Here is a 72,089-nt window from a genome sequence, read left to right as displayed (position 1 = left end):
TTTTTATTATTTGCTGAAAAACCTTTTTTTTGGGGATTAGCTAAAGTTAAAAGCCACAAGGCTCTTTTTTAGTCGTTCTTTTTGACATGTCAGGCGTGTGAAATTCACGTATTATAGTTTTTGTAGTGGTTAGTCGTGATGGGTCTGATTGGTACAAATTAAATAATATTAGAGTGTTTAATAGGCACAAACCTTAGTTAAAGTGTGTATGTGAAAATTGATGTCAAGTTTAAGGGGTTGTATATGTATTTGGCCTATAAAGAAAATAAATTAAAATAAAAAGAAAAAGAAAAAGAAAAGAAATTAATAAGTAACCTTGTAATTACATAGTGTAATTACCGTCAATTCTCACGCTCCCTTGAGAATTGGATAGTGTAATTACACCTCTCCAATTACACCCAATTCCATGCTGACCAAGTAATTACTCGGCCAGTCAAACATGCGAACCTGTGTAATTACACTCAATTACACCCAAATCTAATTCCTAGGTGGCTTTCCAAACAGGCTCTTAGTGCACTAAGCCCCTGTTGTTTGCAAAGTTCGAGGAAGGTTCGCACTACATCGGGTCTATTATCTTACTTACCTCGCATTTTTGCAAAAATGATGTTTCCCCGGCTTGCCATGACTTAGTCACACATCAATAACTCTTACCGTTGTACTTAGGCTCCCCTTCAACCTAAAATATATATGTAGATATTTTTACATGCTGCATAGGCACATTTTTATTTATGTATTGCAAAAGAAATATATGTTAAGCTGCATAGGCACATTTTTATTTATGTGTTGCAAAAGAAATATATGTTTAATAATACTAACATATAGTGACTAATAGAAAAATGTTGGTGTTATATGTTTGTTACTAGCTTACCTAATATATACATGAATGTTGAATACAATGAATTCTGCACAAAAATAATTGAATATGCATCTAATAAAAGCAGCGAGAGAAACCCTTTTTCCTGATGTTGGATGTATGAGGAGGTTGCTATAAATAACAACAATAACAAGAAAACAATATGAATAATTATTTTTATCATCAGTAGTATTAGTCTTTGTAAAGGTGTGAAGAACCCTTACTTTTTTGATGTATGTGTGAAGAATTGTTTAGATGAAGAAATGGTGATCTCTGTTGAATTGATAGGTAACTAGCACATAAAGTTTGCAAATTCTATCATTTACTAGGATAATAGGATTTTGCCAAGCTGAATTTGTTGAATGGTGTCAGCTTGAGGTTTTCGTCTCCTAATCTTCATTTTTTCATTTGTCTTTGTTATGCTTTTGATGTACTTCCCGTGCAAATTTTATTTTCTCTTGATCTTCAGGTCCTAACCAGTTTGCTCATGTCAACTGTGGAAATTGTCGTACTATGCTGATGTATCCATGCGGAGCTCCATCAGTTAAATGTGCCATATGCCACTATATCACACACGTTAATGTGAGAATGCTAGTCCCTTCTTTTAATTCTTTGGTGGATGACTTAATGTTTCTGTATTTATGTTTTATTGTCTGTGGGAAAAAAGAGATAAGAATAAGAAACAGAACAGATATAAATCGAGAGTGTAGAGAGAAATTAAGAGAGGAGAGGAATAGAGAAGTGAGATGGAAAGAGGGAGCAACAAGGAAGTAGAAGGAGAGTAGGATACAATTTATATCCAAATCAATTTATCACGTGTTTTTTGGAGTGTCTCCAAAAAAGTAATATAGGTCATATTTAGAGGGTGTTTGGATTGACTTATAAAAAGTAGCTTTTAAGCTAAAAACCAAAAGCCATAAGTTGGTAATACCCAACTTTTGGCTTTTGGCTTATTTTTGTACTTTTTATGCCTAAAAGTAAGTGCTTTTAAGCACCTTTTATCATTGCCAAACACCACACAAACTAAAAAAGTGCTTAAAAGCCAATAAGAATTTAAAATAAGCCAATCCAAACACCCACCTAGTATGAAAAAACTGTGAACAATTTAGAGCTTTTAAACAATTTAAACTCTTAACTCTAGCCGCAAGACAAGAATAAAATCAAATTAGAATAAGTGATAATAACAAGTGATAAAATCTAATCTAGAAAAGCTAAACATAATCTATCTAAAAGATAAATATGAAAATAAATGTAAAACTACTCAGAAATCTATAAGAAAATCTCAAACGTACAATAGTTAATCTTGTTCCAATATAAAATCATTTTTGACAAGGATTTTGAAAAAGGCCATATTTGTCCCTCTACTATCGAAAATAAGCTACATCTACCCTCCGTTTTAGTTTCTTAGTATAACTACCCCTACCGTCATACTTTTGGATCATATTTGCCCCACCCATTAAATGGCTTGGTCCCATCTTTAAAAAAAACAGGTGGCTGGCTCTGATTGGATAAAAAACCCGCCCCATTTCTAATTAAAACCCACTCGACTTGTACTAATAACCCACCCATTCCAAAAGAAGAAAAAAGAAAATTGAACCTATAATCTCTCTCCTGCTTTTGAATATTCCTTTTGAGCCCAATCATAAGCAATAACAACTATATAGTGACAGTCAGTAGGTGACCCAGGATTTTCATCAAGCGGGTTCAAATGCAAACAAATAAATATACAAAGACACAACAAATTATTTTTTTTTATTAAAAAGGTGTAATTTTCTTTCCCTAAATTGTGTATATAAAGCTTTCCTAGTCTAAAAAAGAGAAATAGAAACTTTCCTATGTCGTATGTATATAGGAAAAAGAGAGAGAGCTGCATATAGGGACAAAAGAGTGCCCATAAATGCAGCTGACTGGTTTTGAACTTAAGTATTTTTAGAAAATTTGAACCCACTTTGCCAGTGGGCTGGACAGTGTCTTTGTGCTAAGCGGGTTCAACAAAATTATATAAGAGCATTTACTAGAAGAAAGATAAAATTTACCTTATATACACTGTTATTTTACGACGAAGCGGGTTCAGATGAACCCTCTTGACCTCACGTGGGTCCGCCCCTGGTGACAGTAATGTAGATTGTAACTCAAATGTGTTATCCTATAAGATGAGCAAAGTTGATGGTGGCTGCAACGTTTGTGGCACCTGGTTCAACTTTCCATTTTCTATTTCTTTCTTTGAAGTTTCATTTTCTTGAGATGACTGTAGTCTGCAACCATGTTTTGGATATTTTCCACCATTGTAATTGAAATAATAATTATATTGGGAGCTAAGTGGTTTGTACATTTGATGCTTGAAACTTCAACTATTCAAATTTATACAAATTAAGCCTAGATATTGGTGAATTTGGCCTCTGTAAAGAAACTTTCTTCCTGTAACCCATCATTAGCAGTTTAATGCATATGGGTTCAGCATGGTGCATTGATAGCTGTGGACCCTATGCATCAGTCAAAAGTAAAGTTTGGAACAGAAGGTTGTTTCAGTGGTGTCTCTTGCTTGCCATGGCTATAGTTTATTTGATGTTACATTTAAAATATACCCTTTTCCGCAGTGTCTCTTGAACCATCTTATTTCAAACAGATCCTTTTCCGTGCCCTGGACATATGCACATTGCCCCTGTTGAACAATGCCAAAGCAGCCATTTCCTGAAATGTTTCTCCTGCAGTGCTGTAAAGGCATTGAGCTTCTTCACTTGTGCTGAAAAGGCATTGAGGAAGGAGATGGGTTGGAATGAGTTCAATTTTCTTTTTTTGGAATTGGTGGGCTATTAGTATTGGTCAGGTGAGTTTTAATTAGAAAACAAGCTGGTCTTTTTTATCCAATCAGGGCCAGTCACGTATCTTTTTTAAGATGAGGACCAAACCATTTAACAGGTGGAGGGCAAAGATGATCTATAAGTATGGCGGTAGGGGTAGTTATACTAGGAAATTGAAACGGTGGTTAGATGTAGCTTATTTTTTATAGTAAAGGGGCAAGTACGACCCTTTTCCGTAGGGATATTCCAATATAAAATATTCCACCAGAGGGAGAACATTCGACTTTGGCAAGTAGGATTTTTGGTGCAACTCAAAAATATCAGGATGTATCGCCACCCATCATTATTCACGTAGTGCGTGTACGAAATATCAGTGTATAATGGATCAAATTCTCATTTGTACTAGGGTCTTACAAATCTTTAACATTGTAATAAAATTGAGAGATTTCCTTATCATGAACCCTACTTGAAGAGAAGGGGAGCTTTGGCGTAACCGGTAAAGTTGCTGCCATGTGACCAGGAAGTCATGGGTTCAAGCTGTGGAAACAGCCTCTTGCAGAAATGCAAGGTAAGGTTACGTACAATAGACCCTTGTAGTCCGGCCCTTCCCCGACCCGCGCATAGCGGAGCTTAGTGCACCGGGTTGCCCCGAACCCTACTTGAAGAGAAAAAAGAGCAGATTGATAAGGTATACATTATAATCTAAAAGATCCAAGTATAATTTAAAATATAAACAAGAAATTTGTAATAAATGTAAAATAGTTTGAAATCTATAACAAAATCTTAAAAGCTAATGCATTTAAAAAGAAATCCTTAAAATCATACAACAATTTATCTTATTCTACTATAACATCTCCTAGTCCACTGCATCCGCCACTTGATCCCAAAGTCTATTCGTAAACAAAGGTGCTTATCTAGCCATTTTGTTTCGTCACTTGAGAGAAGGGCTATTACAAAGAGGATGACTTGGAAGTCTCGTTCTTGTCTTTAAAGAAATTATGCATAGCTGTCCTCGGCTAGCTTGATATTATGGTTATTATCTATTTTTTTCTTTAGACTGCTTCTGCTTTTATTGAAGTGTTGGCTATGGAGAATCGTCAGATGCTGTAGTCTAAGATTTACAACATTTTTGGTTGAAATGAGCTTTGCTTGAGCTCAGATTCTGTGGTAGTTGCACCTATCTGTCGCTACTCATTAAAATTGAAACATTAGGACTGATAGGGAAATAATAAGATTTACAGTTGAGGTTAGAATTATCCGAGATGATAGCACCAGATAATTGAAACGGACTGTTACCTAAAAGACAGGTTATCAAGCTTCACAATAGGTTATGGGTTACCTGGGAGTGAGCAGCAGTTGTCTCTATTTAAGTCGCTTCTACTGTGGTTCGTCCAGTCTGCTCATGGTTTAAACCTCTAGTGATCGTGATTTAATTTATGCTTCTTTTCAAGGGTTGTCAAGCGACGATGATGGAAGGACATATTATGACAGATATTGAGGTCTTACATAAAGAAAGGTGGGAAGTGGTTTCATGTCAAAATATGGTCCTTGTTGAAGTCATGTTGGAAAGGAGAGGTTGAATCATGTTTTGCCTTCTGAGATCCATAATTTGGAGGCAGTTTCACCAGTTGCCGTGAGACTAGAGAAATTATGTTGTCTGCTGATTGATTTTGTATCTCATTTTGCATAAGTTCAGAGGTTATATGTCACAGGAGACTATTTTTCTGCAAATGCATTACTCGTCTAATTCACCTTGCTAGCTTGGCTGTTAGAAACGGTCAGGTTTCAGTTCCTAATCATTGCTTAGGCAATTAGTGTTCACATCTGGTTGTGATGATTCATCTTCAGTTTTAATTTGTCTACGAATCTCCTTGCAGGCCGGAGATGGAAGAGTCCATGTTCCTGTGCACACCCCAAATGGTGGTGCTACATCCTCTGCAGGACCCACTTCTTCAACTGTGAGTTCTTAATATGGTGCATCTTACTATTTATTTGCTACTTGCGATTGGCCAACCAGAATTCACTTCTGAAACATTGTTTATCTGGTATAGGCTACAGCCCGTTCACAGAATCAAACCGTGGTCGTTCAGAACCCTATGTCTTTAGATGAAAGTGGCAAGTTGGTGTGTTTCTTTGATTTCGACCTCTGTTTATTCATCTTTTACTGCTCACATCTGATTCATTTTTTCTTGTGCTTCATTCGAGGTAAGTATTTCTGATAATCATTTTTACATTTGCTAGGTGAGCAATGTTGTTGTTGGTGTGACGACTACGACTTAGGATTATCTATGGAATGCAATAGCAGAAGGATTAAGATTCCTATGTATGTGAAGTCCGCTAGTTGAAGGGAGTAAGGTTTTTGTTTGCTTCCATTGGAACGATGAGTACAAAGGTGGTGCTATATAGATATGGTAATATTTAGAGCTAGTATCAAAGCATTTCTAGATTGAAGAACTGTACCAGATGAACCATTTGTGATAACAATCACAAAGTGATTGGAAGATTTAGGCTCAGTGATGTGTGATTCTTGGAGTCGGTAATTGTTGTTGTCAAATTAGATTCTGTGGTGTGAATACGCCCGATGATCCAAGTACAGAATGTTGATATGTACCATGTGTCCTCTTGTTAATAAAATTTAATCAGTTTGGTGTATATGATCATGACCTTACTGCTCTTAGGCGAGCTTTCGAAAATTAATTTTTTCTCGGATGTACTGGGTAACTCTACCCACCAACACTTATGCAGTTGGGAATAAATTATCTAGTTTTGTTTGCCTCTACTTTGATTCAGACCGTCTGATAAGGTTTTATTTTGCTTCATTAGGCTACATCCTTGAGTGCGTGGAATGATGTTATTTTTACTTCGTTTTCTTTCACTTCTGTTTCTCTTTTTTCATGTCCTTTATCCACATAATTGACGTCTGTGCTTAGTTATTGTTGATGTATTAAACATATACCCATCCTTTTTCTTTGTCTGAGCATTTCTTTAGCAACTTCACACTTTAATAGTACTTTACACATAATTGCATCTCCAAGGGTGCACTATTTTTTGTGTTTTTTTGCTCCAATGGAACACCAAATCTTGCACCATTATAGTGCATGAATAATATTGCAACAAATTTGGTGCAACACTATTCATCAACACCAAATTTTGATTTATTATTATTTTATTCATTTTTTATTTTATTTTTTGGGACTTTTAGTTTATCATATATTGTGTATATAATTAATTTTTATATTAAGATCTTTATAATTTTAATTTTATATCCTATTTTTTTGATGTATTAATTTTTGTATATATTATATTTATATAAAATTATAAGTTAATTTTAGTATTATTATAATTGTATAAAAAGAAATATAACCATTATTTAAAAATGAAAAATGTAAATGTAAGATATCTAATGTTGCTAAAATTGAAAAGTGAAAACTAAAATTTAAAAAAGAAAATTAAAAAGAAAAGAGGTGCAAGATTAACAAAAGAAAGTTGAATTAAGGATAAAGATGCGCATTACACACTTCATAATGCATTAATCGAGCATTTATGGGAGAATAGAGGCGAAAGTTGAATATTTGTGTGATACTTAAATTAAATTTGACTATGATGTAATATTTATTTAATTATCTTTTATTAATGATTTCATTTTTAGTTGATTTATCCTTTAAAATAATTTTGTAATAAATGATTATATAAGTGGTGAATGTAAATTATATATGATGAATATGGAAAAAAGAAAAAAGATAGAATTTGTTTGAAGGAAATAAAAAAATAAAATTTAAATAGAAGATAATAATATAATATAGAAGAAAGAGAATAAATATTTTTTTTTGGTGTAAAAAATGGTGTAATGGTTGGAGTAAATTTGATGTTACACTATTTTGGTGTGAAATTTGGTGTTAGGGTTGAAGATGGTCTAAGGCGTCACTAAACTTAGTGATTTTCTGTAACTTACTCCTTATAAAAAGGAGTATGTATTAGTGGAAGGACAGACTAGCTAGATTACCCATGACATATATAGTAAAAGAAACAGCTAGTATACTTGATTCTATCTTTTATCAACGAAAGAAACATTACACAACACTTACAGTGTGTCACCTTAAGTCCAGGATTTTGGCTGCTAAGAGCTGCAACTGCTACATTTTTCTGGAAATGGATGAGACCCACTGGAAACAGGAAAGCATCGCCTACTTCAAGTGATTTAGTTATAAGGCGATTCTCGGGACAGCAGCCAGCAGGTCACAAATCCTACTTCTCCAGGACTACCAATATGAGCTCCATTTGGTGCAAAATCTAAACGCACCATAGAAATGCCAAGAGTCCTGGAAAACTGCAGTCGAACGGAATCCAAGTGCATTGCATGTGTTCCCTGCTACTGAGATACAGGTCATCTGCTTGTACCAGCTCTGGATCCTTGCAAACCATGCCATTGAGGACCACTGCCATGATTATATAAGTAGCAGTGCAATGTTATTCATTGGGCACTAGATTTCTCACCCTTTTAAGCTGAGTTTACATTCTATACACGACAGTATAGAAGAATTTATACTATCATGTCACAAAAAAAATGTAGGGAAACCTCCATGAAAATCAATAGTAAGGTTAGTAACTTGGAAAATAAGGTAGGTTACCTGATACAATATGTTAAAATTAATACATTGATAGTGCAAAAAATTATATATACTGTCAGTATAATATTAAATCCTTTTAAGTTTTGAATATTCTCTTTAACAGAAAAGCAAATATAGGAAACCGTACCTGAGCCTGAGGAGTCGGCTACACAAAAATCTTGGAGTGAACTATGATCAGATGCTAAAGCAACTGAAAAAGTAATAAAGACCAGATCGAAGCCCTAATACAAAAAACCTTGAAGCCATTTCAACCTAAATTTGTTTTACTTGGAGAGAATTAATGAAATGCTTATAGGAACAAGTTGCAGATGAAAGCTTTCACCGACTGCATTTATATGTAGCGATGGAGAAAGAGAAAGTTTACATTGCTTTGTGCCGTCCCCAACCTTAACACATGAGTCGAAGAAAGAGTCTATTGATGCTCATTGTTAACAATAAAACGTGTAGTAAAATGACTGTCTCGTTATAAATAGAATTTTATTTATGGTGAATGTCTATATTTAGAGAGATTCTAGGGATATTACTTGATGGTTAAGTCATTCTTTCCCTATAAATAGAGGGTTCTATTCTATTGTAAATGATCCCAAATCAATAAGAATTATCTCTCTCTACTTTTCTCGGCAATGCTCTTCTTCTTTTATTGTTTTATAACACGTTATCAGCACGAGACTCTAACAAATTGAGTAGAAGTTTTTGGGATTGAGCATAATGATTGTCAATTGTTCCATGAACTTCCTTCATGATTAAATTCTGGATTTAAGGTATGTATTTTACCATATTTTTCTCTTTTATTCTATAATTTGATTTTAAATACAAGCAAAGAAAATAAATTTTGATTATAACTCTAATGGAATTAGTAAGAAATTATAACCACCCGAAGTGGTAAAATTTCTATGTCTTGCCATGATCAAAGCCATGTATGATCGTGAGCACAAGAAGTGGAAACCCGTCCCATTGAATTTGCTTCATGCTCATTCCCTTAAGAGAATGTGATAGCAGTATGTAATAAGTCTGAAAGAAGACAAAATTATTACTGTGAAGGTATCAATGGATGTGGACGTGGCAATAGAAGAAATTATAATCGTCATCATTGTGATAATGAGAATAATAAGGATTCTCAAAATAATCCTTCACTCTGTGAAAGTAATATTTGTCATTGATTTGACATGAGATTTTATAAAACACATATAGATGATCATGGTCCATTAATGATGTGAATATGAAAACATCTGATTTATGAATACATATTCATTCTTGGAAGAATATGAACGTGCTAGTGGTAGTGAATATACCACACTCACCTTTAGAAGGAGGTTTGAGATGATATAAGAAAATAATATCATTATTATGGCATAAATGGTCATTCGTCACGTACCTGTTGCACGCAAAAATATTTTGATAATGTGATTATTAAAGAATAGCATTAATGCAAGTAACATATCTTGCATATAATTTTGACCATAACCATAATGGTATAACTTTCTCTTTAAAAGAGATAGTCACCATACGGATGTTGATGAATATGTGGTAGTACCAAATTAACTGAGAGCTCAGGAAGAGCCAATTATACTATTTTGGAGAAACACAAATTGATTACCAATAAGGTATTGTGTTATAGTAAGTCTCAAAGAAACTTATTCAGTTTCCAAAGTATACGCGAAAGCGGTTGATTATATTGAGACTATAAATAAAGGAAAGATTTAATATCTTCTATTACTATAACTTGTAGCGGGGTAATATGTATGTGAAAAGCTACCCGCTTTATTCTCCAGTTTGTACTACACAAACAAAAGAATGCCACAATAAAGTAGAAGTTTAGTGATATAAAAACCCATATCATAATAAACTTGAAGTTTATAGATAATTGCACACGTCATGGTGTAAATCTGAAGTTTATCAATATTGGTAATTTATTCAGTTGGCATAATTGGTTTAGCGATATCAATTTAAGTATGATGTGCAAAAATAATAGATAATTCACATGGATAAATATTAAAGAACTAGAAAATTCTTTATGAATTCTCTTATATTGCTTGTTCTCATTAATTAATTGACCAACTAAAATTGGGATTGAATTTCATGAATGCTGGAAATATCAAAGGTGAATATGGGCTCATTCACCTGCCATGTATACCATATAAGATGCATCTATGAGATGGTTACATGTGCAATTATTATTAACTCGCAACATAGTGTTTTGCGAGGTAACTTGCTCAATAATTTAATTTCGAGCATAATTTCCAGATTTTCTATTCAAGAAGATCATCTTGATAAGTTGGTTTATATCACAGTTGGTTTAGCAAAATAATTTATTGAGTGCCTCCACTTAATAGCTAAACTATTGCTTATGAGAACAAAGTTATCTATATCAGTTTGATATACGTTATATACGAAAGTATATTACATTCTTCCCTCACAAGTGGTTCAGGGTCAAGAACCAAATAATTTCATCTTGTTATTATTGATGTGCGATGTATATTTTGATTAACACCATAATGCACAAAGATGGGTTCCCAAAATTGAGGAAGAAAGTTAGTTTTTCTAACATGAGAGGGAGACATGATAAACAATTGAGAAAAAGTTACGTGGAATGAATTATCATTTGTACATTTGGATCTTCGAATACGATAATATGAACTTGAAGTTCATAAAAAAATAATTCATTTGCAATATATTGTAAAGCATGCCAGACGCATTTGCTGATCCAAAGAAAATAACTATATTCTCATTGCAAATGCTCCTATTAAGTCCTAGAAGGACAAATTCTATGGTATGTTTAAAGCGTATAGACAAATCAGTTTCAAATAAACTTCTTGATAAAGAAGATGAGCAAATGATCATAGTAAAGGAGGCACGTGATCTAGAAGATCACATGACATAACACTTCATAAAATCTCAAGAGAGATTCAGGTACCTGAATATATGAATGAGGAGATCTCTATATTATGTCTATATGAAAATAAGGATGTTGGAACCGATATAAAATGTTTGTCGACGACATCTATCATAGCGCTAAGTATAGATGAGGATTTTAAGTCTGTCGAATACAGACACAAAAATATTGGCCAAATGGAAGAGAAACAATTCAAATAGAATTGGTTTCATATGAAAGACATGTAGTATTGAACATGTAGTTCAAACACTTGAAAGTATAAAGTCAATAGTATGTACAATCAGTTTTCGATATCTTATATGTCTAGCATGACATGAAAACTTGATATGTATCTAAAGTCTATTATATGGCTTATATGACTTAACTTATATGACAATCCATGAAGGATTTAAGTTGCTTGAAGCATATGCAATTCTTGATCTTGAAGTACCACTTCCTCAGTGCAATTTGTGCACAAATGTATCTTGCTATAACTATAAGCATGATAATATGATAGCAAGAGTTTTCACCTCTATGTGAAGATATTGAACTGACGATTCCAACAAGACCATATGAAGATAATACATCTATTAAAGATGATGATTTCAAGGTGAAACAAATTCGTTCAAGTTAATAATGCTGATTTGTTTATCAAATCTCTACCAAAGATCTTTGAAGATGGTGCACAATATTGGAATGCAAATGCTTAAAGATGTGAATTGATGCTCTCACCGGGAGGAGTTAATACGCGTTGTACTCTTTTTTCCTTACAAGGTTTTGTCCCACTGTGTTTTCCTTGCAAGGTTTTTAATGAGGCAACCAAAAGGCGTATTGTTAGATATGTGTACTCTTTTTCCTTTACTAGAATCTTTTTCCCACTGGGTTTTATTTTAGTTAAGGTTTTAGCGAGACACATTATCTATTGAATAGACATTCAAGGGGGAGTATTATAAATAGAATTTTATTTATGGTGAATGTCTATATTTAGAGAGATTCTAGGGATTATTACTCGGTGGCTAAGTCACTATTTTCCTATAAATAGAGGGTTCTATTCCATTGTAAATGATCCCAAATCAATAAGAATTATCTCTCTACTTTTCTCGGCAATGCTCTTCCTCTTCTTTTATTATTTTATAACATTTCTTTTTTTGTCAGAGTCTAGATTGAATCTAACTAGTGCGCAAAATGAAACGATCACTTAAATATTGAATATCTATTTCTAATTTTTACAGGGATGGAACTTTATCTATGTTTCAATTTCATTAGCATGATTGATAAATTATGAATATTTTCAAACAATTCAAACGATGAAGAGTTTGAAAAAAAGTGACAAAATTTTATCTTGTTTCCAATTTTAAAAATGTGATAATTTTAATAGGAACATATCAAAAAAGAAAGTGTGGCGCATAAAATAAAATAAGAATATTATTCGGTATAATTAATCTATATAGATAAGAAAATAATTTTTTTAGGATAAATTACTCTCTTTATCAGTTGGGATTATATTCCAACAAAATTGGGCCCGTATTTTTAAAACTTACCCGGTATAGCGCCGTTTTTACATAATTTGAAAGAAATTTTTCACTATTAAACTAATCTAATAATATTTCTGTTCTCTCTCTTTTCCTACACGCCTGAAAAGCTTTCTTTCCACATACCTCTTCATCCTTTACACGTCATCATCTTTCATCTTCATCTTCTATCCTCTCTAATTTTTAGATGTATCTCCCATCTTCTATCCTTTATATTTTTTAAATCTATCTTCCATCCCTATTTTTTCTCCTCTCTAATTTTCAAATCTAACTTCCCCTAATTTTTTAAAAAATTCTCTCAAACTTTCTGTCACGACCCAAAACCAATCTGTCGTGATGACGCCTATGAAAGATACTAAACAATTTAAATAAAGGAAAACCTCTTAAAAACATAATAGGAAATCATAACTCAACACATAAATTCTTCCCAAAATTAGGGTGTCACCGAGTACATGAACATCTACATAAAAACATAGGCTGGTACAGTGTCTGGAAAGTAAAACTGAAAAATAAACTGAAAGATAAGGGAGGAGAGTTAAGGTCTGTGGATGCCAAACAACTACCTCGATGATCTCCGAAGGTCCGGACTCTGCAAATCAACAACCACCGTGACCGGAAGCACCTGGATCTGCACACGAGGGGCATGGTTAGTGTGAGTACAACCAACTCAATAAGTAACAAATCTAACCTCTAGACTGAAAGTAGTGACAAATCCAATTATTACGGTCCACTTTCAACATTTAACAGTACAGAAAGTTACAGAAATTATGACAGGGTTATCTCAGAAATACATAGTCTACAAGGGAAGGTACAAGAATTTAGACATACGTTCAACAAGAATTTAGATGCTTTTATATTTTGCAACAAAACTTAACACATAACAGGGCAGATCCAGCCCGAATACAAATAAATTAGGGCAGATTCAGCCCATATGCAAATAAACCAGGGCAGATCCAACCCAAATATAAATAACTGCTAGTATTGCACCCACTGTTGATGTGCAGACTCCGGAGGGGCCGATCCAGCCCAAGCGTTATAATAAGCCAAATCTTGACATGAATCAATAAAGTTTGATGCAGCGTGCAACCCGATCCCATAAATATCTCTCACAACAAGCCCTCAGCCTCAGTCAATATTCTCTCCAGTCTCTCAGGCTCACCAAAATCATGATGTTCAGCCCCAAACAATGATGATATAATGTAACAAGTAAAGACAACAGAGACTGAGATATATTATGCAAGTAATAATTGTGACTGAGTTCAAATTTACAGATCAAGCAAATAACTCTATAGCAAAGAACGATCATTGTGGGTCCCAATAGTACCAACACATAGCCTAGGCAGGGTTTCTAACATGAATGACAGCTCAATAGCTCTAACACATGGTGAAAATACGGGTAATAGTAAGATTTATCAACTATTCGATTTCATGGAATCGACCAAGTCACAATTCTTATGGTACACGCCTACATGCCCGTCACCTAGTACATACGTCACCTCAACACCAATCATATAACACGAAACTCGTGATTTCATACCCTCAGAACCAAGTTTAGAAGTGTTACTTACCTCAAGTTGTGCAAATACCTACTCTGACAAGCCCTTGCCTCACGAAACGGCCTCCGAATGTGTAAAACTACTCAGAAATCTATAAGAAAATCTCAAACGTACAATAGTTAATCTTGTTCCAATATAAAATCATTTTTGACAAGGATTTTGAAAAAGGCCATATTTGTCCCTCTACTATCGAAAATAAGCTACATCTACCCTCCGTTTTAGTTTCTTAGTATAACTACCCCTACCGTCATACTTTTGGATCATATTTGCCCCACCCATTAAATGGCTTGGTCCCATCTTTAAAAAAAACAGGTGGCTGGCTCTGATTGGATAAAAAAACCCGCCCCATTTCTAATTAAAACCCACTCGACTTGTACTAATAACCCACCCATTCCAAGAGAAGAAAAAAGAAAATCGAACCTATAATCTCTCTCTCATGCTTTTGAATATTTCTTTTGAGCCCAATCATAAGCAATAACAACTATATAGTGACAGTAAGTAGGTGACCCAGAATTTTCATCAAGCGGGTTCAAATGCAAACAAATAAATATACAAAGACACAACAAATTATTTTTTTATATTAAAAAGGTGTAATTTTCTTTCCCTAAATTGTGTATATAAAGATTTCCTAGTCTAAAAAAGAGAAATAGAAACTTTCCTATGTCGTATGTATATAGGAAAAAGAGAGAGAGCTGCATATAGGGACAAAAGAGCGCCCATAAATGCAACTAACTGGTTTTGAACTTAAGTATTTTTAGAAAATTTGAACCCACTTTGCCAATGGGCTGGACAATGTCTTTGTGCTAAGCGGGTTCAACAAAATTATATAAGAGCATTTACTAGAAGAAAGATAAAATTTACCTTATATACACTGTTATTTTACGACGAAGCGGGTTCAGATGAACCCTCTTGACCTCACGTGGGTCCGCCCCCGGTGACAGTAATGTAGATTGTAACTCAAATGTGTTATCCTATAAGATGAGCAAAGTTGATGGTGGCTGCAACGTTTGTGGCACCTGGTTCAACTTTCCATTTTCTATTTCTTTCTTTGAAGTTTCATTTTCTTGAGATGACTGTAGTCTACAACCATGTTTTGGATATTTTCCACCATTGTAATTGAAATAATAATTATATTGGGAGATGACTGTAGTCTGCCCGGGCTTTCCGCACCTACGACAACTTAACCGCATCTTCAGTGTCGCAGAAGCGACGATCCTTTCGCTTTTACGACGAACCACTAGAACAAAGACCTCGCACCTGCGAAAAATGCTCCGCTTCTGTGCAACCGCAGGTGCGACCACCTTCCCGCACTTGTGTTGACCCTACGCTTCTACACTCAACCTCTCTGCATTTGCGACCACGCAGGTGCGGATAATCCTTCGCACTTGCGACCACAACCTTCCTCACTCCTGGCTGCATTTTCGCATCACAGCTCGCACCTGCGATCAAAGTTCCGCATGTGCGATTGCACAAGAAACTCCCAGCTTCAGCAATCTTTCAAACTCCAAATTCGATCCGTTAACCATCTGAACTCTAGCCGAGGCCCCCGGAACCTCAACCAATTATACCAACAAGTCCTAAAATACAATACGAACTTAGTCGAGCCTTCACATCACATCAAACAACGCTAAAATCACGAATCGCGCGTCGATTCAAACCTAATGAACTTTTAAACTTCTAACTTCTACATCTGATGCCGAAACCTATCAAATCACGTCCGATTGACCCCAAATTTTGCATACAAGTCACAAATGACGCAACGGACCTACTCAAACTCCCAGAACCCCAATCCAAGATCAGTAACCACAAAGTCCACTCTCAGTCAAACTTTCAAATTTCCAACTTTCGCCATTTCAAGCCTAATTTAATTACGGATCTCCAAATCACTATTCGGACACGCTCCTAAGTTCAAAATACCCAACGGAGCTAACTGAACCATCAAAACTCCTCCGGAGTCGTTTACATACAAGTCAATATCCGATCAACCTTTTCAACTTAAGCTTCCAACCTTGAGACTAAGTGTCTCAACTCACTTCGAAACCTCTCTGGACCCAAACCAACTACCCAAACAAATCACATATATAATAACTGTAAAGCATAAAATAAGCAGTAAATGGGGTAACGAAGCTACAAATCTCAAAAATGACCGGTCGGGTCGTTACACTTCCATAATACAAAAAGATGAAATTTTAGAGTAATATAAAATTAGTTGTTCATTTGAAAGGATTTGAGCCACAAAACAGTTAACCCATTAATGATTTAAGTAATATTCCCTACAACAAATTTGGTCTAAGGCCACAATAATTTTAGACAACGCTTAAAAAGTATTGCCAAAAATATCTAAGGGGACGCTTTTCAAGGGTGGCCTTTGAGGAGAACCTTTGGCAACGAAGTTTAGGCAACGCTTTAAAAGTGTGCTTTTACAATAAAAAGGCTACGTATAGTGTTACCAAATCATAAAATAATTAGCAACACTTATCCACGTGTAATACAACACTTACAAACCGTTGCCATTTTTTAATCCTAAAGCAACACTTATGAAGCGCGCTCTAAAGTTTTCCAATAAAATTTTGCTAGAAATTTCCACCATTAAATTTTCCCCCCCATTACTACTCACCCAACTTTGAAAGGGCAAGGAGTGTACCCCCTAAATTAATTTTGAATAGCCATCCCCTATTCCTCTTCCTCCGTTGAATCTCGATCCATCGACTCCTGCTGATGTTACTGCTCCTCCCACCACCATCTTTTTGCTGAAAATGATCAACTCACTAGCTCAATTATTTGCTCTATTGGTTGCTACGAACAGGTCAAAGGTATATTTCAAACCCTAACCATAAGTCTCCCATTGATTTTTTGGTAAGAATGAGCATTAATGCAGTATTTTTTATGGCTTGAGAGTCTTATATGTTAGTCCAATAGGTATATGGCTTTTTTTAAGCGTTAAACACAAATCTAATCTGTTTTATTTCTAAACTAAACCAACACGGGCAGTGACACCAGAATTTCTACATTTATGGAATTGATATGCTTGCTATTTAAGAATCTTGATATTGCTCGAACACACCAGAACAATTCTTTTGGCTAAATTTTAAAATATCTTTGTTTTCAAAAGCCCTAAATATTGAGTCTTTAGGATTCGAACAATCTCAAAGATGTATTGAAATACTTCTACGATGCTTTTGGAGATCTGAACTTCTAAGCTTTCCCTAATAAATAGTACGAGCTATGTTAGTGATTTAATTGGTCTAATATTGATTCTTGCTCTTAGTGTATAAGTTGGATGTTAGATTTTGGCTACTGATTTGAAGGTTCTTTAATCTTAATATTGGAAAGGTGCACTTTGATTTGTTAGATTTGGAAGTATTTGACGAATTGAAGAAGCTAGAGATTTGGGAGATGAAGCATGATTGGTGCTAATTTCAGTTGTATAAGCTCGATATTTTGCCCAGACTATAAATCTCTATTGTCTGTCCATATTCTGAAACGTTACCGAACTTCCAAATTTATTTTCATAACATAGGAATAAGATTATAGGATGATGGAGCACAGGAGAGCTACAGAATTCAGTTTTGTGTAATGTTTCTTTTGCCTTTTTATTGTGAAGAATGATCCTATTACATATCCTGTTTGGTGAGGAGAAAGAAAAGAAAAGAAAAAAGAGAAGGAAAAGTTGAAATTAGTTGGAAGATATAATACTCAGGTCCATTTTGGTTGATAAATCCTTCAGTTTAAAAGTCACAAGCTTGTCTTTGAATAATAATTTTATTTACAGAGAGAGTTGATTTTAGGATGATTTAGCTTTTTTAACTTCTCTGTTAGTTGTGAGTTTGACTGTTTATCCACGTTTTGATGATCAAGTATATTGTTCATTGATGTTCTGTCCAAGCTATTTTCTCTTTGTGTCTAGTTGTGTAATGTACCGGCAACCATTGTTGATATTGCTATATAAGGATATTCCACGCAACAGCCTGAAATTGTGCAATATAAGAATGCTGTCATTATTATTTGAAAGTAATGATTTCATCCATGACTCTAACTCTTATGTTGAACTTGAAATTATTGTAGGCAGGAGTTGATGATTGAGTGTAATCCACCAGCAGATTCAAACTTTCATCGTCGTTTGTGGTAAAGTAATATTTATCAATTGTTTGGGCATGAATCTCAATTAATGTCAATTCATATGTGAAATGTGCAGATTGTTGCTGTTGATTTTGTTTTTACTATGTACTAACTATTTAAGATCTTTCCTCCCTGAGTTCAACTAAACAGATAAATTTGTCTTGGTTTCGTTGACTTACTATTTTAATTTCTAATTGCTATTATTGAAAGTACACAAATATCAGTATCTACTTGCTGCATAATTAAGTTTGGATATCTTGAAAGGATTGTTTCCCGCTATTTTCAGCCAGGACCATCATCGCCTAGCTACTACCCGCAACTATCAACTTGAACTAAAATCACCATCATCAATCAAAACCACCGCCAACTAAATATTTTATTAATATAATATTATATAAAATAACGATAATTTTATATGTTCAAATATTAAAAAAAATCAATGGTCTTAATTTTTACCATTCAGATCATAATATACATTTTAATATTTAGATGTGTATTTATATTCAAACGTCTTAATCTTAATAAAAATAAATAAAACTTTAATCTCTCTACTTAATTTCCACTCAGATAAAGAAGTTGTCCTTATTTCACTGTGTAAAAGAAAATATGAACAAAATTTCAATTCATATATGAGTATTCAACTTATCACAATTTAAACTGAAGAAATATATTTGTATTCGGGTTTTGCTAAACTTATCATATAGTTGTATGATAAAATGAGATGAAAAAGTATACATTAGTAAATAATGGTTAAGTCTAAGGTTAATGTGCAAACGAATTTAATTGATTTATTAATTAGACTGATACAAATGCTAAGTACAAAAAAGTTATTGTCATCCAAATTGTAATGTGTCAAATCTCAATGACTCTGGCTATCTTTGCTAACTCTCGTTTAATAATGTGGTAAAAATAGTTTCTAAATAGATTTAAGTGATATACATTGTTAGTTTAAAGAATACTTTTTTCGCTATTCGAATAGTTTAGCCTACTATAAAAGATTAATTATTATTTTTATCCTATTATTAATTAATATTTAAGTAGAGATTTATTTTTAATTATTTTATAAGTGATTTAATTATATAAATAATTTTTTTTATGCTGTATATAAGCTTAAGTCCTTTCTAAAAGCATCACTATGTATATGGGGCCATAATTTAAAGTAAAGAAGCCATAATTTACAAACTATTCAGAAAATGAAAATTATTTTCTGCCAGTGGCGCCAGACTAGTCTTTCCCAGTAAACATGCAATGTTGAACTCCTCTGTCATGCGAAAAGCTTCTCTTCAATTGCCCCTTTACAAAACAACAAATAAACCGCAATTTCACAATTACTTACAAGATATTTCCAGATCCACAAATGAAGGAATCAGCTGCAGGTCAACAGAGAAGTAACAACAGCAATGGAAGAAGAAGCGCTGTCGAAAAGGAGAAGACGAAGATGAGAGAGCGTCAGAGAAGAGCTATTACGACTAAGATCTTCAACGGCCTCCGTAAACACGGCGGTTACCGCCTCTCCCCTCGTTCCGACATCAACCAAGTCCTCCGCCACCTGGCCTCTGAAGCTGGTTGGATTGTTGACCCTGATGGCACCACCTACCGCTCTTCCTCCTCCTCCACTGTCTGTGCAGTTTGCTTGCTTTTCCATTTTATTCCCATTTCACTTTTATCTAATTTTGGATTTAACTTATCCATAATTAAAGTTGATCTCATTTTTTACATCAGAATAACAATTCGTGTCCACATTGTGGTGTTGGAGGGAAATCCAATGCAGCTACGCCAACTAGCAGCACCGTAGGACACACAAGCGGCGGCGGAGGAGAATGTTCAACTACCGCGTCTCCGCTTCGCGCCACCGCAAACTGCGGAGATACGAAGACAACTTATAGTAGGACGCCGGCAACTAATCTCTTCGACTCTGGCTTTTCACTTTCCGGTGCCGTCTCTACTAGTGCTCTGCTGTCTTCTACCTCTTCTGATACTCTTTTCTCCATCTACATGTCCGGCGCATGTGGCGGTGCAGGTGTTGGAGGAATAAGCGGGGTCTACCACCCTTCCTCCGCCGCCTCAGCCACCGTGCGCCACCAAGAACAGCCGTCGTACTTGTTGCAGGAAGTCAGAGCTTCGAATCAGAATACTCCGGTGGGGTCACCTCTGTAAAGCACTTGACTGAGGCTTTGGCAATACGGCGTCGTACGCTTCACTGCTATTCATAAAGACTTGTCATAACTACTATCCATTTTACCTATTTTATCTTTAATTAGAAGTTTTATAATCAATTTAATATTGTAGCCACACAAAACTTTACCTTTTAAAACTATAAATTTCAATTTTTTTTTAAATTTCGTACCGATTCAAATTACCGCATCTAAATTAAGACGAGGAACTACTATATAACTTTGAAGTGGTTACCATTTTGTTGCTTAGCTTGTTAATTTTCTCATTTGTTTTACATAGGGGCGATGCAGTGTTAAGGTTATGGATTAAAAAATTTACTAAATATATGCACATGATAGATATTTAACACAATAAATCATATGGGTAACTACAGAATTTAGAATTCTGAATAGTAAAGTTGAAATCTTAGATCTGTCACTGGTTTTACAAATGGAAAAAGAGGAATTTACAATGCTATAGTCAGAAAATATCAATAAATAGCTAAAAATGTCTACCAACAACTTATATGTTATTCCACGTTTCAAATTGAAATTCTATTTCATTTTATCACAATCAGTTTTATTAGATTTTATTACTGCTTATTAGATTGATCCTAGATAGTATTCTTTTTGAAATATAAATAATTATCTCATTTAAAAATGCAATTATATTTGTTAATTTTGTTGTTTAGATCACTCTGCTTGATTATGGAGAAATAGAATAGGATGCAAGAGTTTTCAGGAAGTAATAGTCTCTTCTGAAACAAGAAGATCCAAGCGACTTGAATGGCCCACTTAATTAGACGTACGGGTAAATAGTGAGACTTAAAAAATGTCAATTTTGCAAAGTCAGCTTTATTTGTTGAGGTTTTCCACAAGGCTATTATCATGTTCATGTTCATGCTCTTTTTCATTTAACGGAGACTTGTGCTCATGTATCACTTGTCTTGAATTAAGAGAGTGATATGCAAAGGTCAAAGTTATCAGTTAGGTCCCAAATGTCCCATGCTCTTGGGAACTCGATTGAACCTTTTTTAGAGAAGGATGTAAATACATTACTCCCTCCCTCCCTTTTTTATTGTCAAAGTTACTAATAATACTTGACACAAAAGGCTTATCAGTTTAAAAAAATAAGATAAAATTAAATTATTTTTAAACGCGAATTTTCTAGATTTAGGTTGAACGAACCTAAGCTACATTCGCATTCCTCTTCCTGTTCTCTCTTTCTGTTTTTCGTGGGCACTAAGCAATCATCAACAACTCTGGGCAGGCTGCAGCACCATTTCCTCTCCGCACGGCCACTTTCTTCCCTCTTCATTGTGACCGTGGGAGATTTTTGATCTTAGAAATGGTAACCAGTGAGGCAAATCATAATTAAACAAGACAAAGAAGGGTATACGTGGGGCGGAACGAGGCAGGTTAAAGAGAAATTATTTGGGAATCTAAAGTGGTGATCCATTTTAAATGAACAATTACAGAATAATGATATTTTAAACTCGTCAAAATTAGCTAAAAGAAACTTAAACATCACAAGAAAGGTCTACGTACGATGAGCTCAAAATAGAAAAATATTACTACATGTTAAGTGAGAATGCATTAAAAACTTTTGTGGGGTAAAAGTTTCACCCGCTCTACCCCACTCCGTTTGCCAAAAATTGCGAACGTGGAAATTATAACTAAGAATTCTTCTTGCAGGAAAACTTAAAAAATCTCGAATTTAAAAATATATACACACAGAACTTAATACATCCTACAGAAAATTCGCATGAATTTGGCGAAATTCAATGCTAAAACCATTACCTACAAATTTACTTGGCAAAAATTATCCGCAGGTAATAGTTCAAAATATAAATATAAAAAAAAAAAACTGAAAAACACTTTAGAGTTCTCATAGGAAATTCTCTAAGTAAGTCTTCACAGTTCCCCTTAAATCTATTTGTCAAATATTTGACGGAGGTTAAAACTGCTTTTAAAAGACTATTTTAAACTAAACCCAAACATAAGAGACCATTTTTGTTATTTTCACGCATTTAGTTTTATGACACGGGTACACAGGTATTAATTCCGAGACACCTTGTTTCCCCACCCTGGTTCCAAAAAAACCCAATAATGAAAAACAAAAGAAGAAAGGAAGTTCCTGCAGAATGGATGGTGAGAGCCCCTCTGCAATCTGACAAAAGAAAGAAAGTAAAAATAGCCGGGGCTAGCCAGTTTTCGGATTGGTCATTCAAAAATAGCTAGCGTTTGCAAAGTCATTGAAAAATAGTCATTATTTTGCTGCAACACGGAAAGTTCCAGCATAATATAATGGAGATCGGTGCACCTGTGCATGAACTTCCAGCATATTATGCTGGAACTCCAATGTTACATCTCGTACTTGTCTACGTTGGATTTGTCATAAGATAATTGACATAAGTTCAATGACAAGACTATTTTTGAGGTTATAAGTGCTTATGATATATAACAAGTGATAAATAAAGTCGTGAAGGTAAGAGGGGAAACGAGTTGAAGAAAATGAGGTTGGTCGAAGTTTGACATTTGGAGATAAAATACGATTCAAGCTATAACACCCCGTATTTATGGACTAGTGATATACCACATGATCATGGTAGTAAAGTATATGACGTATACTAGTATTTAAGTGAAATGAAACTTAGAAATTATTATGTGGATAATTGGGTAATGAATGATTTTTGGTGGGAGATTAGCTCATTAATTATAAGCTTTGGATAAGTTTAAATAGGTCCCAACGTCGCAGCCAAGGAAAGCCCTATAAATGACTCTTAAGTCATAGAGCAAGATGGCACATTTAGGGAGTTTTGGTAAGCTAATTATTGGGATGGATAAGCATTAACATGGCAGCAAGTAAGGAATTCAATATTGACGAAACAAGTCTTGGAGCTAGATCGCAAGATTAGAGAAATCTTTGGCCAAGTCATCATACCAAGTATGGGTCTTGATCAAGACAAATGGTGACTCTTTGGTTTATGAGATTAGGTGGCATTTTAGGAAAATTTGTGGGCTGTCACATGGCATGAAATTGGCCAAGTGTGGCACCAATATGTACATGAGTCGTAGCACTTGGTGTGCCTTGTTTACACATGACAATGCAAGCTTTAAGCTTTCATGTTATTCTTTGGCAATTTAAGATATAAAAAGAAGGTTGAAAATTTTCCTTCTATTATTAGGGAGTCTCTTACTTTAGAAACATAGCAAAAACATACATCCATGATACTCCATATGTCCAGCAACATGAAATATGCCATGATCATAAGAAGTGCTTAGTTCTTGTTCAAAGATTTAAAGGAGCAAAAATTGTTCTTGGCAAGCTCAAGTAAAAGTGTTTGATAAATTCCTCAAGTAAGGTATGTTAAGGCTAATCCTTCCTTTTTTGGCATGATCCAAGTAACGATACGTAAACGTAATGCTATTCCATAAGTGGTTCTACTCTTAGAAGCTAAGGATGTCTATGTTATTCATTCATGTAAAGTGATATTCAAACATGCCTAAGTATGTTCCTAAGTCTCTATTGAGGTATTTGATAAAGATGTTAATGTTTATAATATAGTGATACATGCATCTTCATGCATTTACCACCGTGCTACGACCGGTCAGGCAGTCATGCATCTTCATTTACTACCGTGCTACGGCCGGTTGGACAGACATGCATCTTCATTAACCACCGTGCTACGACCGATCGCGTAGTCATGCATTTACCACCGGGCTACGGCCTGCTGGGCAGGTATGTATCATTACTTACCATCGATTGGGTAGTTATGCATTTACCATCAAGCTACCGCCGGTCGGGCAGTTACCACTGATCAGTTGGGCAGTCATCCATCGTACGATAAGGATAATAGTCTTAAAGAGAAGCATTATATATATATATAAGTATACTAAGTATGCATAAACGATGGCACTTCAGAGATTCAGGTTGATTCTTATATGTTTTTAATTAATGTTGACTTGTTGTTATATTTCAGTTCCGCCTTACATACTCGGTACATTATTCGTACTGACGTTCTTTTGTTGGGGATGTTGGGTTCATGCCTGCAGATATAGATAATCAGTTTGACAAGCCCTCATAGTAAACGAGGTTAGCATTCAGCGAAGGATCGGTAAGACTCCACCTCATTTGAAGTGCAGCCGAATCTATAAATCATTATGTCAGAGTTTTACTATAGACTTACGGGTATGCCGGTACCCTGTCCCATTTGATACCAAATACTCTTAGAGGCTTTGTAGACATAAAGGTTCATTTTGTACAGTATGTCAGAGGCCTTGACGGCCCATATGTATTCATGTTTTAAGAACGATGGTTCATTAATACAGCATTTGCCCACTTATAATTATACCTTACAAGTTGTGGTCATGTTGGCCTATGATAGTTATAAAAAAGAGTTACAGAGTGGTTCGCTCGGACCAGTACGGCACCGAGTGCCAGCCACGCATCCCCAGGTTTGGGCTGACATCCAACATGTGGAAAGTTCCATTAATATATTGGAGATTGGAGCACCTGTGTATGAACTTCCAACATATTATGCTGGACCGGTATATTATGCTGGAACTCCAGTATAATCTACTGGAGTTCCATCATAAGTATACTGGAGTTCCAGTATATTATGCTGGAACTCCAGTATAGTTCCAATATATTATACTGAAATTCCAGTATATTATGCTGGAATATTTTTCGGGTTTTAAATAGTATTTTCGCTCATATTTATCTTTACATAAAAAGTGACTAAATTACAATTATTTTTGAAACAATGGCTATTTTTGAATGACCACTTGTAAATTTGACTATTTTTAAATTTTTCCCAAGAAGAAAAGTCCTTTTACTATTTCCACATGTTTCATTGTTAACAATGAGGATCCACTAATAGATTGGTTCTGGACGACACAAATAATTAAGAAAAAACTACTCTTTATAGCTCCTCAAAATTTTAATAGCCTATGTATTTTTTCATTGACACGAAATGGCCCTTCGGCCCAAACATATTACATCTAGTAGCCCGAAATGTCTATTTTATATATTTTTTGTATAGTGACAATAGCCCGAATTGTCTATTTTGTATATTTTTTGTATAGTGACAATCTATTTTGTATATTTTTTGTATAGTGACAGTCTATTTAGTATATATTTTGTATAGTAACAGTCTATTTTGTATATATTTTGTATAGTGACAGTCTATTTTGTATATATTTTGTAATATATCAATATTCAAATCTATTTTCACATAAAGAAATACATAAATATCCATGTAAATATATACTAATGGTGAACCTGAAATTATGATTCTCATCAAAATCAACTACTAACATACATGTGAAAATTTATTTGGTGAAAAGCAAAAGATTTTCCCAGCAAAGAAAGTTAGCCCAGAAAAAAATGAGGCAATAACAGAGAGCTTGAGATTTTTATTCAAAGGGTAGTTGCTACACTCTGTTTAGCCAATGATTTTCCTTTTCCACTTTTAAAACAAAATCAACAACCCTTGAATTTCTGAAAATACGTACTACTATTATTACAGTCTTCAGCATCAATCAACAACAATAGCCAGAAGGAACTTGAGAATAGAGAGAGAATGAGTGACCTCTCACTAAAACAACAATCAGGGAACTAAAATCCAATTCCTCCAAAACCCCCTAATATAATCAACCTACAAACCCCTAATACACTATCCTACAAGGATAAACTGCTTCAAGATGAATTCTTCAATAACACCACACAAGTGGTGAAAAGGACCTCAACAATTCCAATGGACAAACAATTATCAGAATTGGAAGCCATTAAATCAGAGGAGTTGTCCCACAAAATTTAACAAGTAATCCTATCTAAGGATGACAGGAAATGTATGTACAAACCTCGAAAATATTCCGTCATCAAAAAACTCATGGGTAAGCATCTAGTGCATCACTATCTAAAAAAGAAAATTCAGGACTTGTGAAAGATAAATGAAAACTTTCCACTACTTGATCTCGAAGAAGATTACTATACGGTTAAGTTGGTTAAGGAGGAAAGCATGGCCAAGATACTACAAAATGGACCTTGGTTCATCAATGGTTATTTCCTTTCAGTACAAAAATGGGTGCCAATTTTGTAGCTAAAGAAGCACAACAAAGCTACACAACAGTATGGGTACGATTGCCACAACTTCCCACGGAATTTTACGATGGAATTATTCTAACCAAAATTGGGAATTGCATTGGCAAATTACTTAAAGTGAATGCATGTACATCAACCACACTATGAGGAAGATATGCAGGGCTTTGTGTGGAATTACCATTGGAGCAACCAGTGCAAAATTTCATAACGATTGGCCAGCATAAGCAACATATCCTATATGAAGGAGATGATATCCTATGCAAAGCCTGCGGAAGGTTGGGATATACATGCTAGAGCTGATCCTATTCCCCTCAACCAATCAAGCAAATGGAGATCAACCAACATTGGAGACACCATAACCCAGGAATGACACTGCCCAGGAGTGGCTGACAGTCTCTTTTTCTAAAAAAGGCAAACCTAAAGCGGCCAACCAGTTCAAAGATAAGGCTAGCCCATCCATAACTCCAATTATTAATGTTCACATGTATGATGCTTCGTCTGGTAAGTATCTTAATGTGCAACCTTTAAATTATGTCAACAAACAACTATTTGCTAACTCTTATGCAGTAGTAAATCAATTTCTAGTCGGCAACAATGATGACTAAGCCAAAATTGATAAAGATCAAAATACAAAACCATCATCTGGAGGTGAAAGTAGTTTTGCTAATCCACTAGAGGGCACGATGTTTTGGAAAATAATGAAAAAAAAGTTAATAAAACTTCAAAAATTTGCATGATAAAAAGACAATACACATTATAAGTGTCCAAAACGTGGCACAATCTACTAGCCTTGATGATTGCCTAAATCCCTTGCTTAATAAAATTGATTTGGAAGAAAATTCCACACAAACCAATTGGGCATACCAAGAGAACATCAAATATCCTATTAACAATAATTACCCTACTAATAAAGACACTCCTACTAATAACCAACATGCAAAATTCATCCCTTCCACCCAATCCTCAATTCAACACATGGAGGACGATAGGAGCCAAGTGGCGGAGGCCATATCCATGCAAGATTTGGATAAAACCCTCACGCAACCTCCCTCAAATCATATGCAAATAGATATAATCATTACAAACCTTTCTAATCCTTTAGACGACATCCCACATATAATACAATAACACCACCAAAATACCAAGAACTCTACTAACACTAAGAAGAAGGTACCGACTCATTCAATTGTATCATCTTTCTCGACATCAAACCATGAACAACCTCCCCCCCCCATCTCCTCATTTTCCCTCCAATCATGTGATTTATGCCCAACATCTAAGTCCACCTAACCATGTACCACAACCGTGGGTGGAACTAGGCATTCAAGGCCATGTAGTATCCTTCAACATGGAGATCAATGGACAGGAGTCCATATTGATAATCCAAAATACACACTATCTTGCTCAACTAATCTCGGAGGGAATGAGTCTTGCCATGAACAATTACATCAATCAAATGTGGATGAACAACATTCTACAATCACTTGAATCCTCGATGAACCAAAATTTAGTGAATACCATGCAACACATGTGGAACATTCCAAGCAACTCCAACCAACAAGTTCCACAAAATCTACCTCTAAATCTTCCTTTCTTTGCACCGGAGGATCTAATGCTACTGAATCCAATCTTCACTCAATGGACTGCGCAACACATGCAAAACCAACAACAAGATCCAATGGAAGACCTAGCTCAAGCACCAAACATGCAAAATCAGGAAGGGCTCCAGGAGGAAGGAGAGGAGTAAGACAACTTGCCACACTTGGGGGAACTGGCAGTAGCATTTTCAAGCCTAAGCGAGGTAAAAATACTCATATTCAAGGAGATGCTAGACAAAAAGTCTATCTTCAGTTGCCCAGTGATATTTTACAAGTGCTCACTGGACATACAACCTCCACAGGATCCTACAATTGGGAAAAATGTGGTGATACCAGTTCCCTCCCTCCGGAGGAATTACAACAACAACCCAATAAATAATCACGCCATGAATCAACCAAACAACTTTATAATTTGGAATGTTAGAGGAGCTAACAATGCCAACTTTAGGAGACACTTTAGAGAGCTTATGGACACCCACATGTCATGTCTAGTTGCTTTGTTGTAGACCAAAATGGAGAGTCATATATCTATCCTAGAAGAATTTAACTTCACTGAGTTGATTGGGGTTCCTGCAATTGGGCAAGCTGGTGGTTTAGTTATCCTATGGAATCATGACATGGTGACCATCAACAACTTCACTAGCAACGGTCAGACAATACATGCAATGATTGAGGTAAAACCTAAAAATCTCTCTTGGTTATTTAGTGCAATTTATGCTAGCAATGACATAACAGTTAGAAATATGTTATGGAATAATCTAAGAAATATATGTGATTACTATAAAGGACCTCGGTTGATTGGGGGTGACTTTAATGAAGTAGTGAACTTCGGGGATAAATTTGGTGGCAGAATCATTAACCAAAAACAAACTAAGTCACTAATAGACTGCCTAAATGATTGTAACCTAGTGGACTTAGGATTTAAGGGATGTAAATACACATGGTCCAACCATCGTAGAAGAAAAAATGGTCTAATCATGGAAAGATTAGATAGGGTCTACTCTAATGAAGAATGGTTACAAGCTTTTTCTAATGTCACCATAACTCACCTCCCCAAAATTTACTCGGACTATAACCCTATTCTCATCAACCTTAACAATAGAATTAACACTTGTTATGATAGGCTCTTTAGGAAAGAATCTGTTTGGTGTTCCCATTCGAATTTTCCTAGGATTGTGTCACATAATTGGGAAAATAAAGATTTAGTATGAGGTACGGAGTTTTTAAAAAATAATATTTTCGAATGGAAGAAAAATACCTTTGGCAATATTTTTGCTAAGAAAAGAAAATTTTTTAAAAGAATTGATGGAATACAAAATTCTCCTAACTATACAACTAGTCACTACCTTAGAGAACTAGAATTAATCCTCATTGATGACTATAACACCATACTAAAAATCGAAGAAGACTACTGAAAACTACGCTCTAGGGTTAATTGGTTAAATGATGGTGATACTAATACTAAATTTTTTCATATTAAAGACACCAATAGAAGACGGAGGAATACCATTGTCTTCTTCAAAGATAATTTTGAAATTTGGATTGAGGACCAAACCTCCCTAATGAACCATACAACAAATTACTTCTCAAGTATGTTTACAACCTCCCACGAAAAAACTGATTGGTTAACTATTAAAAAGGATAAGGCAAGCTTCTCTAAAATTAATCTTTCGAGCCTAGATAAACCCTTAAGAAATCATGAGATAACGAAAGTTGTTTTCTCTTTTAAACCTTACAAGGCCCCAGTCCCTGACGAGTTACACCCTTTCTTTTTCCAAAAAATTTAGCACATACTAGGAAGTAAGGTCATAAATCTGTGCCAAAACAATTCTGACACCAAAACAATGCCCCATGACATTAACAAAATCTATCTGTGCTTAATCCCAAAATTCAATAATGCTAATAACCTGAAAAAGTTTAGGCTTATTAGCTTGTGCAACACAATGTACTAGGTTATAACCAAAGTTATTGCCAATCGAATCAAGACCTACCTACAACACCTAATCAATATTCAGTAATCTTGCTTCCTAAAGGATAGGCGGGCTAGTGATAATGCTATTATTATCCAAGAGGTAATGAAAAAATTTAACTCCACCAAAGGAAGGGAAAGTTTAATCCTTAAGATTGATCTGAAAAAGGCATTTGACAAACTTGAATGGTCATATATCTACGTAACTCTAAAAAAATTAATTTCCCTCCTAATATATCTGCCCTAATTCTTAGCTGCATTACCACAAGTACCATCTCCATCCTGGTAAATGGTAACAAAACAAAAGAATTTTGTCCTACAAGGGGTATTAGACAAGGTGACCCTATGTCTCCTTACTTATTCATATTATGCATGGATATGCTTTCCAAAAATATTGATAATCAAGTAGATACAAGGAATTGAGATCCTACTAAACTAAATCCTAGGTGCCCCCTTTTATCACATTTATTCTTCGCTGATGACCTCACTCTAGTGGGTCAAGCCAATACAAAAACTATTAAAATAATTTGAAGAAGCATGGAGAGCTTTTATTGCCTCTCTGGATTAAATATCAATAAAGATAAATCCAAACTATTTATGTCAAAGAGCTGCAAAGACCCTACCAAAAACCTGGCTACAAGAATCTTTAATATTAAAATTAGTAATACTTTTGACACATACCTAGGTTTTCCCATTCTTAACAATAACCCTAAGCACAAGGATTATCAACCTTTAAATGACAAAATGTGTGCTAGATTAAACAATTGGAATGCTAGGTGGTTAAGTATGGCAGGCAGGTGTACCTTAGTAGCTTCTACTTTCAATACAATACCAAATCACCTGATGCAAATATCTCTTTTACTGACCAAAAAACTAAAGGAAATAGACAAAATACAAAGAGACTTCCTATGGGGAACTACGAGGGAAAAGAAAAGGCTTCACCTAATTAGGTGGAACATTGTTACTATTACAAAAACTCTAGGTGGCCTAGCTATTAAGAAAGCTAAGTCAAAAAACTTAGCCCTACTAATCAGCCTAGCCTGGAGAATTCTTAATAATCCATCCTATCTTTGGGCTAAAGTTCTTATTAGTATTTATGGGAAAAGTAGAAGAACAAATGGTTTTTCAAATACTTGGAACAGTCTCCTTAAGGGGTGGACTGTTTGTAATAAGGGCATTAGGTGGTCAATAAACTAACATTCAAATATGAATATCTGGAACACAAACTGGATCCCAAATATTACCAACCTTCGAAGTAATATTATAGGCCCTTTAACTCTTAATGAAGATTGTCTTAAAATTAAGGATATTTGTGATAAAGAGTCTTGGGACCTAAGGAAAATCTCCTTTGAGCTCCCCAAAAGTATTACCACTAACATCAATGCTTTCAACCCCAATAAGCTATTACACCTCCCAATAATCTCATATGGAGTATAAATCTTAGTGTGTGTTCTCCATTAATTCTTGCTACAAGCTAATTGATGAGCAAATATTTCCAAACCTTAATTTCAATTGGATCTGGGACCTCAAATGCCCTAACAAGATTAAATTTTTTTATATGGAAATGCTACCATAAACGTCTTCCTACTAAAGCTTACCTAGGCAAAATTGGTGTTAATATAGACCCTAACTGCCCAATATGCAAAGACACCAATGAGTCAATAATCCATATCTTCTAGGAATGTAGCATTGCTCAAACATTTTGTGGGCGTGCTACCAACCCCCAAATGCATACAACACACCGAGTTGACAATCTTAGGAATGAAAATCCCACTACGATCAATAAATACATCACATGGGATGATATATTCCCGTTCGCCCTATGGGCAATCTGGAAAAATAAAAACCACAACAACCAAAACAATACCACAAACCATATCAAATACTAAAAGAGTTATTATTAACCAAGTTGTTGAATACAACCTGTTAACGTCTAGGGCTACAACTAATAGCATAAAAATAAGTATTAATGTAAAGTGGCAGGCTCCTCCAAAAGGATGGTATAAGATCAACATTGATGGTGTCACGACCCCGGTTCGCCTCTGTGAACCATCGTGACGGCACCTAGTCTCTACGACTAGGTAAGCCTAAGATGCGGAAGATAGACCAAATTTGCGGAAGAAAACAATTTAAAATAGAAATAGAGTAATAAAATAGCGTTTAAAAGTGTCACTCGGCATACACAATATTAACTCTTAAACCAATACACTTTCCTAAAACCCGGAAACCTTTAAATCACAAGCTACGAAGATAATAAAAATGCTCTAACTCCGGAATGTCTACATCAACAGAAGAAAATAGAAGGGCTATCACTACAAGATAGAATGGAAGGGGACTCCTCGGTCTGCGGACGCAGCAGATATACATCGAAGTCTCTGGTACAGTCGCCTCGCCTCAAGGGTGATAGGACTGAGTCAAAGTACCTGGATCTGCATATGAAAAACATGCGCAGAAAGGGCATGAGTACACCACAACGGTACTCAGTAAGTGCCAAGCCTAACCTCGGTCGGGTAGTGACGAGGAAGATCAGGGCCCTACTAAGGTTAAATAAAATATAAAGTTCGACAGTATATAACAGAATAGTATAAATAAGTACATCAGTAAAAGTAACACAAGATATAAAGGGCAACAACAACTATTACAGAGGCAAGGTAAACACAGAAAGAAATACGGCTCAGCACCAAAATAACAATCGGGGATCTCTTAGGATACCGTCCTGTAGTCCCAAATATACATATCCAATGGATCTCCCGGGATCCCGTCCCGTAGTCCAACTCATAGTGCGCGAGGATCTACTGGGATCCCGTCCCGTAGTCCCAAATGTAAATACCCAGTACTGGGGGAATCTACCGGGTGCAGTCCCGTAGTTCCATATAACTGCACAGGGAGATCTACCGGAATCCCACATCCGTAGTCCCAAATAAACAAACAAGGGGAAGCTACCGGAATCCCACATCCGTAGTCCCAAATAAACAGACAATGGGGAGCTACCGGAATCCCACATCCATAGCCCCAAATGTAATTACACAACAGCATCAGGAAAACATTCAGAAATGTCAATTCCACATCAAGGCAAACAAGTAATTCTAGCCTAGCATGTTGCACGGAATTTAGGTAAAGCAGTTTGAGCAAATAAGGCAATTAAAACACTTAGACATGCGTTCTTAAACTAACAATAGGCTTTAAATGCATGTAATATAAATAGGAAAAGAAACATACTAGTAATTACTTAATGAAAACTGGATTTTCAACAAGTACGCACTCACCACCTCACGTAAAAGGCATTTCCATTAGCAGTAATACCAAATCCTAAGGGGAAGGTCCCCCACACAAGGTTAGGCAAGCCACTTACCTCGAATCGGCTCAAATCAATCTGAAACCACACTCTTGCCACAAGTACTCAACTCTAAATGGCCCAAATCTATCCAATTCAATTGCATAATGTAAATAACACTTTAAGTAACTGATTCTACAAAGAAATTCTAATCTAATACGCGAAATTAGGTAAAATGACCAAAGCGCCCCTCGGGCCCACGTCTCGGAATCATGTAAAATTTACATTTCCAGAATCCTCACACTCTCACGAGTTCAACCATACCAAAATTACCAAAATTGGACCTTAAATGGTCTCTCAAATAATTACTCAAAGGACTCTAATTAGTCAAGCCCTAACCCACAAATTACCACTGATTTTCCTTAATTTTTAATGCTTAAATTGATAAAAATCATTCCAATAACAAGTTTAGGGACCAAAGTCCTTACCTTAATGAATTCCTCTGAAAATCCCCCTTGAAAAGTGCTCCCCAAGCTTCTTCCCGTTTGAAAAGAGGTGAAAAATGGCTAAATTTCGTGAATGTAAGAATTTATATCTTTCTGCCCAGTTATTCCGCTTCTGCGGCCCTGGGACCACATCTGCGGTCCCGCTTCTACAAGGACATGGTCGCATCTATGACTTTTCACTTAATGCCCAGCTTCCACACCTGCGGTTAACTCTTCGCAGATGTGGGACCGCAGAAGCGGTCCCAGCTGGCTTCTCCCTTTTCCGCTTTTGCGATCTCTCCGCCGCTTCTACGGCTCCGCACCTATGGAAACCAAACGTAGGTGCAATTATGACAGATACCAGCAGCTGAAGTTGCAACTCCAAACTCTAAATCCTTCCGTCAACCATCCGAAATCATCCCGAGGCCCCCCGGGACCTCAACAAAAGGCACCAACAGGTCTAATACCACTGTCCAAACTTATACCAATCCTTAAAACACCTAAAACAACATCAAAACGACGAATCAACCACGGATTCAAGCCTAAAAATTCCAAAACTTTAAAGATACGCTTTCGATCAAAAAGTCTATCAAGCCTCGTCCGAATGACCTGACATTTTGCACACACGTTACATTCCACACTACGGAGCTACTCCAACTTCCGGAATTCCATTCCGACCCTCGGATTAAAATCTCACTATCGGACCGGAAATTTCAAAATTCGACCTTTTGGCATTTCAAGCCTAAATTAGTTACGGCCCTCCAAAACACAATCCGAACACGCTCCTAACCCCGAAATCACCCCACGGAGCTAACGAAACCATCAGAATTCTATTTTGAGGCCGTCTTCAAACTGTTCCGACTATGGACAACTTTCCAACACTTAAGCTCTTATTTAGGGACTAAGTGTCCCAAAACTCTCCGAAACTCAAAACCGAACATCCCGGCAAATCAAAATAGCAGAAATAAACACGGGGAAAGAAGTTGATAGGGGATCGGGGCATAAATTCTTAAGACGACCGGACGAGTCGTCACATCCTCCTACACTTAAACATTCGTTCGTCCTCGAACGAGCATAGAGACTTACCTAAAGTAGTGAAAAGATGAGGGTAACGGCTGTAAGCACGTGATTTTTGCCCAATATGAGAATTACTCCCAAAAAATTCAAAAATAAAGTAATTTTTCTTGGTGTGCAATTTTGTGATATTTTGAATAATTATTAGTATTTATTTGTGCATGTTTATTTGCTAAATTAATAAAAAATACAAAAATATATCGCATTTTGCATATAGGATTTAATTCTACAATTGTTAGTAATTAAATTTGTTTTACAAAAATTAAAAATTACAAAAATAGGCATCTTTTGCATTTTTAGCATTTAATGCCCAAATATACAATTTTATGCTTAATTATTACTTAATTGTGCGTTAATTGTTATTTGGAGTTAATTTGCACTTTTATAACTTAATTTAGTTCTTAATAATAGTTTAAGTATTTTTATAATTTAGTTTTAGAGAAATAAAAGAAGAAAAGAGAGCGAAAATATAAAGAAAGTCGGAATTGGGCCTCGTCTTCGATTTCAAGCCATAGGCCTAAAAATGGCTCAATCTTCCCTACGACCCAGTCCATTTCGAACTGGGTCAACCCAGTCCATAACCCAAAAGACCCAAACCCCTTGTCTTACATTTTTACAACACAAAACAAAACAGAATTTTGAAGAAAAAACAGAATTTTCATAGAGAATTTCTAAGGGTAGAATTTTTCAGAAGGAAGATTCTAAGAAAGAAAAAGAAAGGCAGAGAGAATTTTTAAGAGAGAATTTTAACAAGAATTTGGAGAGAGAATTTTTTAAAGAAGAATACAAATAGAGAGAAAAAAAACGGACAGAGAATAGAAGAAAAAAAATTCCGAAAAATATTTAAGCTTTCAAAATAAAAATAAAAGCTAAAAAATCTACTGCTTTCTTTCTTTGTTTGAAATTAGTATTAATGGTTGTAGTTTCATTTAAAGCTTAAAAGCTTTTGTTTTTGGGATTATTACTCCACCGGTCTGTTACTGGGTTGTTACTGTTGCTGGGCAGTTGTTGCTATTGTACTGTTATTATTGCTGCTGATTCTCATCATCATTTTCTTTTGCTTCCAATATCAGGTACATATCTGAAAATTCATGTCATGAAAATCTTCAACATGGCAAGTAAATGAAGTTTGATTATAAGGATGTTTTCTACTCATTTAAATTTTATTAGTTTAAGTTTCAGTTTTGTTTTAGTTGGTTAATATAGTATTAAATCAATTGGTAGATTAGTTCTCTTTCTTAATAACAAATGGCTTAGTTATTTTAGGAACGCGATCAATTCATTTCTGTTAATATATGAAATAATGTCAATGATTTTTTACAAAATATAGAGTTAGTGTTTGCAAATATTCGCATAGGCAGAATATAAGAATTGGTTTATTTATCTCAAACTCAATCTTCGTAATAAAAAATCAACTAAATAATTATAACTTTGGACTAAAACAAATACATGAGAAGGACATGGGATTTATAAACAAATCGTGGCATCTTATGTAAAAGATATATAGAAGAAGAATTCGCCTTAAATGAAACAATGAAGATTCTGCGGAAACTATTAATTTGTTTATCATTTTAAGTTCTTTCCCAATTTTATACACCATTCGATTTATGGACATCCAAATGTTGTATCCACAAAAAATGTTAGTTTTAGATACATATTGTCTGTTTTCTTCTTCACGCCATTAATTCTTTAAAATTTGAGATATATGATTCATATGTGTAAAATAAGGCTCGCGGTCAACACGTAATAACAATTTGTAGAGAACCTTATCAAGAATATTTTTGTGATTAGGGATGCGTTCGCGTAACCTGATTATATTTCTAAAAGCAATTCGGATTATGCGTTCGCGCAACTTCGAACGAACATTTAATAAAAAGGGAGCTCTTCGGAGAATATCAATATTAATTTCATATAACTCGAGATGTGCGGTTCAATATTTAATTATACAAGAGCGACGAACGTTCTTAATTTTATTTTCAGCACAATTTCGAACTTAAGTCTTTTTTTTATATAATAAAAAATTTCGAAAAAAAATAAATAATAATTATTATATTGTGTATACGTACGCGTGACACGATTTTCACGTTAAAAAATATTAATATATAAAACGAATACACGTACGCGTGATTCGATTCGAAGAAGGGTCTTTAATTATAAACAATTTAAATAGAAGCGGTAACAATAAAATCATGCAATAAAAATCTATTTAATAAATCAAAATAATCAAGCCAAATATAACAGTTGAGCGACCGTGCTAGAACCACGGAACTCGGGAATGCCTAACACCTTCTCCCGGGTTAACAGAATTCCTTATCCGGATTTCTGGTTCGCAGAATAATAAACAGAGTCATATTCTCCTCGATTCAGGGATTAAAATTGGTGACTTGGGACGCCTTAAAATTCCCAGGTGGCGACTCTGAAACAAACAAACAAATCCCGTTTCGACTGTCCTTTAATTGGAGAAAACTCCCTACGCACCCTCGCGGGGCGGTAAAAAGGAGGTGCGACAACGGCTGCACATATTTTGCTCTGTCTCCCAGGTCGCCTCCTCAACCGGATGACCTTGCCACTGAACCTTCACGGATGCAATGTTCTTTGACCTTGGCTTTCTAACCTGCCTGTCCAATATTGCCACTGGCTCCTCAACATAGGATAGATCCTTGTCCAACTGGACTGAGCTGAAATCTAACACGTGCGACGGATCACCATGATACCTCCGGAGCATCGAAACATGAAATACCGGATAAACTCCTGCCAAGCTGGGAGGTAAGGCAAGCTCATAAGCAACCTCCCCAACATGCCTCAATATCTCAAAAGTTCCAATAAACCTCGGACTCAACTTTCCTTTCTTCCCAAATCTCATAACGCCCTTCATAGGCAAAACCTGAAGCAGAACCCGCTCCCCAACCATATAGGAAACGTCACAAACCTTCCGTCCGCGTAACTCTTCTGTCGGGACTGGGCTGTACGGAGTCCATCCTGAATCACCTTAACCATCTCCAAGCATCCTGAACTAAGCCTGTGCCCAACAATCTAGCCTCACCCGGCTCAAACCAACCCACCGGGGATCTATACCGCCTACCATATAAAGCCTCATACGGTGCCATCTGAATACTGGACTAATAGCTGAATTGGGCAAAATCACTTTTTGACCGAGAGGTATTGAGTGGGTAACGTAAAGTTGAGAGCTATAATACACCCCAATCAACAAAATAAGTATTAACGTATTTAACCCATTAGGCGAACACCTAGGTTAAGGTCACATCCATAGGCCTATTTAGAAAAACACCAAAAACAGTCATTCGCTTCTAGTTTCTTTTCTTAGCTTATAATTACTAGAGTAAAATTAGAATTAGAAATCAAAACCTTTTGTGGAAGTACAATTTAGTTATTCCATTCGCTTTCGTCAAGTGTATACTCCTAACACCCCTAGTAACTCCTTGTGGAAATCGACCCCGACTCTTGTTAGGTACTATTCTTCCAAGATTGTTTTCACTCACTATTGAGTGCGGATTGAATGTGGATCGACCTGCGGAACCGCAGATGCGGTTAAGTGAGTCACACGTGTGGAATGACTAGTAAGGAATTGGGCCTAATCTAGGATAACTTGGCTAGCAAGGAATTGGGCGGAACCGAAGATGCGGTTAAGTGATTCTTTTGAGCTCGTCACTACTTTTAGCTCAAAGTTAGTTCTGTTACTTATTGAGTACATGTGGTCGGTTGTAGTCATACTACACTCTGCACTTCGTGTGTAGATTCAGGTATATCTTGACGTGGTGATTGCTAGATTCATGCTAGTACCTGCTTGAAGACTTCAAGGTAGTTGCTATGACGTCTGCATACCTTTACTCTCTTTTCCTTTATTTTCTTCAGTATTGTTCTATCACTCAAACAGTTGCACTAAGGATTTACTTTACGTTTTGATACTGAGTAGTGCTCATGTACTTATTGTCACCACATTTTGGGGACGATTGTTGTAGTCTTACTATTGTTTTATTCAGATAATTATGATATTCTACTGTTAAGTTTAATAAACCATGTTTATCCGAGCTTAGTTATATTGTGAACTGTTGGCTAGCCTAGCATGTAGCGATAGGCGCTGTCGCGGTTGCTGTGTGAGTTGCGTCGTGACAGGAGTTATACTAGTATTTTTTTCAAAAGCACTTTTAAGAAAATTGCTCTTGAAAAGAAAGTGTATTTTTCTGCTTCGTAAAACTGCTTTTGCTTGTACTTAAAAAGCATTTTTTCTTATTTTAAAAGCTTGAGAAACAACCCAACTTTAAAAAAAACAATTTTGACACAAAAAAAAAAGGTTGGCCAAAAAAGACTATAAATTGAGATTGGGCAACTTATAGGTTATGAATTATTTTGGCTTAAAAGTCCGTGCTTTTTAGCACTTTAATGTTTATCAACCACCAAAACAAGCCAACAAGTAAAGTAACTTTTAAACCAATTAGAACAATCAATAATCCGTAAATAACCCTTGTACTACTACGTGGTGCATAAATTTCTTGTTTTGACCCCAAATTCATACAGCCATACCCAACCTTTTGTTCTATGGCTTGAAAGTTCCAAATCAACATCCTTTTCCCTACTGGGAACAGAAATACAGTTATGGAATCCAAATCTGTTTTCTGGAGGGAAAAGGTCTGAAGCAAACACCTTCAATTTCATGATAGTGCCAAATTAGTTACTATTAGAATTGAAAAAAGACGGAGACAATATGGACGTTAACAAACCAATTTGGAGACTGACAGGTGAAAATCTTAGTCGGCGACTTAACCGGCAGGTAGGGTTTAGCACGCCGGAAATCGATGACGATTCTGCTATGGAGGAGAAACAGCGTCCAATACACATTCTAAAGAAGAAGCTCTCTCCTTATTTAGAAGATTTATTCAAAAAGAAGTAAGATTTCCCCCCCATTTCTTCTTGTTTCAAATTCTGAGCGAGAATTGTTTTTTTTTAAAAATAAAATAATTGTGTTGTATTCCCAAAATTATGTGCTCGTCTGTCCAGTTTGTGTTGGGTGTTTATTCCTTTGAACAACTATTTGCTAAAACCTTTGAGCTCTTTGTGGGTCTTCTTATTGCTTACTAATAATTGATTGCTTTTTGTTGTCCATCTTTTGGTGCTAATATCAGTTGTAAAATTGTAATTTAAAATCCTGATTCATCAGTCATTTTGAGTTCATATATGTTTCGTGACTGGATGACTAATCAAACCACTTAAATTTACTTGTCTCGAAGCATGATTCCTTTTCCCCTGTCAAATCTCAAGTTTATACATTGCTTAGGAGCTTGGCGAGAGAAAAAGCACTAAGGACATTGGTTGCGGAATTTGAGAGTAATGTTCGTTATGAATTTGCTGAGAATAATTTTGTCACTTTGGTACATCGATGCCAAAATTGTTTGAAACGGGGTTCTGCATCGGAGATTGATTTAGCATTACAACTTATAGGATTAGTAGTACTCACTCTTGGTGCGGGTGATGATGCACATGAGATTTATGAAGAATCATTGGTGTTTCTTCCTCAACTCCTCAACTGCAAATTATCTCTCTCTGTCAAGGTTATGGAGTGTTTGTCTATTGTCACTCTTGTTGCTGCAAGAGATTTTGTAGACACAGAAAGATCAATGGAAATTATATGGCAATTCATGAATCAGGAATCAAAATTCAAAGTAAGTTTCTTGGGCTAAAATTCAACATCCATCCCCTCCATTAGCTAGTCCAAAGGAAGTTACTTCTTTCTTTTCAAAAGTTATCTTCATATGGTACTAGTTGGAGGAACATTCGGCAAACATTATATAACCGTATGTGTTTTGCTTGTCCATTTCTATGCCAATGCATCATTAACTATGAAATAACATGTATGGAATCTTCCTTCCTTGATTGAAGATATGTATCCTTGACTAATCAAGTTTAAGCACATATTCTTGCATTAACTATATGAGTATTCACCCAAGCCAGCTGCTTTTTCGGGGGTGTGCTGGGGCTGAGGCGGTTGTTTCTTCTCATCTTTCTGAGTTGTTTTATTAGAGATATATATTGAAGCAGAGATTGTAAAATCTCTTAAAAATATAGTATAGTAATTTAAGATGTTTAATTAAGAAAACATCTTAGGGGTCGTTTGGTATGAGGTATAAGAAGGTATAAGGGTGGTATAAAAATTTAATACCACCTTAATACTCTGTTTGGTTAGCAAACCAGGTATAAGTTATCCCGGTGTTAATTTTAACACTGGGATAACTTATACCTTATAGAAGGTGGGGTAATTAGTACCGGTATAACTTATACCTTCTTCTTAGAAATTATGCAATTGTCATTCTTAATACAACATACCAAACAATGAATAAACAACAATCCCAGCATAACTAATCCCAGCATAACTTATCCTAATATAACTTATACCGGCATAACTTATACCGGTATAAATCGTATTCCAACCAAACGATCCCTTATAGTGTTGCATAACCTTTCTTTAGCATTTGACCTAAAAGAAAAATATGTTGGAAACTAAATACTTAAAGAAAATGAAAGGCAGAATTGTTCGGGACCCCCCTAAACTTGGCAACTTTTATTTAGTTTCCCCTTAAACTTCATGTGATCTTTAATATCCCCTGAACTTGAAAATTTGATAGTCTTGACCCTTCTAGATGCTGATGTGGCAAAGAGTGTGAATAGACTCTCTTTTAGGCGCGTTGGAGGGAAGAAAAATAAAAAAACCAGCTTCCAAGTGGGGCATTTTACAAATATTAGTTGCCACATAATCAAATATAATGATTTATTTGTTCCAATTGTATTTCTCGTTGTTTCTTCTTAATATACATTACATATTTTATCCCAATTGTATTTATTTTTAGATACAATGAATATATGTTTCAACGATGTATTTCTTATCTTTGTTTCCGGTCCAAATCTACAAATGTTAGTTGAAACTCCATTTATTTTAGCCAAATAAAAAAAGATTTAGCCAAAGTAATGAAGCTCAAATGGTGTTTTTTCTACAAAAAGAAAAAATATTGTATATTTTATTTTTATTTTCATGCAATGACTATTTATTTAAACTTTGCATTTTTCTTTTTTGAGTCGAATTCGCAAATTTTTGATTGGAATTTTACTACTTTTCAGCTAAAATATTTATTTAGCCAATATATGGAGTTCCAACAACATATTTTTTTAGATGCAATAACAATTTATTTTAATTGTGTATTCCTTCTTTTTCTAACCAAATATTTAAAAGTAACTTGATTAAAATATTATTATTTTTAGCCAAATAAAAAATTATAATCAAAATAACGTTGTTTCAAGTTTTGTTTTCTTTTTACGGAAAAAATGATTTAAATAGATGGTGGACTCAACAAGATAAAAATATATATTTTATTACAAAAAAATGCCACATGGACAAAAATATCCATGTGGCAGTGCGTGTGTCACACTCCCATGAATTGTCGGCGTCCAGGGGGTCGAGGCTATGAAATTGCCAAGTTCAGAGGTATTAAAGACCACGTGAAGTTTAAGGAGGAACTAAACAAAAGTTGCCAAGTTCAGGGGAGTCCCGAACTACTCTGCCAAAATGAAAATATAAGTAATTCGATATGAAGTAGCTTATGGAACCTCTGAATGAGAACTAGCTTTGGACTATGTTAAAGTACGCATCAGAGCATCACCATTTGCATTCTTTTTATTACTTATAGTTGTTCAAAGGAGGAAGAAATTTTAATTCGATTCATCACTGCGAATCCTTAAGCTAGTGAGAGTGCTAAGGGAAAAATAAATACGTGGATTAGCAGTAAGCAATGTTGTTTCAGTACTAATTCCTTTCCCAGAGTATGGTTCTTTATGTAGTAGACTTTGTAAACCTATATATTTTAAGTCGTTTTGATGATGAATGTTCTACTTTAATGAATTTTGCTATAGTTTGCCAAATTTATGTGAGGGTTTTTTAAAAGCTGTACATTTTGAAATTTCAGGGGACCAAACACCCGTCATCCAGGACTGCTGCAGCAATATCAGCTTGGGCTTTCCTTCTTTCAAACATTAATAGATGGAGTATTGATCACAAAAAGTGGAAAGGGTATACCACGAAAATTATTTAGTGTAGTTAGTAGAATTTCCGATTGCTAGTATTCCTCTTAGTGTTTTAGGTATTTTTCTGATATGATATATTTCACTTTGCTAAAAGTGGTGAAGCTGATGCCTTCATTCATTGGCACAGATTGATCCCTTTTCTTCTAAAAAAGCTCGAGGAAAATGATGAACATGTTAATGCTGCTAGCATTGAAGCACTTGCTATAATTTTTGAAAATGGCAGTCTTGAGAAATTTTCAAATCAAGCAGAAGAATATGAAAATACAAAGAACATGAAAGATGACATAATGAAGCATGTGAAGAGAGCATGCAATGGCACCAAACAAGATGCTTCAAAAATTCTCGAGGTATAACATATATCTTTTGTGGTAATAAATATCCATATTGTATTCTGTCTTCCAAAAGGCCCAACACTTCGATTGCAGGATGATTACAATAAGACGACCTCCCTCACCTTATGCGGAACAAGACTTACCTTTAGTACCTGGTCACAATTGAAACAGGTTTCTTAGCCCTAACATCTTTGTTTCCTAACATATGTTACCGATTGCTATTCTTTTGGCTTACCTTTTCCTCTTAAAATTGGACTTCAATTACAGATAAGTTACATAAGAAGATTTTTAGGTTATGGTTTTACAAAACACATGATGGTGAGTTTCGACATTTTTGTCTTCATCTCCTTGAACACTAATTACATTTGTAATGCAGCTGATTATTTGCTTGATAACAGGAAAACGAAAACCTCCGCAACATATTTAACTTTGTACCGGCGACGAAAACTAGTGGCGTAGAACTGTATAAACCTAAATTTGAAAAGGTGAGCTTTTGTGAGTTCTCCTTGTGTTTTGTGTTAAAATCACCCGTGATGTTCCTTTCCGTTCCGATAGAATCTAGAGTGCAACTGATTTTCCATTTATCTACTTGATATTGGCTGGCACTCCTAAGATTATTTTTATTCCATTCACTTCCTCCTGCTTTTAGTCATTTTGTTGCCTTTTCTTTTCGTGCTCCTACTTAAACTCTTTAAGCAGTAATAACATCTTGCTTTATATTGCCCTTTTAAGGTGGTTGTTCGGGTATTCTTACCCGATGTAAGAAGAGAAACTTGCTCAAAGGTATGCAGTTACATGATTAAGTAATCTTTATTTGAACATTTATTTTGCTGTTGTTTCATGACATAGGTTTTGATTTTAACAATGTAATTTCTGAAGCTATTCGTGTAATATTGAGTCGTCACTAAGATCTACATGTGTTTTCCTTTTCCTTGCAGAGGATGAATATGTCCCCTAGTTCTCTAGTGAGCAAGGGAAGGACTAAGTTGATGAACAAGTATAGGAGTCTTACAGAGGTGTGTTTGTTGGTATTCAGTTTGTATGCTTTATTATACTCATATGCCACTTCGATTGGCTCATTTTGCGCTTTATCATGTTTATATTGAGCAGGACACTAAGGCCGGGCATTACATTGCTGATGAAGATCTTGATTGAAATATTGTTTCAATTGGTGTAAATTCTTTGCCATGTTATTGAATTATAAAATTTTCAGGCATCATTTATTTATATCTTCACTGAAAGTGATTCCTTTTCTTCTTACTGTTTTATGATTTCTATACATGATCTTTCTTATTCAAGAGATGTTTAAATATATTCATTATCCAAAGCGGAACACAAAAGATAGAGAGGTAGAAGAAAAAGAAAAAAGAGGATGGAAAATAATTAAAGATATTGATTCCTAATTCCTAAAGTAATCATTTATACTTTGTAGTAAATATATAGAACATGAACAGAACTATTTATGGAATTTCAAGACATTCCGTTTCATCTCACATACATCTTACTCCAAATCCTACTTACCATTACTCTATCAACATAGTTTAACAAGTGTCCTCACCGCATAATCAAGTCACATTTTTTTGTTCTATTATAGTATTTTATAATTGCAATTAGTATGTTTGCGTACAAGATTTGAATATATCTCAAGCTAACAATTTACAAAAATAAAAATAAAAATAAAATGTATTAGAAGTTCCCTATATTTTCTATTGGCATAAAAATCTAATAGGGCCGAAAAGAGTCTTAGAAAGCATATGACCTAAGGTATAACATTCTAACATGTCGAAAACATATTCCCAATTAATTGATATCGCCTATATAGATCTTTTTGTTCTATTGTGTCCTATCTTACGCTAAGTCTGCATGAATTTAATGAAATTGTTGGTCTTTTGAGACAACTTCCTTCCATGTGATTTTGGGTCTACCCCATTCCCTTATAACACCTTCACTCACTATGATTTTAGGTGCAAGAACTTTATGAAGCAATAATATAGTTATCACACGTGACCTGAGTTTCAATGAGACTACTCCTTTGCCTTGTGTCAAATTAACTGATATATGATCTGCTTGTATTGGTGATTGAAATCAATGCTTATTGGTAATGCATTTCTTTCATATCTTTCATTGTTTGTGACTTGTGGTAGTTCAATTGAAGGCCTCTATCCTGCTTCAAACCTTTCCCAATTAGAAGTTTGCAGCTTGATGTTGACACCTCTTGAAAACCTTAACCTTCAGTATCAAATTTGAGAAGGCTCCAGAATCTACATTTCGGTAGGATTTGTTAGGTTGACAGATTTCAGATTCCATGATTCTATTTATCGTGGTTTTGGGAAAACCAGTATGGCATCACAAGTCCGAGTTTCACCTCTGGTTACGTGAACTGAATTTCATGCAGCAAGGAAATGACCAATTCCTGATGTTGTCCAAGTTCTTAGCTCTTTAATTGAAGTTCAATAACAACTGTCTCTCTAAAAAACTTTTGCGGACCAATCCCAGAAATGATATTGCTGTTGGAAGCTGCAGCCTGCAGTACATACTACATAGAGTTCTCAGACAATGAGCTGTTTGGCCATGTTACTGTGACTATATATGTTATTATCTCTGAAATAAAACTTCATTGACATAAGAAAAAAGAGAAATATTCGAACTTGAACATTTTGTTTTCGAATGTAATCAATGAAAAAAGGAATGTAAGTAGGTAAGGGGGTGGATGTAGCCAAGTGGATCAAGGCAGTGCAAGGATTCAATTCCTTGCATAATTCATAAATATCATAATAAATGATTGGCTATGAGTGATAGGGTTGATGCTTGGGAACAATGTCAAAGGTCTTCTTTTAATAACTCATGGGTATGATGCACGAAGAGTTGGTAAGAAAATGGCTTTATCATTTGTCTGACCATATTACTGTGACTATATATGGTTTAGAAACGCTGGCCAGCTGACTGAGAGATGAAAGAAATTCTTCTTGCCTACTGCATCTCACCTATATTTGCAGGTGTTCAGCTGGACCAAGTGGCATTGGTTCATGTGATTTACATAGTGATGTGCATCTTACAACAATGGAATAGACCTCTCTTGTGAGGTGAAACTGGCTTCTTACAAGGGTTCTACATGCATCGTTCACATAATGGTCTTTCTGGTAAGCTTCCAGGTACCACTGGCAAAACAATTAGCGTTTGTACGAGGAACTTTCTCTAATACTTGCTTCATTGGATACTCTGTTATCTCAACCGTTGTTATACCAATTAGAGCGGGAGGGCGCCAATGGGGAAACATTTGACACATTGTATGAAGCTGAGTTAGTGCATGTGGATAAGAAGTTTCTATATGAATTTTGACCACGATTAAAGAGGTTATTTGAGTTAAAATAGATTGGCAATGAGATTGAAGATCTCAAAGAGAGACATTACTTTCCATGGTATTAAGATGATTGGCTCTGAAATTGGTTTATGGGAAGTGTTAGTGTCTTGTACTTCATGAAGTTGTCATGGAGAGAAGGTATTGGAAGGTTAGTGATGGATTTTCTTTATGTTTTTTAATTTCAAGCGGAAAATGTAGGATGCTAATATTCCTTAACATAAATCCCTCCTCTTTACTTCTTGTTGGATGTTTTAATTTTTTAACATCACCCACACTGTCCAACCACACAAGGCAGTTTTGATGAGACTAAAGATATGATGGAACTAATATTTGCATACTGAACAAAGTACAATAAGAAACAGATAAATGAAATTAATACCTGTGGATTTGGAGAAAATATTAGGCCTTTCTTTTTCATTGTAGTTTCAGGAAATATGGTGGATTGGGGGTTGACAATTTGTGAAACGTTTGAACTATCTTTTTTTGTAATTAAGTTACTTTGTTGTGCACTTGAAAGACTATTGTGATAACTTTTCATTTCTCTTCAGGCTGAACCATGTGCTGAAGCGTAAACCAACAAATGCTTCCCTACTGCATTGAAGATAAGACCTGTGGTTTCTGTCCAACTTCAAATCAGTTTAATGTGAGAATACTCTTTCAAAGTCCCTACTTTTTCAGAAATGCAATTCTTTCAGGCATCTCATTCTCATAAACCGGCTGCACCTACACCTACTTCTCTTTTCTAATGAAGTCACTTCAATTGTCCAGCTATAAGATTGTTTGATATTTTCTAGTAGACTACCTCCTCAATCACTTCATTATGTTCTCTAAAACGGACATTTACCTCTTTCTCCTTGACAGTACCTTGTCAGCTAAGCAATCTTATTCCCCTACCTCCTCAATCACTTCTTTTTATCATTGTTTTAGAGAACCCATATAGCCTTCAGAAATGAAGAACCAGGTGGTCTGGCACCTTAGCATGAACTTTGGCCCCTGAGTGATTTGGCCAAAGTTCATGCAGTGCATCAAATGACCTGTTCCTGATATTCTCCAATATCACTGAGTGATAATGTCAAAGTTATGTAACAGCAACCTCTCAAAATTCCTTCCATCTTTTGTTGTTCATCCTATTGATCTCCATACAAACAATTCACTTTGAAGTCTCCCTCCATATTAGAGCTGCATTTATCTTTGTGGCAACCAATGCTAAATCTAACAATAACAATCTCTGGTGAACTACCTTATTCAGATCTAGAATGTTGAAGCTATAGATCTTTTCAGGTGGCATTCCATGTTAGATAAGAGAACTTTCCATAACCAGATACGTATTGGTCCTTTTCCTAGATTCATCACATTTCAAAATCTAGAGCTTCTGAAATTGGTGCGTAATAGATATGCAGGGAATCTACCGCAGTTTGAGGACAAAATGCAGAGCCTATTTTTTTTATTGGTCTTGCGTCAAAAATCTTTTTTGGACCAATCCCAGAAACGATACTGCAGTTAGAAGATGTAGCCTGAAGTGCATAGATTTTTTAATGAACTTTTTGGCCATATCGCTGTGATTCGTTTGAAAACACTGGCTAGCAGACTGTATGATGGGATTCTTCTTGCCTATGAATCTCATTTTCACTTATATTTGCAGGTATTCAGCTGGACCTAAGTGAAATAGGTTCATGTATATGTGTGAGAATTTTTCAGCGTGGCAGAGTTGATGACACCCTTGTAGAAGGGTGTCTACGCCAGTGCCAATGGGGAGACATTTTGATAAAATGTACTATGAAGAGTTGGTGCATGTTAACAACTTTCTATATGCGTTTTGACCATGATGAAATAGCTTATATATGCTGTTGATGGATTTGTTTTTGTATATTTGAAGCTGAAAATGTAAGATGTTAATAATCTTTAACATAAACGAACACTATTTTATCTGGTATTTGGGCTGGTAGGATGTAACATGTACTCATAGAACAGTTGAGTAGCACAAAATTTAATTTCTAACATCCCCCACACCGTTGCACGTTACTCAGCAGTTTGTTAGCGTACGGCGTATTCGTTCAATGTAGGAAGACGTACTACTGAGATACTATAAGAGAAGTATTTCTAAGTTCAATTCCATTACTTTTAGATTTTGATGGGTTGCAAATTAAGTTGGGACGAAGGCTTTGAGAAGAACAACTCAAAATTACTTTGCTTCAGTCCCATATGACTTCATTAGTGGAATCCAAAAGGAAAGAGATTGTTTACCTCCCGCAAATCATTTCTGTGGTAAAAGAAAAAAAAATATTTTGAAGGAAATGTAAGAACTGAAATCATTTTGGTAACTTGACTATAAAGTATCCTGGTAGGAATGCTTTTAGCTAGTTTACTCTCTGAAAAATGCATTCCGAAGGAAACACACGTGAATTTTTAACATCATACCATTACCACGTGGATAATTCAAAACATATTTTCTAGGATATATGTTGAATCATAAAGTGTTGTTAATTTCCTGAAAATCCTACTTCTCCAGGACTACCAATATGAGAGTGTGGATGGTTCATTCCATTTGGTGCAAAATCCAAACGCACCATAGAAATGCCAAGAGTGTTAAGAATCCCGGAACTTGAGCAATATTTACTGCAGTCAAACGGAATCCAAGTGCATTTGACGTGTTGCCTGCTACTGAGATAGATAGAAGTCATCTGCTTGCAAGCCATGCCATTGAGGACAAGCAGCTAGCAGTACAAAGTTATTCATGGGCACTAAAAGGCAATCACCTTTTTAATTAAGTTGAGTTTATATTGTATTAAAGTGTAATAATGTTAAACTATAATGATGGTGTAAAGTATTGTTTACTCTAAATACAGGTTAAATTCACTATTTTAACAGAAAAAGCAAGTACAAGGAAGAATATAGGAAACCATACCTGAGGAGTCGGCTACACAAAAATCTTGGAGTGGACTATGACCAGATGCTAAAGCAACTTAATTAACAGATGAACAGAAGCCCTAATACCAGAACGTAAATTTGTTTTACTTAGAGAGAATTAATGAATTGCTTATAGCTAGGAACAAAATTTTAGAGTTGCAGATGATAAAGGCTTTCACTTAAGACTGCATTTATAGTGGTCGAAAAACAGAAAGTTTATTTATGGCCACTCGGGCCAAACTTATAACCTCCTAGTCCAAAATTACAATATACGTTTTATAGCCCGAAAGTAATTCTAGTGGCTAACCTAAAAGTAATTATAAGAGGCTCAGATCTGCAAAGTCAGATTATGGAAAAGAGGCGACCACGCCATGGCTGCAAAATCACTGATTGCATGCAAAAGAAAAATCCTTTGAATCGCCGGCCGTCCGGTGATTTGCCATGCCAAGATACGGGTCAAATAGTCTCTATGCCCGATCCAGTTAGCTCAGAATCCGGATAAAATATAATCACTGTCTCAATTGTTATATACCAAAAAAGAGGAACTAAAATCACAGAGACAGAGAAAGAGAGATCTGGCTATTTTTTTTTTTTTAAGATAAAAGGTACTTATATTAATAATAACTAGGGTACGTGACCCGTTGGACTGTCGTTATTACACATGCCTCGATGGGCTATAGTTATGCCTTCCAAGGCATTGTCATTACCTAATACAACCATATTACAACACATAGCAGTTGAACATTTTCTTACATAGACAAAACCATCCTGATCTTTGTGATAGGCATCTATTATAAATTCAGGTGGCAAAACAAAGGTACATAACTTATTATAGCTAGTTTGCATAAGAGCTGCTTTTGCCAAAAGATGTGCTACCATGTTCCCCTCGCGAAAGCTATGCTTCATTGTGATCTCCCCTTATAGCAGTGCCTTCTCCATTAACCACTTGCATTCATAGATTAAATCATTGTAAGTTGGATAATCATCGTGAAGAAAATGTATGATCTCTGTGGCATCCGTCTCTACTTCAACGGGGAAGATTTTTTCCTTGATAATTAGTTGAAGTACATGTCGTAATGCTTGTAATTCCGCTTGGATTAGCGTTATTGCATGGATTTTTTTGAAATAGCCCATTCTCCATTGGCCATTGTTATTATGTATGGATCCACTAATTCCCCCTTGTAGACAGTTGCTCCTAAAGGCACCATCTGTGACGATCTGGCCGGTCGTCTTAAGAATTTACGTCCCGATCCCCTATCAACTGCTTTTCCCGTGTTTATTTCTGCTATTTTGATTTGCCGAGATGTTCGGTTTTGAGTTTCGGAGAGTTTTGGACACTTAGTCCCTAAATGAGAGCTAAGTGTTGGAAAATTGATCGTAGTCGGAACAGTTTGAAGATGGCCTCAGAATGGAAATTCGATGGTTTCATTAGCTCCGTGGGGTGATTTCGGAGTTAAGAGCGTATTCGGATTGTATTTTGGAGGTCGGTAGCTAATTTAGGGTTGAAATGCCGAAAGGTCGAATTTTGAAATTTCCGGTCCGATAGTGAGATTTTGATCCGAGGGTCGGAATGGAATTACGGAAGTTGGAGTAGCTTCGTAGTATGGAATGTGATGTGTGTGCAAAATTTCAGGTTATTAGGACGAGGCTTGATTGACTTTTTGATCGAGAGCGTATCTTCAGAGTTTTGGAATTTTTAGGCTTGAATCCGTGGTTGATTTGTCGTTTTGATGTTGTTTTAGGTATTTTAAGGATTGGTATAAGTTTGGACAGTGGTATTAGACTTATTGGTGCCTTTGGTTGAGGTCCCGGAGGCCTCAGGATGATTTTGGATGGTTGACGGAAGGATTTGGAGTTGCAACTTCAGCTGCTGGTATCTGTCATAACCGCACCTGCGGTTGGGTTCCATAGGTACGGAGGCGCAGAAGCGGCGGAGAGATCGCAAAAGCGGAAAAGGGAGAAGCCAGCAGGGATCGCAGAAGCGGGAGCTTCACCGTAGAAGCTGCCCCGTATCTGCGAAGAGTTAAACCACAGGTGCGGAAGCTGGGCAGTCCCAAGGCCGCATAAGCGGAATAACTGGGCAGAAAGATATAAATTCTTGCCTTCAAGAAATTTAGCCATTTTTCACCTCTTTTCAAACGGGAAAAAGCTTGGAGAGCACTTTTCAAGAGAGATTTTCAAAGAAATTCATTGGGGTAAGGCCTTTGGTCCCTAAACTCGTTATTGGAATGATTTTTATCAATTTAAGTATGATAAATTAAGGAAAATCAGTGGTAATTTGTGGGTTAGGGCTTAACTAATTAGAGGCCTTTGAATGATGATTTGAGAGACCATTTGAGGTCCGATTTTGGTACTTTTAGTACAATTGAACTCGTGAGAGTGTGAGGATTTTGGAAATATAAATTTTACCTGATTCCGAGATGTGGGCTCGAGGGGTATTTTGGTCATTTTACCTAATTTCGCGTATTCTCTTAGAATTTCTTTGTAAAATCAGTTACTTGAAGTGTTATTTATATTATGCAATTGAATTGGATAGATTTGGGTTATTTGGAGTCGAGTACTCGTGGCAAGAGCGTGGTTTCAGATTGATTTGAGCCGGTTCGAGGTAAGTGGCTTGCCCAACTTTGTGTGGGGGACCTTCCTCCTTAGGATTTGGTATTACTGTTAATTAAAATGCCTTGTACGTGAGGAGATAAGTGCGTACTTGTTAAAAATCCAGTTTTCATTAAGTAATTACTAGTATATTTCTTTTCATGTTTATATTACCTGCATTTAAAGCCTATTGTTATCTTAGGAAAACATGTCTAAGTGTTTTAATTGCCTTATTTGCTCAAACTGCTTTACCTGAATTTCGTGCATCATGCTAGGCTAGAACTACTTGTTTGCCTTGATATGGAATTGACATTTCTGAATGTTTTCCTGATGCTGCTGTGTAATTACATTTGTGACTACAAATGTGGGATTCCGGTAGCTCCCCCTTGTCTGTTTATTTGGGACTACGGATGTGGGATTCCGGTAGCTCCCCTTTGTCAGTTTATTTGGGACTACGGATGTGAGATTCCGGTAGATCCCCCTGCACGGTTATATGGAATTACGGGACTGCACCCGGTAGATTCCCCCAGTACTAGGTATTTACATTTGGGACTACGGGACGAGATCCCGATAGATCCTCGCGCACTATGAGTTGGACTACGGGACGGGATCCCGGTAGATCCATTGGATATGTATATTTGGGATTACAGGACGGTATCATGGGAGATCCCCAATTGTTATTTTAGTACTGAGCCATATTTCTTTCCGTGTTTACCTTGCCTCTGTAATAGTTGTTTTTCCCTTTATATCTTGTGTTACTTTTACTATTGTACTTGTTTATACTGTTCTGTTCTACGCTGTCGAACTTTATATTTTATTTAACCTTAATAGGGTCATGACCTTCCTCATCACTACCCGGCCGAGGTTAGGCTTGGCACTTACTGAGTACCGTTGTGGTGTACTCATGCCCTTTCTGCGCATGTTTTTCATGTGCAGATCCAGGTACTTTGACTTAGTCCTATTACCCTTGAGGCGGAGGCGATCTTCAAAGACTTCGAGGTATATCTGCCGTGTCCGCAGACCGAGGAGTCCCCTTCCATTCTATCTTGTAGTGATAGCCCTTCTATTTTCTTCTGTTGATGTAGACATTCCGGAGTTAGAGCATTTTTATTATATTCGTAGCTTGTGATTTATGGGTTTTCAGGTTTTGGGAAAGTGTATTGGTTTTAAGAGTTAATATTGTGTATGCCGAGTGACATTTTTAAATGCTGTTTTATTACTCTATTTCTGTTTTAAATTGTTTTCTTCCGCAAATTTGGTCTATCTTCTACATCTTAGGCTTACCTAGTCGTAGAGACTAGGTGCCATCACGATGGTTCACGGAGGGTGAACCAGGGTCGTGACAAGTTGGTATCAGAGCTCTAGGTTCATAGGAGTTATGAATCACAAGCCGATTTATTAGAGTCTCGCTGATCGGTATGGAGACGTCTGTACTTATCTACGAGAGGCTATGTAACCGTTAGGAAAATTTCCACTTCATTTGATTTCCTTGTCGTGCGAGATTTGATGTCGCAATTCTAAACTTCTGTCTTCTATTCTCTCATAGATAGTGAGGACATGCGTTACCCGAGATGATCAGGCACCCGCGCCCCTACTATAGCCGTCAGCCGGGGTAGAAGCCGAGGACGCGCACGTGGTGCAGCTAGAGCACCTGCGCGAGTTGCCATCGAGGTACCACCAGCAAATCCAGCCGGAGCCCAGACACCTAATACGCCTACTGCTACTATTACTCCAGCACTTCAGGAGACTCTGGCATAGTTTATGAACATGTACACCACTTTGGCTCAGGCAGGTTTGCTTCCCCTTGCTGCAACTACGTCTCAGGCCGGGGGAGGAGCACAGCTCCCGCCGCCTGCACTCCTGAGCAGCGAGTGCATGTTGAGCAGGTCCCTAAGATTATTACTGTACAACCTGCAGTCCGAGATCAGCCTGAGGACAGGGCAGCGGCTTCCGAGGATGAGCAGCTGAGGCTTGAGAGGTTCAAGAAGTACAAGCCTCTTGAATTCAGCGGTCTAGCATTGGATGATGCTCTGGGATTTCTAGATGAGTGTTACCGTATTCTCCGTACCATGGGTATATCTGGATCGAGCGGGGTTTCCTTCACTACTTTCCAGCTTCAAGGAGCCGCATATGAGTGGTGGCGCACCTATGAGTTAGACAGTCCGGATGAGGATGCTTCACTGACTTGGACTTTAGTTTTCAGATCTGATCCTGAGAGAGTATGTTCCTCAGAGCCTCAGGGACGCATGACACACAGAGTTTGAGCATTTGCGTCATGGTGCTATGACTGTCTCAGAGTATGCTGTCTGTTACACTAGTTTGGCTAGGCATGCACCAGCCTTGGTTTCTACTATTCGCGAGAGGGTTCGCCAGTTTATTGAGGGCCTTATTCCCAGCATCAGGTCTAGCATGGCTCGTGAGTTGGAGATGGATATTTCTTATCAGCAGGTGGTGAGCATTGCTAGGAGGAATGAGGGTATGCATGCTAGGGAGAGAGAGAGAGAGAGAGAGTAGAGAGGGAGGCCAAGAGGTATCAAGAGTCGGGCCATTATTCTGGTGCCCATGCCCCAGCTGCAGTTCATCATGGCAGGGGTTATATGAGTCGCCCTGTTCATTCCAGCTCCTCTGAGGCCTCAGGAGCCTTATTATGCACCTCCGGTATCTAGCGTGCCTCCAGCGTGGGTGCTTTCAGAGGTTAGTCTAGCAGACCTAGCTCGAGCCAGCCACAACCACCACGTCCTCCCAGAGCTTGTTTTGAGTGTGGTGACACACGCCATATGGTGAGGGATTGCCCCAGACTTGGGAGGGGTGCACCTCTATAGACTTCTCAGCCACAGCGTGCCCCGCAGAGTTCTCAGGCTATGATTACAACTCCAGTTGCTACCCCACCTGCTCAGCTAGCTAGAGGTGGAGGTCGGGGAGGTAAAGGTCGCCCTAGAGGGGGAGGCCAGGCCCGATACTATGCTCTTCCTTCCCGTACCGAGGCTATTGCCTCCAATTCCATCATCACAAGTATTATACTGGTTTGTCACAGAGATTCATCGATTCTATTCGATCCAGGCTCCACTTACTCTTATGTATCTTCTTATTTTGCTCCACATTTGGGTGTACCTCGGGATTCTTTGAGTTCTCCTATTTATGTTTCTACTCCTGTAGGAGATTCTCTTGTTGTGGACCGTATTTATCAGTCGTGTTTAGTTGCTCTTAGTAGTTTTGAGACCAGAGCCAATTTATTGTTACTCAGTATGGTTGATTTTGATATTATCTTGGGCATGGACTGGTTGTCGCCCCATTATGCTATTCTTGATTGTCACGCCAAAACCGTGACGCTGGCTATGCCAGGTGTACCGCGTGTTGAGTGGAGGGGTACTGGGTTTCTCAAGTCCAAATAGGTATCCAACAAAATAGTTGATATGAGCTCAAGTCGGGTTCTCACTATCTCTAGTTTGAACCCTTTAATTAGGCTAATTAAATCCTCAATTCGCCCAATTCCTTGCTAGCCAAGTTATCCTAGATTAGGTCCATCTTTCTTAAGTAGAGACCAAGTCAAAAAGGCATAAATCAATGTTTGCAACCATTAATTCTAAAATTGAAGCATAAACTAAGTTAAATAATTATTACTCAAACATAAACAAGCATTAAATTAAGTACCCATAAGGTTTACACACTAGGGCTGGGTCACAACACTAGTAAGAATCTAGCTACTCATAATGGGAATTGAAGAAAATAAAGAATAAATGCTAATTAAACTTATAACCTAAGATTAAAATAATAAAATATAATGTTTAAACACTAAAATAATCACAAACTTCGTAAAATGGCAAAATGTAACGGCTACAATAGCTCAAACTTTGAAAACTTGACCTAAAATATGAAACTCGTCTATTTATAGTGGCCTAAAATTCGCTAACAAAAATGCCCCTCGGGAGGTTCTGCGGTCGTACAATTCCACGTGCAGTCCGCAGATTTCTTCAGTTGGAAGGATCTTGGATTCTGTAGCCGCACAATTTTGGATTGCGGCTGCGAAGCATATTCTGTGGCTAGCACAATTCTTGTACGGTCCGCACTTCAACAAGGCTTCAGGTCTTGGTCTTTTGCACACTCCTTGAACTTTGAATCATTTGTCAGTGCAGACCTTGTTCTGCGGCCACACATTGGCCAAATTCCTGTTGGACTGATTCACTTGATTTGCGACTGTTGATATCCAAATTTTCCCTCATATATTTTTAAATACACATAAATACTTTCAAAATATTGTACATACATTTACAAATATGCACAAGTATTTTTATATTTTTTTCTATAATTTTTAAAGGCCCTAAATCAATTTATTTATGTATTTTTAATTATATAAAAATTCAATAATTACCCATATTACTTTACAATGATTTAGTCATCTAAATTCATCATTTATGCTCATATGAGTGTTCAAATATTCTTAATTGCATTTTTACAATTACATTTGCATTTTTAAGACTATAATTGCATATTTTGCAAAATAGCCCCTACATATGCATAACTACATTATCTATACAACAAATAGCGTTTTTATATTTTTATCATGTTAAGTAAATATTTTAAATTGTCTTCATGCATAAAAATCATTTTTATCATTTAATTAGTTATTTTTATAAACTATTTTATTAATTAATTAGGAAGAGCCCCTAATTTATACCCAAAATGGGACCCCCCCCCCATCCAATTTAATTAAACTCAAGCCCAATTCAAATCAACCTTAGCCCAATTAAATCCAACCTGCCCCAACCCAAAACCAATTGTGACCGTTGATCTCTAAGATCAACGGTCCATATCACCCCTTACCATTTTTAATCCAAACGACCCCCTAACCCTATTTATTTTTTACCACCCGCCGCCTTTGTATCCCCCTTCTTCTCCGGTTCTCTCTGAAACTAACCCTAACCCTAGCGTCGTCGTCTAAATTTTTCCGAAACCCTTCGATTATTACCCGTTCCATGGGATTCCCTGGTGATTTGAGGCCCCTACCAGCCTCTTACCTCTTTTGGTTGTTCAATTTTGTGGTTTCATGAAGGGATCTCGAAGAGATCCAACCTAGATTTTGTTCGAAACCGTTTAAGAATCCACATATGGCCATCTCCGTTTATGAGTACTATTATCTTGTGTTTATGGCTCGAATCTCTGGTTCCAAACTAGATTTTCTTTTATCTCTGTCACTTTTTCAAAACCCTCATCTCTTACACTTTGAACCTGTTCAGATCCTTGTAGATCTGAAATGTTTTTAAGTTTATACAGAAGTTTTCTTTAAAATGTTCATGTTCTTCTTATGATCGACTAATTTTAATGTTCCTCCAAGTTAGGGTTTTGATTCTTTATTATTTGATGTAGATTTGAAGTGGTTTCGAGTTTTTATAGAATTTTTCTTTAAAGGTTTTTTACTTTCCTTACTGTTAATTGATCTTAATGTTTCTCTAAAACTAGGGCTCCACTTCTTCTTGTTTCTGCAAAACTTTTCTAATAAGTGTTTGAATCTGATTATCTTTACTAGTTATACCGACTCTTTCATGCCTATGTTCTAGCCCTTTGTTTGTTCATTTGTCTCACTGTCTGCTTCAATTTTTCCGATTATTGTTTATCTCTGTCAATCAAAATAGATTGATTGATTTCACTTAGGGTTCGAATTATATTTTCCCTGTTAAAATTAGTACCTCCCCGTGATTTTACCTATTTTCCTCATTTATAACTTTTAATTGGTATTACTTGCCTTATTTAGATTAATTAGTCTAATCTATCGGTCTTTAGACTTATTGCTTGCCTTATTTAACTTCAATCATGCCTGCTGACTAATTTCGTATGAGATTCTCCCTAATTTAAGTAATATTTTTTGGATTCTGTCTTATTAATTGATTAGGTTTAGCCCTAACTGACTGGTTAATTGATTTGCATGCTTTATTTATGTGCCGTTAATTTTCCTTGCCTTATTTGTTTATTCTGCTCAATGCTATATAAGCTTCACCCCTTTTCTTTAACACACACACGAACATAGTTCAAAATACACACACAGACATAGAAAAGTACACAAAGTCCTTGCTCTCTTCCTCTATCACAATCTTCTACTCTTTGTTGTTACATTGCCTAGCCGGCTGGAAGCCAAGGCTAGACTTTTGGACCCTGTTTGTCTCACTCTTCTATTCCAAATTCTTAACTGGTATGCCTCCACTTTACTATCATTCAAACCTCTGTATGATTTAACTTGTGTACTTCTTGTTCTCAGCATGTCTACTTTCATGTTATTAAATCAGTATGTTCTTTGCTATCAGCCTGCATATTTTAACTAAACCTATGTGCTTCATGCTAATACGCTTAATCAGCATGCCTACTTACATATGATCAGACCAAGAAGGTTTCTATTTCTAGCATGTCAGCATGTTTGCTTCTATTAACTAGACCTATGTGTTTTCCTGCTTTCAACATGTCTACATATCTGCCTCTATGCCATTAGACCTATGTCTACTTGCCATGTTCTAAATGTTCATCCTTAACAAACTTCTAATTAAGTCATGATCTCTATGCCCTCAACTCTGCTTGCTTTTCTGTGTGATTGTCTAATCCTAGCATGCTGTCCTATGATTAATACATGCATGTATGTTAACCTAGTAATAGCTAAGGGATCAAGACCATGAGAAATCTTGTTAAACTAATTGATCCTATTTATTGTTGATTGATGGGGTTCAGGGTTAAACTCCTTCTATTAAATCTGGACAATATGGGCTTTTGCTTTGTGATATGTTTCTGCTGAGACCCTTTGTTTCAGAATGCTTCTAACTATTTTTTTTACTCCTGAACTATTCCACTCTCAAACTGTTGTACTTCTAGATTGTTTTACTTCTAGATTGTCTACTTCTGAACTGTTTTCTTAAAACTATTTCTAAACTTTCAAGCACTTCCTTCCACTCCTACTCTTAGAATATCTAGGACCTTGCCCCTCCAGTGTGAGCACTGCTTAGGAGCCCATGAGACTCCTCTGAACTCTGACACACTGGGGCTGGCCCTTCCACACTACCCAAAGACTGTTTCTCTTTAAAGAGAGTTTGGGTGTGAGCATTGCCCGGGGTCCCTTAGGCCCTTGGGAACTTTGACGCACCAGGATACTCTCTTGGTTACTATGAGTTGTTGGGGTACTACATATTTGGTTGAAGGCCTGGTTTTCCAGGTTTACTGTTTGGGCATGTTCAGGCTCCCTATAGTTTTAGCAGTTTCGCTTCTGTAATTCATTATTTATGTTTGGTTTGTAATAATAATCTCTTGTAAAATAGATATTAGGGATATTAGTAAAACTGGGAGGGGTTCTTCTATATATTTTGTTGGTAAAAGGTAGATACCATGCATATAGGGTTTAAAATCAGTCATGTATTCTAGATATCATGCCTATAGGTTGTTGCGATGTTTGTTTGCTTATGTGCATTCAGATATTGTGCCCATGAATTTGAAATCAGTCCTACATGGTACCATGCCTATAGGGTTTACAATCAATCCTGCATTCTAAATTCCATGCCTATAGGTTATTGCGATTTTCATTTATTTAGACACCATACCTGTAAGCTCAAAACCAATCTCTGCATAAAAATAAGGTTTTGAAATTAATTTCTGCATTTAGATACCATGTCTATAAGGTTTTAAAACCAATTTCTGCATTTAGATACCATGTCTATAAGTTTAAATCAGTTTCTACACTTAGACAACATGCCTATAGGACCTAATGAACCAAACTGCCTGCTTAAAATTGTTTACTACGGTTCTAATTAACAGTTATATATCATGTTCATAGGACACCTCAGAGCCACGCCTAGGCAAGTCTGTAAGATAATTAAAACCTTGCAAATCGTAAAGTTGTGCTTTGTTTAATCATTTTGAATTGCCCAGATTCAGCAAGACCCCTAAAATCAGTAGGCAAACTGATTAGGTCTCTATTGCCTCGCTTTAACACAATGCTGCATATATTCTGTTTGTCATGCCCACCTAGATATCCTGCTCTAGGATCTTTTGAAATATCTGAAATCTTGTTGTTTGAGACGTGCTATTGTTTGCTTGTGTGAGGAGGTAAAAGTGAGTTTTTAACTGTCCCTTTATGTGAATGTCCTATTTGTTTTACTTGTCGCTTAAATTTTCTCCTTTTAAGCACTTTAGGAGAGTCTATAACTACATTAATTAGAGATCCTAAACACCTCCAGGGCCATAAGGAAAGGACGGGTAATGCACGCATAGATTACATTTAATTAAAATCGCTTATATAACCACTAAATGGAGGGTAATTGGGTAGTAAAAGATATGCTGACATGTAATGCTATGTGTAGCACCCCAACTTGGGGACGATTACCAAGCATTGTACAGAAGTGATCCTATAGGCTAAAAAACTTAGGACCCCTTTACTCCTTGTTTTAAAATGTGATATCCATTGTCTAAATTGCTTTACTTGTTTATAATACTAATTCACCCAATTCGAGTTTGGCCGGGACCTACCATTGTGAACCTCGAGGGGTGCCTAACACCTTCCCCTCAAGGTTATTTCGAGCCCTTACCCAATCTCTGGTAATGCAAATCGGTTTTATGAGTTATTTGTTTTAGGTGCCCTAACGCACCTTAAATCCATTAGGTGGAGACTCTTCAAGTTCCACCAAATTCCCAAAAGAAAATGAGTTATTCCCAATGAATGCAGAAACTCGGACTCTACAAGGAAAAAAGGGGGCGCGACAGCGGCTGCATATGGAATTTTGCGGTCCGTTCTTTCTTCTGCAGACCGCGCTTCTTTAGTTTTATGCCCTTTCTTGCCTTGTGATTCTGAACACTCCTTTTTGAGTCGGATTTCATCATGGGAGACCAAACTTCCAACATTCCTACAATTTGCACACTTTCATTAGTTTCGAGAACATAAGTCAATACATTCGAACTAAAACAAAATCAAAAAGGTGCTAAACTATTAATAAGTAGTCAAAATCCTCACTTATCAGCTCCCCCAAACTTAAGTCTTTGCTTGTCCTCAAGAAAATAAATTAGTTCCCACCTCCTAGAGTTAAGGGTCATTTCCGCGAGTCAAAGGTGCACCAGTCACACATCAGTTGGGACCAATAATTACCCATAATACTCATGCATTATCAACAAGGTGACAAGTCAAATATTCATGCACATATAGTTCTAATGTGACATTTGATCTTCAAGAATTGACTTTACTCATCAAAGAATCTTGTTCTATCATGTAGGTCATGGTGGACTCCAAACTCTTCCTCTTCTGCTTTCCATTTGCCAAGATCACTTAAAAAGATTAGTCTCAATCTTAAGATTCAAGAAAGGTTTACTCGTCTCTCACAAGAGAATGTCACAAGTACGACTTCAAGTACCATAGGCTTGCCCCTTATGTTGATCGCCACTAATGTAAGCTCAATTGGTTTGAAATCAAGTAGGACTTATTTCGGGTTCTAATGAAGGCTTTTGGATTAGGGTAGGGTACTATATGGATATGTGGTTACACTTTTCCTTAAGCACTCCACACTTTAATTTCTCGGCTCACAGTTGCCAATTTTTATAGGCATTTTCTTTTCATCGGGGACTAAAGAGACTTAACATCACTCTTCCTTGTTCATTTCATTCTTTTTTTATCCCTTTTTGATTGCTCATTCTAGGGATCATTATCTCTTTTTGAATCCATCAACACTTCCACTTATTCACGTTTTGCATTTTTCTTTTTGTTCTTTTCTTTTTTTGCCTTATCTTTTCAAAGAGATCATTTTTTTTCTCTTTTTGTACCTTGATACCTTTTTTAAATTTATCGTCTCTCCCCCATACTTATGTTTTAAGCCACTTGTTTCAAAAGAGTGTCAAGGAAAATTTGGGTGTCAAGATAGGGTTACTAAAAACGGGTAAAGGCTTATAACATGGTTATCAAATGAGAAAGGCTAGAGGCTAAAAAGGGTTGACTAGGAATAACAATATTGGTTGGCAATAGAAAGCTCAAACGGGCCAAGGAAAGCCTACAATCACTTCTCAACCCAAGCAAAACTTAGTATTTCGCCTTAAAACATATTCGGAGCAAGTTCTAGACCCTTACCACGGATACTTGGACTAATAACCATTCATCTCACCCCTCACGCAACTAGATTGTAAAAGAGGATAGAGTCGAGAGCCTACAATAACCACATTCAAGTTTAAAGATCGCTAAGGTCTAATTAAACCACTCGATGATTACCAAAGTCAACTCAAGAGTCACAAAGTCACTAACTAGAGCTCTTTATTTCAAAAACCTTGTCTTTAACCATAAGCACGTAGTTAAATATGTTGGTACCAAATGAAGCATGATTAAATCTTAGAGAATTACTTGATTATGTCTTTTTATTCATTATTGCTGCTATTATTACCTAAACACAAAAAGTAGACTCATTCCCTTAAGAAGATTGTCATGTCATCCATCATTGGGATAAGTCATCCGGTTCACACAATAACTACATAAGGAAAGAACTGTGGCGTTAAGAAAACCAAAGGCTTATTATCTACTAAAACATAAAAAGAAGCTACTTAACAACACAAAAACTAATATGGAAAAGATAAAGACACTAATAAGCAAAAACAAAAATAAAGAAGATATATATATATATATATATATATATATATATATATATATATATATATATATATATATATATATATATATATATATATATATATATATATATATATATATATATATATATATATATATATATATATATATATATATATATATATATATATATATATATAGAAGCTAAATAAATACAAATAAGAAAAGAAAGAGTATCATCAAATTATTACAGACCAAATGTATCAAAGTGTACCAATGTGTCAAATAAACTCCACACACCCCACCGAATAAAAGTAAGCATTGTCCCTAATGCTTAGCAAATTAAGAGTAAAAAAGGAGAGGGTGAAGAAAAATCCCTAAGGATCCTTGGACATCTCAGTGTACCCATCAATGTCATCTCCCTCAGTATCAGCCAACTGAATCTCATCATCTTCAAATCTAGGCGTGACTGGGTTGGCGAACATCTCACGCACTACCTTAGTAGTGTCAGCAACAAGGTCTGGCTCGTAAGACTGGTTAGCTGGTGCTACCAGTGTAGATGGTGCTGAAGGATCTGGGGCGGAATGGTTCGGGTCAAGCAGCATGTGAGGCCCCTCGTATTTCCTAATAGTCTGAAGCCGTAAAGCACACCCACAAGTCGCTTAAGTATCGTCTTGCCTTCTACGAGATGTTAAGGACTAGAACAACTTAGATGATAATGATATTAATTGTAGGAGGTGTATTGGATATCGTCTAGGGTCTAAGGATATCCCTATAACTAAGCCAAGTTGGGATCTATGCAATGGGCTAAAGTTTCAAATAAATTTGCACAAGACCCGGCTTCAAACGAATGTAACTCCCTAAATATAAGGATTTAGATTGTGATGTACCTATAAAATTAAAGCCCTTTGAGTCTAGTTTCGAATTCATCAAACTGCTTATCATTTGGATATTCTTATAGAAAGTTATGGCCATTTTATCAGACCTATCCCATATGCGCGGCAACGCACAACAGAGGGGTTTCTGCCTTGTATGCGTGCCCAGCTATGCAGTCACTCGCCCAGATGTGTGGCCACGTATATAGGAGTCCTATAAATATCCCAAAGGTTGGGGACAGAGAGTGGCTAAGTTATTTCTTCAAGACTATGGCTTTCTCTCCACCACCTATCCGGCCAAGGCTTCCAATACACACCTAAGGTGAGTTTTTAAGTGTGTTGTATGATGATTTCACTTCTCAATCACTACTTACAACAAGGTTTTGATTGAATTCCATAGGATTTCTTCAAAATATTAAGAACACCCCAAAAGTTGTCTTTCAAGATATGGTCTACAACGGGTAAACTTTCACCCTTAAACCTACATGCATGGATTGCTAGTGACTATATGAGCAAGAAATAAGTACTATCACTTATGATATGGTGATTGGAAGTCATAAGTGCTTAACCTAGATAATTGGGTATTGTAAAGATTTTGTAATGGGTTAATTAGTAAAATTTGATGGATGTGAGTTCATTGATGATTATAATGGTGCTAAGAAGGTAGTTAGTGGACGAAGGATGTTGTAGTATCTCTTGTTGGTGAAAATGAGGGATTGTTGGATGAAAAAATACCATTACTAGAGGTTGTAGAAAAATATGCACATTAGATGCTTGATAAAAAGTCTAAATGACTTAAAGTATAGAAATCGTGCTAATATTGGTGCAATTGTGTTGCATTGTTGTAGATTGAAGTTGTTTAGTGTGGTGGACCATCGTAGTATTATTAAGGGGAAAATTCAGGTATGTTGGCTAAACTTCTCTCTTAGAATCGAATTCCATGATGTTCCCATAAGTTTCAAGTATGTTTGGCCAGGTTCCTAATTCCCATGTTCTGAGATGTTCCTAATAAATTCGATTATCCCAAGTAAGCGTTGTGTTGAAAGATGCATATACTCAAAATGTGTACCAATTGCCCCTACCTTATTATGATATCTTCGAGAATGTGTTCAAGTTTGGTTTATGTATTAAAATATAATGACTTCAATACGTGTTTCAAATGAAAGTCTATGATTATTAACTTGGAAAGAAAACCCAAAGTGCATAAAATCATATAGCTCATATACAGATCAAATTTCTATTTCAAAATGCCTTTTTGTTGATAAACTATGACAATGTTTGGAAGTTAAAGACGTGAGGGCGAGATATAAAATGTGGTCATCGTGCCAATAATGAAAGTTATACTTATGCCTAATAGTGCCAATGAAATGAAATGTTGTATGAAAGATTATGAAATGGGCCTTGATTTTAAATGCTCTTAATGTTCTATGGTCACCCATGGCAAGTAAAAGGAAATGATAGTATGAACATGAAATGTGGCTGCTTGCCAAAATGAGAATTATGAGGCATTGTATGTTCTAATGGTTTCAATCATAGTATGTATGCTTCTAAATTATAAATGCAAATGACTTCGATGATAAGTCTTCAAGAATCATGAACTTAGCTAATGACCTTAAGATGGCAAGAGAGTATATAACGAGATGAAAGAGAGATGTCTTATGCTAATGATGATAAATCTTATGGAAAAAGAATTTGGCCCATGTGCCATTGAAATCTACTCATTTATCTACCATACATGTGCTAATGTAATGAGTTGTGTTTCTCCATGATGAGAATGAACATGAAGTATTCCAATGATCCGAGAACTTACGACCTTAAATGTAATGTTAATCATGTCGCTTGAGCTTATATATGGTCATGTGCATAATGATGTATTATGAGCCCTATGGACGGTATTTGAACGCATATGTGCATTGTGTATGGTATGGATGAACACTATGGATGGTCTATGAAATGCATAGGTGTATAATATGGATGAATACTATGGACGGTCTATGAAACGCATAGATGTATGATATGGATAAACCCTATAGATGGTCTATGAAACGCATGGGTGTATGCTATGGATGAACCCTATGGACGGTCTATGAAAGGCATAGGTGTATGATATAGATGAACCCTATGGACGGTCTATGAAACGCATAGGTGCATAGTATGGATAGATCCTATGGACGGTTTGTGAAACGCATAGGTCCATGTTAAGAGAGGGATATGGATGGATTGGTGAGATGCATAGGCAGTACAAACAATAAGTGCCACTTTCATTGCCTTTGTTTGTACATGTTGTTACATTAACATTATATTGTGTATCCCCCGCATAGTTCATATGTCTCACTTGATCTCAAAAGAAGTGCAGAATGATTTAAGTATAATAAGTCTTTGCATGTGATTCTATGGGTCATTTTATAGTTTCTTGATGTACTTTATTTGCCTCTTATTTGAGTCACTGTATTTTCATATGTTGTTTTGTCTGCCTTACATACGAGTACTACTCCACATGTACTCACGCCCCTTTTATTAGGGGCATTGCATCTTTTAATGGATATAGGTAGTTCTACAGCAGGCGGTATCGATCAATGATAGCAGTACATCCTCCTCTTAGCAGACTTGGTAAGCCCCACTTCATATTGGGGTTTTATGCATTTTGGCTTCATATGTACATTGTTTTGAGGTATAGCCGGGGGCATATTGCCGACACTTCCATACTACTCTTATGTTGTACTTAGAGGCTCCGTAGACATAGTGTGGGTTGTATCTTGGTTTTGGCAAAAAAAATCAAACTAGAAATGTTGGATTTACGTCACATGCATTTCACTGCTAAACTATGAATGTGTAAAAATAATTTGGAAAATCGTGAACAAATTTATCAATGGGAATGTGATTGGTGTTGATTATGAAATCCTCTCAATGTTTAAATAATGGGATACATCTCTACTCTATTCATAAGCAAGGTCGAGTAGAAAGTATCTAGCAGGCTTGTTTGACCAGGTTATCTTGGTTGAACGCCAGTTGCGCTTCCCGAGGTCGGGGCATGACACATTATATCAAATGGAAGGTCCCGGCTGTAGCAAATTTGGTCACCTCCTTTCGAATCTTGTCCACTGATTTCTTGCTGACCTGGGACTTCCTCATCTTCTTCACTTCCTTTCCCAACTCCTCAATAACTTACTCGTGATGTACCAAGGTGTCCATGATAATCTTTTGGTTCTCCAAAATCTTCTTCGGTGTCTCCTCAATGTCAGAAGGAGCCTGTGATGCCTGTGAAGTGGATTAAGCTTCAACAATACCAGACAAGTCATATAACTTTGCAGTAGCTATCTGCATCCAGTTGTTGAGACTTGCCAAAGCTTGGGAGATTCGCAACGCAGATAGTGGGGCAGTGGGCATGGGCACTGGCCTCGGAGCTATGGTAGGGGATGTGGATGATGGCGGAGGTATAACAGCGACACTAGAAGAAGGCTCAGTAGAGGTGGATGGGAAATCAGCTGCCTCAGACTACCACTGTTAGCTCATCAGACTGGCCTGTGGTGGTAGAAGGCGGGACTTTCTTCTTTGGGTTGCTCGCATCCATCAATGAATACAAATCGAAGGGATTCTTCGCATTCACCTTAGTGTCAAAATCCCCCGACTCTACCTTTGCATCAATAAGGTACTCTTGATAGTGTTGAGGTAAGGGTAAGATGAATTGTCTTGCCACGCTATCAATGAGATGTTTGCCAATATCATGGCACCCACATTGATTGGGTACCCGACCATAATGGAAGCCATAAGAACTGCTAGAAGAATAGAAAGTGAGTCTCGTTCTAGCATGGATCCAATCGGCTACATACAAAGGTTTGTCACCCCTTTGCCTCAAATCTCAAAGTATTCCACTGAATGGGAACCCCAACGGTAATCCATGGTTGTGGTGGTCCTGGTGGTGCCAAAATCTCAGCCAACCAAGGAAGAACTTCCTCATTCATTGCACACTTCTCCAAATACTCCTTTGGATCAACATCCTCGAAGAGTAAGTACATGTTTAGCGTATGCTTATCAAACCTCACCTTGAGGTTTCGCACTTTGGTCACCTTTGTCCCTTTCTTTATATGAGCTACATTGGCATAGAATTCACGGACGAGGTATTCTATTCTATACTCTCTCGGTAAACCACATCCAACCATTTCATTCTATGAATTGCCTCAATATAGCTGGGCTGTACTTCTCCAAATCCTTCTGTTAGATAGTTATGTGTTAATAGTTCTAGTCCTATATGTAGTAGGAGTAGAAGATGTCCTAGTCCCATGTGTAGTCATAGTCATATACGTAGTAGGAGTAAAATATGTATTATATATAGGGCTCATTGTATCATTGTAAACAAATAGATTTTTCTCCCGTGCATTCTCACATGGTATCAAAGCTTCAATGAGAAAATTATCATTATGCGTCATTCCAGCGGCATCCGGAAAGAAAGATCTCATTGTCGTGTAATTTTCTGGCAACTTTGTCTTATTCCTAGGGTTCATCATTGCTACAGTGGCACTTTGCATATACTAGTACCACCATTAGATCCAAAACCTTTGTGCGACCAAACCTCAGAAATCTCAGTTCCATTGGAACAGAAAGTCAGTCACTGTGCGTCTTTCCGGTTGACGACTCAAGATTGAGTTGTGTTATCTCCTTATCGGTAAGTGTTATACGAAAACCAACATTACCATCTTGTTTGGAAAGGTCAGGCGGCAAAACCCCAGTCAATCACTCCGGTAGAAAGTCCCTCACGTGCCTCCACACATAGCCAGAACTAGGGTTCCAGCGAGCTACAATAACTTTTCCGGCATGTGTGAGCCATTCTGACCACTTTTTGACAAAACCTCTTCATGACAACTTACTTGTCCAGTGATTCCGAGCCTACCCATATAAATTACATCAAATTCTGACAACTTTATATTTTTTTGGTGTGAACAATGCACTTTCTAGCATGAACAGTGATTTCCCAATGTGAATAGTAACTTCCTGAAAAGTTTCTATTTACTAGTGGTGTTTTAGAACTTATTTTGCAGTGTAGAATTCGGCTTAGTCTAACTATTTTCAAATTTTCCGGTGACCTTTCGGTCAACTTCTGCTTATCAACAACCACTTGATTTTGTTGCTCAAGGAAAGTCTATTGGCCTTGTATGTCGAATGATCAGCTTGCAGATATTTTTACCAAGTCCCTCACTGGTCCTCGTATTAGTTACATATGTAACAAGCTCGGTATATATGATTTGTATGCGCTGCCTTGAGGGGGAGTGTTAGATAGTTATGTGTAAATAGTCCTAGTACTATATGTAGTAGGAATAGAAGATGTCCTAGTCCCATGTGTAGTAGGAGCAGAATATGTCCTAGTCACATATGTAGTAGGAGTAGAATATGTATTATATATAAGGCCCATTGTATCATTGCTAAAAAATAGATTTTTCTCCCGTGCATTCTCACACCTTCAACAGAAACTGTCGCTCAAGAGTTAGCGACCTCACTGGCCACCACATACAGAATCTGGTAAAGGCGGCCAGGCTAACAAAGCGATCCTCCCAAACCTCTTTCTTCTTCGATCTTTCAAGCCCTATAGATATAGCATCTTCCCATCTACCACCATTGGGGATATCATGTGTAGCCTGTGCCTTAGGGACTGGTGTAGCCGGTGGCTCAGAAGCCTGACTAGCACTCTCCGATCACTCGGAGGTGCTGTGACATAAAGATGTCTCATCCCTGAGTTGGTATCTCCCATACGGCCTCGACTGTGTGGCTGGATGCTCCTCCTGAATAGAGGTTGAGTTGCCCTCTAACACTTCCCTAGACGGGATATAGGAGCTAGAGTCGAAAAGGTCTGCACCTCTCCTTCTACCGCCTGTTGTTTTCTTTCTTATTGTCTTGGGCTGGCCCAGAGGCAAGGCACTTTTACCTCGACCCCGAGAAGATTCACCTCTCCCTTTTGAAGTGTTGCATCGTACTCTTGATCGAACCATTATTTGTATAAACAGAGGAGATTATTAGTTACAATTCATTGTTCAAACACATAAATGAGACATGTAGGTAAGGGGAAAACCATATGACACACTGGAGTTGTACAATTGAGTCATGTCTACAGGATAAGGGTTCTGCAGTCCGCACAATTTGACCTACGACCGCAAATAGGAACTCGTGGTCCGCACATTTCTGTTGTGCAGCCACAGAAGGGAAGTGAGGTCCGCACATTTGTGATTGCGGCCGCACTTTTGAGGTTCAAATTTGTGAACTCTCTAATGGCAGAGAAAAGCCTAATCTGCAGTCGCAACAGGATTTCTGATGTCTGCACAATTTGACTTGGGGCCGCACCTTTGAGTCTCAAAAGTAAAGACTCTCTGATAACAGAGAAAAGCCTAATCTGTGGCCGCAGGAGGAAATCTGCGGCTGCAAGAGGAAATCTGCGGTCTGCACAATTTGACCTGCGGCTGCAGATTCCTGCCTCACAATTCAAGTGGGGTCGCAAAATTCAAACCATTACTAATAGAAAACTTTTTTAGTCTAAGATTTTTCAATTCCTTGCACAAATAGGCATGTTATTTTAAGAGGATGCAATTTCACTAACTAGTCCCCGTAGAGCATGTATCAAGTTAACCCAGTTTGGATCTACCCCACATGGACACACAATAGAACTCTAATAACAGATGGCCTAAAAAGAACTAAAAACCTACAAATTAAACTAACTTAAAAATCAAAATGAAATCAAAGCATACCAGATAGAGTGAATGCACTAAGTGAGTAATCTAGGTAAATGTGCGTATGGACAGTTGAAATCTCCAAGAAAACTTAGCAGGGCAACAATGTTTTTCCAAAGTGGGAAAGAAGTAAATGGAGACCTATTGTTCTATGTATACCATTCAAAATGAGAAGGGATCATAGACGAGTGCGGCCGCACATTTTCATGTACGGTTCGCACTCTTTAACCTGGGTGATCATTCTTAGAAATCAATCTACGATCCGTATATTTTTAAGTGCGACCGCAAATTTCATGTGCGGTCGTAGATCGACCTCCACACTAACAAGTTTAAACTCTAGAGAGTTGGTATTTTTGATGTTTCAAATGTGCGGTCCGCAAGAGAAATCTGTGACCGCAATGCTCATCTACCATGACACACATAAAAATGTGTAGTCTGCACTCTCTTGAGCACTTAGCCATATTTTCGTCCGTAACTCTTGTAAGTCACACTCACTCGTGTAGCACACTTCAAATCAAGTTAGAACAAAAATAACACCTTACTACAAAAGAAAAAGGAAAATAAACATGGGTTGCCTCCCAAGAAGTGCCTGATTTAACATCGCGGCATGACGCAGAATACCCTCAAGTGAAATGAATAACCGCCACAACATGGATATCTCCAACCTTTCCCAAATAGTGCTTCACTCGGTGACCATTGACTCGAAATACTTCATTGTTTTTGTTCTTCAAGTCTAATGCACCAAAAGGTGTCACACCTACAATTTCAAAAGAACCACTCCATTTGGATTTTAGCTTCCTGGGAAACACCATCAACCTTGAGTTAAACAACAATACAAGATTGTCTACCTTGAACTCTTTGTTCCAAATGTATTTGTCACGAAGATATTTCACCTTTTCTTTGTACAAGGACGAACTCGCATAAGCATGGTACCAGAACTCATCCAATTCATTCAAATGTGCAACCCTCAAGTTAGCGGATACATCCCAATCAAGATTAAACTTCTTTAAACCCCACATGGCCTTGTGCTCTAGTTCTACTGGAAGATGACAAGCTTTCTCGAACAGAAACCGGTATGGTGACATTCTGATAGGTGTTTTGTAAGCCGTCTGATAAGCCCATAATGCATCATCAAGCTTCTTGGACCAGTCCGTCCGATTAGCATTCACTGTTTTGGACAAAATACTCTTTATCTCCCGGTTGGAGACTTCCACTTTCCCACTTGTGATGATAGGGCGTCGTAACTTCGTGAGTAACACCATACTTGCTAAGTAAAGTGTCGAAAGCCTTGTTGCAAAAATATGACCCCCCCCATCGCTTATAATTGCACGTAGAGAACGAAACCTTGTGAAAATATTCTTCTTCAAGAAAACCACCACACTTCTCGTTGTATTGTTGGGTAAAGTAACAGCCTCAACCCATTTGGACACATAATCCACCGTGACCAATATGTAGGTATTTCCACAAGAACTCACAAAAGGGCCCATGAAGTCAATACCCCACACATCGAAAATATCAATCTCCAAAATGATTGTGAGAGGCATTTCATTTTTCTTTGAGATTACACCGGCCAGTTGACATTCATCACATCTTTTCACTAACTCACTAGTATCTTTGTAAATAGTAGGCCAATA

At 36.6% G+C, this 72,089-nt stretch overlaps 3 protein-coding genes across 10 annotated transcripts in view; all 3 read left to right on the top strand.

The window, feature by feature from the left end:
• Positions 1–6,433, top strand: part of LOC107827827 (protein LOL2) — a 16,602-nt gene extending 10,169 nt beyond the window's left edge. The window contains exons 4-7 of the mRNA XM_016655038.2: positions 1,323–1,435; positions 5,532–5,612; positions 5,706–5,777; positions 5,896–6,433. Coding sequence (XP_016510524.1) covers positions 1,323–1,435; positions 5,532–5,612; positions 5,706–5,777; positions 5,896–5,934 — 305 coding nt within the window. The 3' untranslated portion in view covers positions 5,935–6,433. The remainder of the gene's footprint in view (positions 1–1,322; positions 1,436–5,531; positions 5,613–5,705; positions 5,778–5,895) is intronic.
• Positions 6,434–16,759: 10,326 nt separating this feature from the next.
• On the top strand, positions 16,760–20,660 carry LOC107827834 (uncharacterized). Of its 3 annotated transcripts, none has more exons than XM_075249375.1 (4): positions 16,760–17,055; positions 18,308–18,372; positions 19,711–19,979; positions 20,084–20,660. In XM_075249375.1, exons 3-4 carry the CDS (start codon positions 19,719–19,721, stop codon positions 20,516–20,518), a joined length of 696 nt encoding a protein of 231 aa, XP_075105476.1. In that variant the 5' UTR covers positions 16,760–17,055; positions 18,308–18,372; positions 19,711–19,718; the 3' UTR covers positions 20,519–20,660. The 3 variants fall into 3 exon arrangements, with proteins under 3 accessions (XP_075105476.1, XP_016510539.1, XP_016510545.1); XM_016655053.2 differs by having other exon boundaries at positions 16,762–17,055; positions 18,308–18,367; XM_016655059.2 differs by having other exon boundaries at positions 16,763–17,055; positions 18,308–18,367; positions 19,738–19,979.
• An 18,720-nt stretch (positions 20,661–39,380) lies between these two features.
• Positions 39,381–48,734, top strand: LOC107818096 (uncharacterized). Of its 6 annotated transcripts, XR_012707492.1 has the most exons (14): positions 39,532–39,925; positions 40,314–40,698; positions 42,991–43,094; positions 43,236–43,455; positions 43,534–43,611; positions 43,708–43,758; positions 43,839–43,925; positions 44,173–44,223; positions 44,379–44,456; positions 44,551–44,613; positions 46,437–46,580; positions 46,691–46,949; positions 47,350–47,444; positions 48,444–48,734. XR_012707492.1 is itself a non-coding variant. In XM_075249374.1 (11 exons), the coding sequence occupies exons 1-10, from the start codon at positions 39,744–39,746 to the stop codon at positions 44,593–44,595; spliced, it is 1,281 nt and encodes a 426-aa protein (XP_075105475.1). In that variant the 5' UTR covers positions 39,534–39,743; the 3' UTR covers positions 44,596–44,613; positions 45,585–45,723. The 6 variants fall into 6 exon arrangements, 1 of the variants encoding a protein (XP_075105475.1); XR_012707491.1 differs by having other exon boundaries at positions 39,534–39,925; positions 44,551–44,611; positions 45,596–46,949; XR_012707493.1 differs by lacking the exon at positions 46,691–46,949 and having other exon boundaries at positions 39,534–39,925.
• The last annotated feature ends 23,355 nt before the right edge of the window (positions 48,735–72,089 follow it).

The sequence above is a fragment of the Nicotiana tabacum genome, chromosome 3, assembly GCF_000715075.1.
Source record: "Nicotiana tabacum cultivar K326 chromosome 3, ASM71507v2, whole genome shotgun sequence".
NCBI lineage: Eukaryota > Viridiplantae > Streptophyta > Magnoliopsida > Solanales > Solanaceae > Nicotiana > Nicotiana tabacum.
Note: the sequence above shows the minus strand (reverse complement) of the source record. Positions and strands in the feature narration are given on the sequence as shown.

What these genes read in the sequence shown, in the direction of transcription:
- LOC107827834 (XM_075249375.1), top strand. Translation starts at nt 19,719, where the DNA reads ATGAAGGAATCAGCTGCAGGTCAACAGAGAAGTAACAACAGCAATGGA. An exon ending in GCTCTTCCTCCTCCTCCACT is followed by an intron (nt 19,980 to 20,083) that starts GTCTGTGCAGTT and finishes TTTTTACATCAG; the next exon opens with AATAACAATTCGTGTCCACA.
- LOC107818096 (XM_075249374.1), top strand. Translation starts at nt 39,744, where the DNA reads ATGGACGTTAACAAACCAATTTGGAGACTGACAGGTGAAAATCTTAGT. An exon ending in GAAGATTTATTCAAAAAGAA is followed by an intron (nt 39,926 to 40,313) that starts GTAAGATTTCCC and finishes TACATTGCTTAG; the next exon opens with GAGCTTGGCGAGAGAAAAAG. An exon ending in CCTGGTCACAATTGAAACAG is followed by an intron (nt 43,612 to 43,707) that starts GTTTCTTAGCCC and finishes CTTCAATTACAG; the next exon opens with ATAAGTTACATAAGAAGATT.